The 72,089-nt window shown below is 29.7% G+C and overlaps 1 protein-coding gene and 1 long non-coding RNA gene across 2 annotated transcripts; one reads left to right on the top strand and one right to left on the bottom strand.

The window, feature by feature from the left end:
• Window positions 1-31,630: 31,630 nt before the first annotated feature.
• On the bottom strand, window positions 31,631-34,536 carry LOC145958361 (uncharacterized). Its single transcript, XR_014434092.1, has 2 exons — window positions 32,465-34,536; window positions 31,631-32,148 (listed from the first exon to the last, which is right to left on the bottom strand). It is a non-coding gene; the product is annotated as an uncharacterized LOC145958361 (long non-coding RNA).
• Window positions 34,537-40,601: 6,065 nt separating this feature from the next.
• On the top strand, window positions 40,602-41,066 carry LOC109810526 (protein MAIN-LIKE 2). The gene has a single exon (XM_020374009.2). It carries the CDS (start codon window positions 40,602-40,604, stop codon window positions 41,064-41,066), a length of 465 nt encoding a protein of 154 aa, XP_020229598.2.
• The last annotated feature ends 31,023 nt before the right edge of the window (window positions 41,067-72,089 follow it).

The following is a 72,089-nucleotide window of genomic DNA, read 5'->3' on the forward strand; positions in this document are numbered from 1 at the left end:
CATGCCTGATGTGACCAAATTAGAGGTTTTTCTCTCTCCTTAAGCCAAACGTCACCAATCTTCTGTTTGACGTGAGTAAGACATAGATCCCCTTAATACTTGCAAACTCATGAATTTGCCTCGAACCTCCTGAAAAACATTATGTTCTTGTTACATGATCATCCTTTATAGTGGATAAGGCAAACAATCTTTTGTATTTTTAACATCCAACTAACAACTATAGTACCAATAGTGAAAATGTAACTAGTGGTACTTCTTCGGTGATTGAATTCACCTCCACGGTCTACATCTACATAGCCTTGTGCTTTTAATTCTCCTTTACTAAAGTACAAACATTTCTTTGTAGTGTCTCCTATATACCTCAAAATCCACTTAATTGCTTCCTAATAATCTTTACCTAGATTTGACATAAACTTGTTAACAACTCCCACTACATACCCAATGTCTGGTCTTGTACAAACCATCACATACATCAAACTTTCGATGGATGAAACATATGGAATCTTAGTTATGAACTCTATTTCCTCCTCTATGTGTGGGGATTGATCATTGGATAAGCAAAAATGACTGGCCAAATGTGTTAACCGGCTTGGTGTAGCCCATGTTGAATCTTTGCAAAACATGTTTGATGTACTCTGCTTGAGATAATCACAAAATACCTCTTTGCTTATCTCTTGTCATTTGCATTTCGAGGATCTTTTTACTAGGCCCAAGTCTTTCATGTCAAATTCTTTTGAAAATTGTTGCTTCAACTTTTGATCTCTCATATATCTAAACCAACTACTAACATATCATAGACATAAAGTAGCAAAATGACATAACTGAACTTATACCTCTTGAAGAAACAATAGTGGTCAACGTTGCACTTTTGGAAACCTTCCTTATGAATGAAGCTTTCAATTTTCTTGTACCACTATCTTGGAGCTTGTTTTAGTCCACACAAGCTTTTATTTAATCTACACATCATATTTTTCCCTCTTGTAAGAAACCTTCAAGTTGATGCATGTAAATCCTCTCATCTAAATCTCCATGAAAATTGCAATCTTTATGTCCAATTGCTCAAGGTAGAGCCCTTCACTGGAAATGATACTTAAGACAAACATGATAATATTGATCTTCACAATTGGAGCAAAGATTTTAGTGTAATCAACCCCTTCCTTTAGCTAAAATCCTTTAACAACTAGTTAGGCTTTGTATCTCTTGGAGTCAATTGTCTTTCACTTGATACACCATTTATTATGAAGTTCCTTTTACCCAATTGTAACTCTGCTAGTTCCGATGTTTGATTGGATATTAAAGACATCATCTCATCTTTCATGGTAAGCTTCGACTTACTAGCATCTATAGTTTGACATGCTTTCTTGTAGTTTTTAGGATTTTCTTCATCATTTAATATTATATAATTCATGTATTTCCTATTAGGCATATGAGGCCGATAAGACTTCTCAAAGTAGGAGTTGGAGTAGAAGACTCTAGTGTGTCAAGTTGTTGGCCATTATTGTTTTCAATTGATGATTCATTCAACTAAGGAGTCTCAATTATAGGAGTTTCTGGAACACCATCCATATCTACATACACTGACCCATTCTATTCTAATTTGTTAGTGTATATGTTGTCCTTATCCTTGTACATCACTCTTTCATTGAATATCACATCTATACTACGAATCATCTTTTTGTTTTTATTATCCTATACGTGGTAGCCAAACTCACCTCACCATAACCGATGACAGTGCACTTCTTTGATTTGGGATCAAGATTATTCCTACCTTGATCACAAATGTGCACATATGCTACATAACCAAAAACTCTAAGATGTGAGAGTTTTACCTCTTTTCCACTCATATCTTTTGTACTATTTTGTGCTCTAATGGTATTGATGGACCTCAATTGATTAAGTAAGTTGTTGTATTGACTACTTATACCCAAAATTGCTTTACAAACATGAGCTTCTAACTCTTTTGATCAATGTTCAATTCACACACTCAACCACACCATTTTGTTGAAGAGTCCCTAGCATGGTTCTTTCCATTATGATCTCATGCTTATAACGAAACTTCTTAAATTTGATGTCTTCATATTCACCATCATTCTAAGCTTTTTGCTCTTAAATCCTGTCTTATTTTCTATCATAGCTTTCCAAATATTGAAAGCCTCAAATACTTCATACTTGTGATTTAGAAAGTATACACATATCTTCCAAAGACATAATTCTTGAAGAATTCTTTTGTGAAGTGACATGAAAGGATGCTTCAGAGTTTAATACCCAAGACTCTTCCTTATTCTCTAAAAAACGTATCAATGCATCATCTTTTCCCGAGGTAGAAGCAACATTTTCCTCTACCTTCACCTTTTGATTCTTCAATACACTCTTGCACTGATTCTCATAATGATCGATCTTTCTATAATTCCAACACTCAACTGTTTGTGAGTTGTGGAAACTATAATGATTGTTGGACTTGCACCCTTTGTACTGGGATTTACAACATCCATTTTCTCTAGTTAAATTTCTTCCTTTTGATTATGTATGCAAAATTAAAGAGGTTGGAAATTCACTTGATTTTCTCTGTCAAATCTCTTCCCTAAGAACCAAATCATGAACATCATTGAATTTCAACTTATTGCTTCTCGACAAGCTACTCATAGTTATGAGTAGCATTCCAACTTTTTGGTAGAAAAGGCAAAAGTATAATTGTTCGTGCTTCTTCATCAAATTCGATTCCAACTAAACTCAATTGGGTTATGATTATATTGAGTTCATTGAGATGTTAAGTTATCAATGCATCTTCTATCATCCAGAATTTAAATAATTGCACCATCAAATAATTTTTTTTAGGCTGATAAATTTTCGTACATATTAGAAAGAGCTTTCAGACCCATTGTGGCTTTTTCCTTTGCAATGTTGAATGCAACATTGTGGGATAATGTCAACCGGATAACTTTGACTTGTTTTTCGAGAAGAGCTTAATATTCATCCTTCATTCCCTTTGGTTTGCTTCCGAAGAAAGGTTGATACAATTTTTTATGATATAGATAATCTTCGATTTGCATCATCTTATAATTAGATTTGTGAGAAACAAAATAAATGCATAATGATAACACACAAAAATTCATAATGGAGTACAACTAATGTTGACTATGTCTCCGAGTTGTTGTAGATATATTATTGAAAAAGGAGAAAATATAAATAGTATTTACAAACACTTAACTCACAATCCAAATACACCTAGAAAATAAAAGAAAATATATTATTTTCTCTCACTAAACTCTTCTCTCTCTCTTTTTCTCATAATTAGAATATTAAGAAAGAAATAGGAAATTTATATTTATAAGTGAATATAAAGTTTTTCTTCCGCTCATCTCTTTTTCTAATTTTATGTAGTTATTTATACTATTAGTTTTTTATTTTTCTCTTTAAGTAAAACAACACCTTACTCTTTTTATTTGGTAGTGTTGTTGACCATTGCTGGAAATGCTAGCATTGACTTAATTTTAGTTGGACTACATTAGTAAGTCATAACTAAAGATTATCTTAAAATACACAAATAGTCTGTTAACATACTCTAACTAAAAAACAAGTGGATGTATGTTAACAAATACTAGTAGAGTTTGGTAACTACATTCACTTAATTGTTAGTTAGAGTACTTAGTAAGTTATAACTAAGATTATCTTAAAATACACTAGTGTAGGTTGCTAATGTACGTACTAAAACTAAAAAACAAGTGAGAGTACAATAGCAAATCCAACGGTGGAGATCAATTTTCTCCAAGAATAACTCTTGATAAAGTAACTTCACTCAATAACTCACGATATACATTGAATATTAACAATTTAGCCAATAAATAAAAAGTTCCTATTAAATAGATCAAATCTACTAACAATTTACTCTTGAAATAACATGATATCTCAACTACACACATGCATGCATGCTCGTGCACATGAACACATTGTTATCATTATATTTTGAGTCATCATATTAAAAATGCGAAGTATTTATTAATAATTAAAATTTAGTGGAGAACATAGTTGATCATCTTTATTAGGGTTAATCTCTTTTCAACCATTTTTTTTTTCATTTTCAAAGGTCAAACTCGAAACATTGCATAAGTGATTCAAACTCAATTTTACCTTGAACCAACATGCATGTTAATTCGTTACTATCATATTTATTATACTTTAAAGATTTATTTAGTAATTTCACTATGGTTTATTATAATTTTAACCAAATGTTAATTTTAATTCGTATAAAAATTTAATATCCTTTTAGTCTTCACATTTACCTGATATAGCTTTAGTCCTTCATCAAAAATTGAAAACATGTAGTTTTAGATAAATATGAGCATTAGGGTGTCTCAACCATAGTTGTTACGAGACAACTAAAAATAATTAAAATCATATGAGTAGTCACAAAAGTTTATTTTAGAGAAAACATAAAATAAGTTTTTTAAAAATAAAAGGTCTTTAAAAACCAAATTTTAGGTTAGAGAGTCACTTACATGTAGGAAAGATATTAGCACTTTATAACATCTAATAAAATTGTTTACCTTTAATTAACTAAGAAAATCATTTATAACTCTTAAAATATTTATCTCACCCTAAAACTAAAAACAATTAAATGTAAAAATATTTACTTTATTTATGCACATTTGAAGATTAAATTTGATTTTGATGATGCCTAATTAGCTTGACAAGAATAGTTCGTGCTATTGTGTAACTCCAAGTGCGTTAAAAAATCAAAATTATTTAGTTATTTTGATAGAAAATATTTATGCAATGAATTATAATTTTATCTTTTATTAAATTTATGATTTCTTAACTATTACAACTCATTCATCCTAAAATATAGAATTGGCAAAAGTGTACTCTCAAACTAATTCAATTTGACATTTTAATTTGTTTAAAATTTTAATTTTATAAAATAATATTAATACCTCAAACTATCACAACTTGTGTCTCAAAACTTTAGAATTTAGAAGATGTTACATCTAATTAATGCCTTCTCCAATAACACAATTAAACCCTCATTTCTTATATTATTTTACTCACTTCGTAAGCATTGCACAATTTCCCTCTACCAATCCTTCCTAACTTTATACTTGGTTAGACCTAGAGTAACTAGTCAATTCAAACGTGTAACAAAGAAAAATGATGCTTTAGCAGGTAAAAAAACACCTTCACAAAACCCAGACAATAATGATAATCAAGCAAACAATGGTCAATATGATGTTACCTTTGACATTGGTGATTGGGTTTAGCTAAAACTTTTTCCTTGTCTTCAACATTCTCTTATGGGAGTGCCATCGTGGTAATTTAATTTTCATTATCGTGGGCCCTTCCAAATCACACTCAAGATTGGCTTGGTCGCGTATTAACTCATTTTTCCATCGCAAGCTTAGTTTCATCTCAATTTTCATGTCTCACTACTCTATCATTTCAATGGACTTTTGCTTTCCCTTTCTTTGTTTGAAGACTCTCTCACCAATGACCCTTAGGTGCATGTGTTGTCACGCAAATTTGTTAGACAAGTTGTCTCAGATAACTTAATTCACCCCCCTTTCTTAAATTATTTGAGGCAACTTGTCTAACAAAATTCAATAGTTGTTACGATAGGCCCTTGCAGATCATGCGCAAGATTTGGCTTGGTTTTTTATGAACTCACTCTTCTGCTGCAATCTTATCTTCACCTCATTTCTCATATCTCGCTACTCCACCATTTCAATGGATATTCACCTTTTGAACCCTCTTCACTTTCCCTTTTTTGAAGATTCTTACACAAGTGACTCTGACAATAACTCACACATATTGTCCAACTCACAAATCCCCAAACACTAACTACAAATAATACCCATTCACCCACTAAACCGTTCATGAGTTCCTCTCAACCCTTATATCCTACCTTAATTCATGCTTCCCTTCCTAATTCTCAATCACAACTGTTCATTTAATTCACAATATCACATACCCATATTAACACCATTGACACTCTAAAAGCTTCCAACATCTTGGAGGACCAAGACATCTCTAAAGGATTGTGATGGAGGACCATCCAAGGAGATTACACATTTGAAGACCATTGGGCCTTTAACTAGGTCCATGGTTAGGAGGCTAGAAAAAGTTTCTACAAAAGAGATGTTTCATAGACCTATGAGCATTAAGTATAATTCCTCTTATTAGTCACTTAGCCTCCATTGTATATACATTGTATAGTACGTGTGCATAGTAATACTTGTATAGGTGTATTTTGCCTTTATATTTGTGAGGCACCCTTTTCCTTTTCTTTTAGGTCATCCCTTTAGGATTTTAGGGTATGTTGCTTGGAAACTTTTTCTCCATTTGACCTTGTATTAAGGATCACTGATTTTCATATTTTTAGTAGAAGAAGTAGGGTGACAAATAGTAAAGTGTGTAGGTGAAGCTAGCAATTGGGCCTATAGTGGGCCTAGGCTAATTTTTACATATTAGACTTGTTTTGATCCATTTAATCCAAGGAATTGATTTAGCTAGGTTTCACCTTTATTAGGTGAACCTAACTAAACCAATTCCAACATTTTGGATTGGATTTACTAAAGAAACACAAGCCTTGGCTGCCTAGATCACTTTGGTCGAGTCGCTCTTTTAACTTCACCCCCACACTTGGTTAGCTTGAGCTACAAGCTTCTAGCTTGGCTTGCTCCACAAGCTTCAAAGCTTAGCTTGTTCCACAAGCTTCCAAGTAACTAGGATGGTTAGCTTAAGTGCAAGAAGGCTAACCATAGTTCTCTTTGAACTATGGTTAGACTAGCTTACACCATAAGCCACCTCTTCTCTATATAAGCCTTTTCTTTCATTTTGTAAATACTTTTGGATGTTATTAGTGAGAATTTCCAAGTTTCTATTCAGAATTCTCTCTCCCTAAAAGTCTCAAACTTTCTTTGATTTTAATCCAATTCTCTTATCCTCTTTATACAAGAGTAAGGTGAGTTTTGAAGTGATTCATCTTCTTCCAAGAAGTGGCATCACTTGAAGATTGTTATTCACCACTCAAGATGAATATCGAAGCCTTTTCTACCTTAGGAGGATTTGGAGAAGCTTAAGAAGATCCACGGAGCCAAAGGTCTAGGGAGGAGCTTGGAGGAGAAGCCATCATTCATTCGGATTCTCCAAGAAGTTTCCATCAGATTAGGTAAAGGATTGGGCAATGTTGCAATCCCAATTATGGGATCTATCCTTACAAGGTGCAAGAGAGATAGTCGAAGACCTCTATGGCTTAAGGACTACAATTAAAGTGTGTAATAGCTTTTAGGAGACCCATTTAATTATTTGGATTCCTAGAAGTTTTATAACCCAACTTATCTACATTTATAGGTTGTCCTTGAATTGGGTTATATCCTTTTGCATTCAAGTTGGTTATATGCAATGAAGACATATGAACAATAACATTTTAAAACACATTCTTATATTTTGTTAGTATTGTATCATAACCCTAATAAAAATATACTTTGAAGTCATATTTAATCTTATAGAACCTTAACCATATAATGTCTCTTACTTTTTATCTTTAGGAGTTACTTTTTTTCAAATACTTAAGTCACCTAGCATATGTCACCTTAAAACAACAAGCATTTACCATCCTTATTTTGGAAAAAATAGTTTTTCAAATACTTAAGTCATCTAGCATATGTTGCCTTAAAAAGACAATCCTTCACCATCCTTATTTTGAAAAAATAGTTTAGAAATAGAATGCTCTATTTTTCTCTTTCTAAATTCACCCTACAAAATATTTCATTATGTTGTTAGTCACTTTTCAATAATAAAAAACCAACAACAACTAGATATACATATATCAAAAGTAATAATAATAAGAAAAATAAAAGTTGAAGTTGACATCCTATACAAAGGTCTTTTAGTTTTATCATCAATCCAATACTTATCTTTTTGTAAATGACATTTTTCAAACACCTTCATAGAAGGTCAAGAACATGTATGTGTCAAGTTGTCTTATATCTTTCATTTTATTAAATCAATGTCCTTAAATTGATGATTAAGAAGCCTTCAATTACTTTTATATTTGTGTATACAATCACACATGATAAAACACAAGAAACAAAGATTAGCAAAAATTGATATGTAAAATGATAGAAAACACAAGTCATATCAATTATCTAAAGAGCTTGCTTCAAAAAGTTTAAAATGTGTATTTTTCTATCCAATATAGTTTAAAGTTTCACTTTTTAACCATTGTGAGAATTTACAAAACTATTTACATGAATGGAGTTCTTTTAAAACTATTTACACCTTTGAAATTATTTTTATGTGTTGTTATGGCTCATTTCAACACATAGGCCACATGATTTTTTTTATTTTAGTCATGTAGTTGGAATCGCTATAGTCGATAGCAACTATATTTTGTCGCTATCGACTATAGCAATTTAAGGATGACTATTTTTTTTATTGGGTTGCTACAACCCATAGAGACCTTATCTTAACTTTTTTTAATTGATGATGCTATGGGTCATAATGACCAAAATGAAAAAAAAAATTGTAGATATTATGGGTTATAGCGATTGGGTTATGGTGACTACAATTTTTTATTTTTAAAATTTATATTTTTTTAATATTTACTCGTGAAAAAAAATCATTTTCAATATTTTAAAAATATTTACACTTTCAAAATATTTAACACTTAATATCAAAGTAAAAAAAAGTTACATATAGCCACGTGACAACCTCCAATTGGGGGAAAGTGCAGTGACAAGATTTTCAATTGTAGAATTCTTTATGGAGTTTTCTCAATCTTGGCATATAATTCAATTGACTCCTCTAGGAAAAAAGATTATACACATGAAACATATAATCTACGTGCTCATCGTCACAAGTTGAAGAAAACCATAATCAACACCATTGTCTTCATCACAATGTACAAGATGTTGATAATAAACTTCTTTTATATTTTGAATGTTTCTTACTGTGGGTCATGGCCTTTAAAAAATTTTAAAAAAAAATTGATGATGTTATGGGCCATAGCAATTAAAATAGAAAAAAAAAAAAAAAATTGATGGTGCTATGAACCACAGTGACCAAAACAAAAGAAAAATATTGATTTTATGTATCATGGTGATCGAAGAGGAAAAAAAAAATTGATAGTATTATGAACCATAGCAACCGGGACAAAAAAAATTAATCACTTCACATGGACTTGTTTAACAAGTCACTAGAGCTAATAGCAACATTGTTGCTATTAGTTGTGCCGATTACTACACAACTTAGCTTTTTGGCCATTCAAAATTAAAAAAAAATATCAGAAATAAAAATTTTATAAACCTATTTATCAAAATAAATAGTTTGTGTCAGCATGGCATCGGGTTAAAAAAAACACCTCTAGGGTTGGCATTTTCTAAGCATAAAATATTTGAATAGAAAACATCTCCCTCTAGGCATTTTTTGTTCAAAAAAATTTTTACACTCATAATGTTTAAGTTGTAATTTAATTTAATATTTAATTTTAAAAATTATATTTATTTTTTTTATATTATTAAATTTTAAGTTTATAAATTAAATATTAATTTTATTATATGTGTAGATTTAAGATAATATTTATAATTTTATTTACTTATTTTAGTATTTATTATATTATGATTGATTTTGAAAAACTAGTTAATCTATTAAAAACTAAGTTATAATCTATTGTGCCTATTACCTCATATGCTAATCATTTAAAAATTATATTACAAAAGTTTCACTCCAGTTGCAAATAAAACAAGTTTCTAGACACGCAAATGAATACATCATTTTACAAATACAAAATTTAGAAGAGATTATTTCTTAATTTTTACAATTTCAAATGAGCTACTATTGTGAAAAATAAGGATATATCATACATCCAAGTAAAATTTTTTTTTATCATAATATATTAATTTAAGAAAAAATAATGAGATACACAAAATTTATACAAATTGATTCCATTTTATCTAATCCAGTGAAGAACTTATCACATATAATATATTAAATACTAAAAAATAAAAAATTATAAATATTATCTTAAATTTTCACGTATAATAAAATTAATATTTAAATTTATAAACTTAAAATTTAATAATGCAAAAAATAAATATAAGTTTTAAAACTAAATATTAAATTAAATTATAAATATTCTAAGGGTAAAGTTTTTTTAATAGAAAACGTCTAAAAGAGAGGTGTTTTCTGTTCAAAATATTTTGAACAAAAACCACCTAAGTATAAGCATGTTCATTTCTATTCAACTAACTCGTGATGGGACATAAATAGAAAATGTCTACTTAGACACCTTTTGTTTAAAAAAAATTAATAAGAAACACTTCCTCTTTGACCTTTTCTGTTCAAATATTTTATGTTCAGAAAATGTCACCCCAAAAACATTCTTTAATTTATTATCATGTTTGCAGAAATTATTAATTTCAATAAATAATTTTTAAAAATTTTATTTTTAGTATTTTTATTTTCTTTTAATTTAGAATGGACAAAAAGTCACACAACCCTAAACCCATTCATATTCATATATATATATATATATATATATATATATAGGGGAATGTTAATATACTCTCACCTATTTTTTAGTGGGAATATGTTAGCAATCTACACCAAAATTTTAGGACAAAAAAATCAATCATTTCTTTTGATTTGGTTAATTTGTATAAAGGATATTATAGTAATTTAATTTAATTTTAAATAAAAATAAAATATTTTCTCTCTCTTATTAACTTTATTCTCTAAGTCATTTATTTTTTTATTAATTAATTTTTATTTGTTTAGAAAGACATCATGAGAGATGAGAGAGAAATGAGTTAAAGAAGAAATTTAATAGGAGAGAGATAAATATGTTAGAGAAAGAATTTAATAGGAATGAGAAATGAGTTGGAGAAGAAATTTAATAGGAGAGAGAAATGACTTAGAAAATAAAGTTAATAAGAGATAGAATATATTTTATTTTTATTTAAAATTAAATTAAATTACTATAATATCTTTTATACAAATTAACCAAATCAAAAGAAATGATTGAATTTTTTATTTTAAAATTTTAGTGTAAATTACTAACATATTCCTACTAAAAAATAAATAAGTGAGAATATATTAACATTCCATATATATATATATATATATCCTTAGAAAGGTAAAAGGCATTATAGTTTTAAAATAACTGGTTTTTCAATGTTATGTCTCCCACCTTTTATGCATCAGACATATTCAATCAAATCAAAGATTGTCATTCTAGTGGTAAGGAAAATTTGAAATAACAATTCATCACCATAACAGGATTGAAAATTAAAAATACACCGCAGATAGTTAAACTATAATTGGTACTAATATTTCTAATATAAAACATTTAAATTGGTTAATTATATGGCAAGTCATCTAACTACGATTTTGATTTAAAAAAAAATCATCTAACTATAATGTTGGATGACATTGTATGTGATAGTTTGAAAACAACACCTAATGACTTCCCATGTCACATAATAGAATCAACTTAGGACACAAAATATACTTTCCAATTTTCTCTACACGTGACCTTATTGCAAGCTAACTGCAATAAATTTTTCTATCAGACCACTACAATGAACCCAACACCATAACATTCCAACATTTTTCCCTTTAAATCATCTTTGTATCGCACATATTATAAGACCAACGATTGCTCATTTTTTCATAAACCTATCAGACCTATACAATGAACCCAACACCATAAAATTCAAACATTTTCCCCCTGAAATCATCTTTGTAGCGCACATAATATAAGGTCACCGATTGCTCATTTTTTCATAAACCGATACATGAAAAAAAAAATTAAATATTGTCACAATCCATATTGGTTTTTATTAGCTTAAATTTGAATTTATTATCAAATTGAGTAAATGATGTAAAACAATCATGTAATTATTGAATCTGATTTTTTTCCCTTCAAATTGATCTAATTCAATTCATATATATGTTAATTAAAACATTTTCAATATTACCATTATGCATGACTTATAGTAAACTAAGGAAAAGAAGGGTTGTGTTTGGGGATGTGTGATAAATTAAAGAAGATTGTGTGAAAAGAATCAAAACTGAGGTTAAAAGTCCTTTTTCATTTTCACATCAACCCTCCTTCAAGGTCTACTTATACAAGGAGCTATTTTACATGCACTAATAATATGTTCCTATTTATATATATATATATATATATATATATATATATATATATATATATATATATATATATAATCCACTTATCATACAAATCAACTTTTTTTTAATCTTTTCTTAACATGTTACCAAATATAAAGTTTGATGAAAATAAATCGTCTCATAAAATGATAATTTTTTTTTAGGGGACATAAAATGATAATTGGTGTTTAAATTTCGTGTTTATTTCTCTCTAAAGAAAAATCTAGATTACAATGCCCATACGAAATCATTTTCCTTTCACAAAAGTTCTCTAAAATGAGGACTAAGGTCCACAAGACCATGAGGACAACGAATCCAGGTGTCAAATGGCAACCTAGGAAGGGACAAAATCATAGCAAGTAAATGATATGATAATTAATTAATACTTAGCATAAAAAGTCATTAGTTACATCTGAAACCTTATCACATGGCCTTTGATTTTTGAGCCCCGCGATTGGCACGTGATCACGTGGCTATCTTTTGAAAGGTTACAAATTAAACAAATAGTATAATTATATATAGGTCTTATGCTTGGTCAAAATTTGGTACCCGTACTCTGAATGTCAGGTAGACCTAGGCTACACCTGCACATGATGCACGCATGGACACGCATAGGTATATATAGCCCGGGTTTACTTGTTGGAGTGAATGGGCCTTCCTCAAAAGAAATTATTATGACCCAATTAATATTATGAAAGACTGTGAGTCTGTGACCCAAAACCACTTTCTTCTTGCCTTCTTCCTAGGAGCTTCTCATATGCAGGAGACAAACAAAAGCATTCTATTTCTATCTGCTGCATTTGGAAGGAGCGAAAGTTAATACCAACTTACTATGGAATGTGTTTGAAACAACCAAAATCTTACCATGGAATGTGTGAATAAATTTGACCTGCAGTTGTTTGTGGGAGATATAAAAATAGTGGAATGATTAAAATTAAGAATACCAATGAATTACAAATTAATTTTTATAAAATTAGTTATTTGGTGTTATTAACTTTACACTCGAAATATTCTGGTAGTCGATGTGAAAGGATATATTAAAGATTTTATATTAATTGAAAATATAATAAAAATAAAATATCTAAATAAAAAAATTACCTTATAAACTACTTTTATAAGGTTGAATCTTAAAATGTTATAATTTAATTAATTATCTTCATTTCGAGTCTTACCACAAGAAAAATGGGCTCTTAAAAAAAATAACTATGATCTCTAAACAAAATAGGAAGAAGTTAATAAGCTCTGAAGTGGTGGTTTTATGACTTTTATCTACCTCATTTGTTGTGCATTGCTTCGGTCTCAAATCTCAATTTCATATTCTAAGCTCCAAATTAAGTCCAAACGCATTGCATCATATTTACAATGTCCATTTTTCTTTGTAAAATATTATGTGTATATAAGTTAAGTACCCTTTGTACTCTTGTTAATTCTATTTTGCTTAAAAAAAAAATGTCCATTTGTTGGAATCTATCGTATATAATTACACTGTTCCCTCAGCAAATCACAAGAGGCTGGTTTCAGTATCAGTCCTTACTCAAATAGGATGTATCAACTCTATGACAAAAATACAGCTTCTATAATCAATGATTTTAATTTTAAAAACAAAATATCTATGCAAGAACCTTGATAATAATTTATTATTCAATTTATAAAGCTTAAATGAACCTACCATTTTTATGTTCCGGCCATATATATGCATTTGTATTGGATAAGAATAATAATTAATTGATGGGCATTACTCTTTTTCAAAAGCAAAAATAATGCTCAATTTCTTTAGCACAATTTTTTATTGAACGGATTTAAAAATCAAACGTATCGATGCATGTGCAATCAGACAGCAAATGTGAAGAACCCGCAAGTTGAGAAGATAAAGACCACTCTAACTAGCCATTATGCTAATAAAACGACAACGTTGGGTCATTATCACCACGTGGTCCACTGTTAGTATACCCATACTTTCTTTAACTTTCTTTTTATCGGGCTTAATCAACACTTGTTTTTTAAAAACAAAGATATCTTAAAAACAAAAAACTAAATACTAAAATTTATTTAAAGGGTTGACATTTTTTAATAAATAATTTTTATAGATACAAATTAAGATCGAATTTTTAAGTATATGCTTAAAATATATTTTGTTGGTATTTGTTTTATTAACATATATAAACCAAAGAGAATGTATGCCTGGAACAGGTCGGTTATTTCGACAAATCAATTTTATTAGTGTAGGCCACTCTTTTAAGGAACAAGAAACAATTAGTTTATTAATTTATTAATGATGGATTATAATATTTATTTTATGTTGTTAACAAGTTGGCCTTTAATTAGTATAATAAACCTGGCTTTTCTTCGAAATGATGGCCTACACTGGCCCGTAATTGTCAATGGGATGGCCTATTTGGCGTTCTTTACAAGTTGGAACAGCTAAATAAATATATATATATATATATATATATATATATATATATATATATATATATATATATATATATTACACTGCGCAATAATTTTATATTAAATTTGAATTCTGTAAATTTAATCGTTAGATTGAAAGTTCATATCATTTTATATATGTATATTAAATTTTGTTAAAATTGAGCAAAAATTTGAAGGTAATCAAAGTGTTCATATTTTATACTAGAAAAAAATATGTGATTTGTGGCGGTTATTTTGGCATCTTCTGGCGGTTAAAAACTGCCACAAATCGCATTACCAGTGTAATCGCTGGAGAAAATTCAATCACTTTTTGGCGGTTTGGAACCGTCACAAAATGCATCTTATGTTACTCATTTTACATTTTATGGCAGTTGTAAACCGCCACAAAATTCATCTAAATTTTGTTTGATTCAACATTTCTGGCAGTTTTTAAACTGCCACAAAATTATTATTATTTTTTATTTTAAAATATATTTGGAATTATTTTAAAAGCGCGTTTTTATTATAAGTTGATAAATAATAATATATATATTTTAGGTATTTATCAAATTATTATTTTAAATTTTCACTAACCATATTCATCATTGAAAATTAATAATGACTATTATATTGTTATTTAATTCAAGTAACTTATAAATAAAATTTTACTTGTCGAATTTTAGGATCACTTATTTTAATAAATTCTACTTATAATCATTGAAAACTTGGGTGCTTAGTAATCCTAAATTAAGGAAGATGATCGTAGATGAAGGACATAAGAGTACTTTTAACATTCATTTAGGAGCTACTAAGATGTATCAGAGTGGCGCAGCAGAAGCGTAGTGGCCTTAGGTGAAGAGAGGAATAGAGTAATTTGTGAAATCGTGTTTAGTATTCTCAAAGTCTTTAGGAATTTTGTAGCCTTTAGATGTCTCATTTTGGAAGCGACATGGTGTGTAGATAGACCTTAGTTATAGGTTTGTCTGAAATGCTTAAGAAATTGATTCTTTTTGGGTTATAGTGGATAGACTCACCAAGTTTGATTGTCTTACCCTTATTGATAATAGACATTCCTTGGTGAAATTGATAGAGTTGTATATCTATAAGATAGTGAGGTTGCATAGGAATTAGAAAGCAAGACGTAAGGAGTCTACCCATTTCTGTTTTCAGGTGAATTTCGGGGACAAAATTTCTAAAAGGAGGGGAGAATTGTAACAGCCCGATTTTCACAGATTGTTTGAGGGCCCAAAGGCCCAATAGGGGTGATTTAGTAGCCCAGAGCGGGCCGTTCCCAAATCGGAACGGGCCGTTCCCAAATCGGAACGGGCCGTTCCCAAACTGGAACGGGCCGTTCCAAAATACAAAAATTGTCTACAAATTTTAGATGGGAACTGGGCGTTCCCAAATTGGAATAGGGTGTTTCCAAATTGAGAACGGGCCGTTCCAGAGTTGAGAACGGGCCGTTCCAAAATATAACCGTTGTGAGTATTAAATTCACCCCAGAACGGGCCATTCTAGTTTGAGAACAGGCCGTTCTGGATGTGATTTTTAATTGTGAGTTAAGGGTCCAAAACGGGTTGTTCCGGATTTGGAACGGGTCGTTCCAGCGAAGTCTGATGCCTATAAATAGAGCGCTCTGCCACTCCCAAAAAGCACACCTCTTATTTTCTGATTTCTTTTCTTCTGCTCTCTCTTCTTTCCCTCTACTTTCTGCTTCAGACCGAGGGAAACCCAGCGAGGGAGACCAACCAGATCTTGCGTAGGTTCAGCTACTACTTATCAAGGTACGGGGGAAAGGGGGATTATTTGTATGCAAAGTTACATGAGGGAATTGGGTAGAAGAGGAAGGTCGTAGGATTATGAGTAATTTTATAATTACTTTTGTTTGGAGAATTATTGGTCTTATGTGATTCTGTATATATTTAGGATTATGAATATATATTTAGTTTGTAAGAATGATGATTTGGGAGAGAGAACGAAATTATAGAAAAGTGTCTGTAAGTTAGGTTTTGGAAAAATTGGATTATTTCTGTTTGAGAAATTGATGGTCCCATTAGATTCGGTATATGTTAAGGATGAGAAATATATATTTAATTTGTAAGAATGATGATCTGGGAGAGGGAACGAAATTATAGAAAAGTGCTTGTGAGTTAGATTTTGGAATAATTGGATATTTTACCGTTTATGTTAAGATTATATTAAATTGCTAATTCTATTGATTATTATATTAATTTATGAATGTTATTGTTATATTATTTGATAAAATTGATGATCTAGGTGAGGATTCATGGTGAATTACTTGAGGGGTATGTGATCCACCATTTTGTGTGGATTGTGTATGTATTGTGGAATTGAGATTTGGATGTGAATGAGAATGTGATGGTTCCTCACACTTGTGACCAGGGGTGGCACGACCTTAGGCAAGAAATGCTACAGGCATGACCTTGGCATAGTGTGGGATAAGTGATTCCTCGTGCTTATGTCGAGGGTGGCACGACCTTAGGCAAGAAATGTTACAGGCGTGACCATGGCATAGTATGGGATGGGTGATTCCTCATGCTTATGTCGGGGGTGGCACGATCTCGAGCAAGAGATGTTGCAGGCGTGACCTTGGCACAGTGTAGGATGTGTGATTTCTCATGCTTATGTCGGGGGTGGCACGACCTTGGGTAAGAGATGCTACAGGCGTGACCTTGGCATAGGGTGGGATGTGTGAGGCAATTAATGCTTATGTCGGGGGTGGCACGACCTCGAGCAAGAGATGCTACAGGCGTGACCTTGTCATAGGGTTAATTGCAAGATTTGTGATGGATTGGTGTGATTGTGAATTGTGATGTGAAGATGTTGCGTGATTGATAGAATTAGGATAGATAGAAATGCTTGTAAATACTTTAATAAGTAATGAGTTATGATGAGATGATATTGTGAATTTTTCTTGTGTGCTTTTCATATAGATGCTTTCTTTTCTCACCGTATAATTTGTGGATGTTTTAGGTGAGGAAGATCTGGCTATGAGTGACATCTAGAATGCCAACAGTTGAGTTATGGGTATGCTATAATATTGTGACATCGGGGCAGAGGACTTCTAGGACATGAAATTTATTTGTAAATGGAGTTGTACTTATTATTTTGAAAACATTTTATAACCTCTTATGTTTTATTTTCCAAGTTTCATTTTCAAAATATTTTGGATATCGAAGAATGTTTCTAAAGGTTTTTATGTGAACCCTTTTACCAACTTTGAAAGTTTATTTTTCTTAACTTAATTACATTATTACAATGTATGTGTTGGGGTAGTAAGGGTGTCACATTATCAAGTTGATCTTAATTTTTTAATAAAGTTAAGACAATTATCTACAACTTCTATGTTAACCTCAAAATTAATTTTATCATATATTATTTTTTAAAAATACAAAATCACAGTATTTTAGCCTAAATTTGGCAACATGACCTCTACTCACTAATTTTATCATAATGTGAGTTTTAGACCTCCTTTTTAAGTAATTCTAACAACATTTGGAAAATTAAGATTTAGGGCTACAACTTTCATGAAGATCACAAAAGCAAATTTGATCATCTACGCGCTTAAGTAAGTCAATCATTCACCTAAGCGAGGTTAGCTCGCTCGAAGCAAGTGTTAAGGAGCTCAGCTTGCTTGGAACAAACTAAATTTACTCAAAGCGAGCTACTATCCGAAACTCTCTATTAGGTCCGACTTGAGCAAGCCTAAGGTTGCTTGAAGCAAGATAAATTTGCTTAGAGGGAGTCAAAGGTCGCTTGAGCAAGCTATAATAGTCCAAAATCCAATATTATATTATTCATAGGTTTTTAACCTTCCCCTACACCATTTCTTAACACATTTAATCCAAATCCCGGTAAGATGTCAAATTAAAGGTCATTATTATACAATTAAGTCATCAATTACTCAAATCCACATGCTCATACCAATTTCCTCATATGATGTCAAAACTTGTCACTAAAAATTACTTTTACCTACATAATAGATATAATACTTGTTGGTATATTGTTAAAAAGTGTAAGTATAAACTATAGTGACATACAAAATATGTTGTTAAATCTTATTCAAAATCAACATTAAAATTGTAGTTATTTATATGCCAAATAGATATATATATATATATATATATACACACACACACACGTATATTATACCTACAGGGACACTTTTTGTATATCATTATATGTAACATTTCTTGTAATGTTCCTAAGGATCCCTATAGGTACTCATGCGTAATCCAATATTCACAAGATTAGTTTAACACATGCAATTAACATACATACATGTCAATAGCGTCAATTAGAGCACTAAAGAATCATATGGGAAACAAAAACACATGATAAGTCACAAATTGGAATTTCTCTCTTATATGACACATACAACAGAAAAGAGATTTGGGATTAATTTCACCACCTAACATCATCCCAAATCTAGAACGAGACTATTCACTCTTCCTTACCTCGATGAACACTGGATGAAGGATATGGATTTTCGGGGTGATCTCTAACGAACTCCGGGTCTCTCAGTTGTTTAGAGCATAAGCGTATAGAGAAAAATGAGAAGTTTAAGAATGAAATTGACGTAACTCTTCTTAACTCCTTAACCCACTTTTAACCTCTTTAGCAAGGACGGATCCAAAAAATTTATTAAGTGGGGGCAATAAAATATTTTATATCATTTTTATTGAAAATTATAATAATTTTTTGGAAAATATATTTTTATGGTAAAAAAAATTAAAATATCTTTTTTATAGATTATAATTGTCTTTATAAATAAAGTGATATTTTTTTTCTTTTTTCTCTTTCTGTCTAATATTATCTTGTACTTTTTTGTAACTTATTTAATATTAGAGAAATAAAATGGTAAAAATTAATAGGATAAAAATAATAAAATTATTAATTTGTTTTCTTTTAGTGTCTTCTAAATTTCTACACTCATTTAAAATAAAAATATTTTATGAATGCAATGTCTATTTTTTATAAGAGTAAATTTATTTTTATTAAATATGTTTAAGTTAAAAAAAATTGTGTGACAATTACTCTCATTTCTCTTAATGTGGATCCTCTCCTACCAGTACATAATATACATATACAAGATCAAAGGGCTAAAAATTAAAATAAAAAAAATTGAAAAACAACCTACATTAGTAAACTAAATTATGATATATTTAATGAGTAAAAAAGTAATAAATATTTTAGTCAAAAAAATATAATATATTATAATAATAAAAAAATAAGGAGGGAGGATCTATACCTATTTTAAGAGTAAGTTTTGATAGACTTACTTCACTTAATCACTCATGTTTTACATCAAGTTTCAATGATCTAATCATTTAACTAAAAGTCCTTAATGTATAGATCAAATTTATAATTTTTTTTAAAAAAAAATAAAAGTTATTTGATACTTTGTTTTATTAATTTAAATTGACGGATAATCATAAAAAAAATATTTTATTTGTTAATTTAAATTTATCTAACGAAGTATTATAAGATTTTTAATTTTTTAAAAAAATTTATAAACTTGATCTACATATTAAGAGCTTTTAATTTAACAATTATATTTTTAAAAAATTTGATGTAAAACATTAGTTATTAAGTATAGTAAGTTTATCAAGACTTACTCATGAAATAAGTGAATCTTTTTCATAAAAAGTTAAGATAATTTTGTCACAAAGTGAAAGAAATTAAAAATTAAAATAAAATATTAATATATTTTATTATATTAAATATAGTAGAATAATTAAAATATAATTAATAATATACATTTCTTAAAAAATAATATTTTATATAAAACAAGAGAAATGGTAGAATTTTGCCCCCCAAACATGGATTGTAACGAGCATAAGGCTAAGGAGGGGAACCATCCCTCAAAAGCCGGCCCAAGAGGTTAGAGAACCTCCCGCTCACTAATACTTCACTCGGCCTTTGCCGGTCAAAACCCTCCATGGGTAGCCCTTCTCGAGTTGGCTGGCTCTCAATGAAAGCACCATTGTAACGGGCATAAGGCTAAGGAGGAGAACCATCCCTCAAAAGCTGGCCCAAGAGGTTGGAGAACCTCCCGCCTTATAAGGCTTCCTTGGTAAGGAGACCTCCCCGATGTGGGACTTGTTACAAATATATAAAATAAACATATTTCTTCCAACATAATTATAATAAAATGCATATTTTTCTTCAAATATTTATTATAATAAAATATCATAACAATACATATTTTTCCAATAAATATTATATAAAATAATTTCACAAATATTTATTATTTAATTAAAAATGCTCATAATAATTAAAAGTTTCTAAAAAAATATTCACTAAAACTTATTTAACTAATTAAAATATTATTTTAATGAAAAAAATGAAGTGTTAGAATATGTTCCAAGTATAGGTGAAAATTTATTTCCTTTGGCACCTTTGTTCCTTATTCATATGGTCTGATATTTCTGCTTCGGATGTACTGAAATATTAAATAATGATTCTTTTGATGTTTTAGTTTTTCCTTGATCTCCTATTATTCATATTATTTGATAAATTTTCTGTTTGAAAAGTGCAATAATAATCTATCACTAGTATACAACATACATGATACACCTAGAATAAAATAAACAAGCAACTCCGACGAAGTCTTGTACTTCGTTCTTTATAAACTCTCCAAAATTACTGTAATGATGCAATAAGATTATGCATGGTTAGTGATCACAATAAATTAGACATATTTTTATGATTATTGTCATAGAGATTTGCTAATAAAAAATTGCTACTTGTGATTATCAATGTAGATTTTGTAGTAAAGGAGAATTATCAATTAATAACCAGAGGGATGAAACTAAAGACAATTAATCAAATAAAGAAAACAATGTGAAGTTATCGTCTGAAACTATACATATATAATTTATTTATTTATTATAAGCAAAATAATTTATTAAAGAAGTATAGTACATAGTAAGCATCACTTTCCATATTGTTGCTAACCTTGAATTAAATAGCGTTCCTTTTTAAAACATTTTTCATAAAATACATTGGCATGGCTCCATCTATATAATTATATATAACCGATTCCGCTTAATTGATAGAAAAAGCCTTTGTCATTATTATACTTTCCTTTACGTGTCACATAAATTAAATCTAATTATTACCTTTAGGCAACCGTGTTACACACTTTAATATTTCAAATATTAATCCATATCTATTCTTTATGTAATATTGCGAGTAGATTTTTTATTGTCGTCGAAAAAAGTAAAAGTCCGTGTTGAGAAATTTTGGAGTTAACTAATAATTTTTCATGAGTTTTGTCTTAAGGGTTTTTTTTTATTATAAAGATTTAGTTTTATCTTGAGGAGAGGGATATATAAGGTTTTTTATTTAAGAGTCTTATAAATTTTGTTCTTCAGAAATCCTAAAGAGAGAATCCTAGGCTTGCCTTCCTATTCTTCTAACTTCGAGTAGTTTGGAATTCTTTCTTAGTTCGTTCAGAGGTAAGGGAAGATGGAATTCTTGTTTAATAAAGTTGTTGAGTTGTTAATTGGATTATGAGCTAAATTTTGTAAGAATCTTTAAGATTCATAGTTGTGTGGATTGATTTTGGAGTTGGTTATATGTTGAAATTGGGGTGTTCGATGTTCTCTTGCATGAGTTTACCAAAAGTGGATAATCTTAATACTTTGATGGTTACATGTGTTGCTTCTTGTTAAAAATGAGTTGAAAATGTTGCATATATTTGAAATGGTTGCATGTGGTTGATTTCTAAGTTCCTTATGTGAATTTGAAGTTTTGGAGCGTTGAATGACATTGTGATTGTTCTTGTTCTGAAGAATTATGCATGTCTTCTAGATTTGTTCGCTTTAAGCATTGATGCGATCGCTTACAACAAGTAGGTGTGATCAAGTCAAGTATGTTTCTCTGGCTTGGCTCGCTTTGAGCGAATTCTAGGCTCTTAGAGCGAGATGTAGAGACTCAAAAGGAGATGCAAAGGCTCAAAGCAAGTTGACATGATGTTATAAGTGTAGTCTTTGTCTACTGTTTCTTAGAGCAAATTCTTGATCACTCAAAATGAATTGTACTCGCTTAGAGTGAGGGTTGGCCTGCTTGAAGTGACCAGGTTGAGACTCTCAAGAGTATTCTCTGTTTGGGCTTGCTCCAAGTGAATTATGGGCTCTTAGAGTAAGTTTTCATCACTTAGAGTGAGTTTTCATTGCTTAGAGTGACCCCAAGGAAGCTGTAAGTGTTGATTCTTTACATATTTTGGAGTGGATTGTCTATATGTTGTGTGATGAGGGATTAACGTAGTTTATTTTGTGTTAATTGATGAACATGAATAGAGTAGACAAATCTATTTCATGTGTTAAGATAAAATTGTTGCTCATTTCCTACATGTTAATATGTGAAAATGATGGTTAGGTGTATATGATGCTAGATGAAAATGCAGTTGAATTGTATGATGTATACAGTGTAGATGTGTTGAAGATGTAAGATGTATGTTGTGAGTTGTGAGTTATGTGTTGGTTGTGTGGATATGATGAATTTTGCATGATGTTGTTGTGTTACTGAGATGATAAATGTTGAGAATACTTTAGGCATTTAAATATGGTATTGTTGAGCTATGTTGATCAACCTAGGATTAGAGGAAAGGTTCTTTTAAAGTTGAATATTTCATTGTACGGACATTGCATTATTGTGCTTCAATAGTCCAATTTTGTTAAAAACTTTTCTTGGGAAGGTAACTCTTGAACAGGATAGTTAAGTCTCCTCTAGGTCCGTAGTTGGTATTGTATGAGGGTTAGGTCAAACCATATGTGCATAAATTGACAATTTGAGTAAAGTACGAAGTCAAAAACCTAGTTTCTAACCGAGTATCAAAAGGGTGTAGTATTTAAAGGATAGTCGGTGGACTAATCACATAAGAGGTTTGATTAAGCTAGCTAATGTTGTGGTAGACCTATACCCAATTATTTTATCCTAACAGTAGTACTAGACTTTCTTGTTTAATTAGCGACATCCAAGAAACCAAGTTATTTTGTTTTGGATTGATATCCAATTAGTTGTTAATCTAGAAAGCCAAAAAGATCCCCCTATATTGTTGGTTCGGTAGGGTCAAGCCACTTAAACTGCTCACCATGTATTATAGAAGATTTTCTAGTTGAAATGCGTTATGGCGCACGTAGTTGCTATGATGCATAAACTAAGTTAAATTTTCTATGTTGTATATATCATTTTTGAAAGTGTTGTGATGTATATGTGTTGATTTGTTGAAAACCTGAGTTGTTGATATAAAGATGTCCATGTTGATCAAGATGATAGTGTTGTAGTGATGCATGTTGACAGTGTTGGATGTGAAGGTAGAATTATGATTATGAGATGTGGTGATACACATGTTGTCTTTAATATGTTATTCATATTTTGTGTTGTATATACGTTTTCTTTGAACTCTATGTTATCCTTTCATGTTTTCATGTGATTTGGCTTGTGATGATCCTACACAATATGAAAGCAAAGTAGGAATAGGCTTAGAGAGAGAGGTAGTGAAGGCCACCTGGTGGTGTTGGAGTTGATGTTTTGAGACTACTCCTGTGTAATCATTGTATAAATAGTAGAAGTTGTTTGATCGACAAGTTAAATTGTATGATTTATTTATATCATATATGTTTATATAGTTGTTTCTCTTTCACATGTATGATATATAGTACATCTTCAAATATAAATAGACTTATGACTAAATAATTAGTTGTTATTTATTACTAGTAATTATGTTATTAAGTGTAAAAATCATAACAGATCATTATACTTTTACTTTTAGTGAATTATTATATATCCCATCGAACTCCCATGTGAATCACATTAATTTAATTATCTCAGTTTTTTTTTTACCTTTACAATTGAAAGTATGGTGCCGTACTTAAGCATATTCGTAAAACATATATTATATATGTAAATAAAATGTTGTTTTTTACTTTGCCATAGCAAGATCCAAGTAGTCATCTCTGACTTTCGTTTTATTATAATAATGTAAACATCTTTCAAAATCATGGCACAAAATATTTGTAAAAGGAAGTGCGTATATTTTATTTCTTGATCGACCATAAATTACTCTACATATAGAGACACAATATTTCTCTTGGGGGCTATAAGCCTCAACTTATGCATCGTACTAATTTTTCAGATGTTTGAACAAAAATAAAGGAATTGTATAAAAAATAAAGAACGACAAAAAAGAAAGTGATCATTAGCATTGACATTTTTTTAATGTTCGATCGATATATTCAATTCAATTAATAAATAACTATATAGAAGGCAGCCCTTGATGTTAGTCAGGTCATAGAGCATCGAAGTTTCATCTTATTGGATCGCCATGGATGCTGATGACCTGATACTAGATATTTTTATTTTTTATCTCTTTATGTGCCACTATGCTATATTATTAATATTATTATTATTATTATTATTATAAGCATTGAAATATATCATTTCTTGCTCACAACATTCTGAGCCTAGAAGTTAAGACAACGTATTAGAACACGTCATTTGAAAATGAGCAAACGGGACGGAGCTCTGATTTCCCATGATGTGCTAATCTAATAAGAAAAATGATTATGACTTTTTCTTATAATAACAATAACAATGTTGTTGACTTTAAATTAATCCGAAAGACGACAACATTGCACATAAATTTAGACTCGCATAATAGCTTTACTTTGAAAAAATTGGAGTCATCAATTATTTATCCAGACAATTATAAAAAACGAAAACATCTCCCTTAATGTGTTGAGTTGTGCCTGCTGTCATCAACATCTATATAATTAATTAATTAATTAAAATAATTGTGCGAGTATGAATACTTGACGTAAGCGCATATAGCCTATTGTTGGCACGTTTTGATATTTGAAGAAACAAAGTATATATACTTTCAATTCTGTTATTAAAATTAAAAATTTTGGAGTTCGTAAGGCTTACTTTTTATGTGTTTATATAACGATGAAGGTAGAATCGAATATTTATATGCAAAATCCTGGTGTATAATATGAAAATGTTATTTTAACGTGAGAATAAGAATATTTAATTTTAATTTTTTATATTAAAATAAATAATTTAAATTAAAATTGTTGTTATTGTTATAATCATTATAACCGTTATCACTTTTCTCTTAGTTACTATTTTCATTTGTAGCACAATTACAATTATCATTATTTTTGTCATTTTTATTACCATCACCATTATCACTATTATTACACTATTATCACCATTCTCACTACCATTATAGCCAATATTATCCCACTACCAAATCGTAACTGCCATTGGTACATCAACAATGTTGATAGTAGTGGTGTTGACAAAGGTGACAATAATGACGATGATAACGGTAATATTCCAAAAGTGGTGGTAATAATAGCAATAGTAGTGATGATGATGATTACAACAATAATAATGATGACAACAATGATAATAATATCATAATGATGATGATATGTAGTAATTTTATTGAGTAAACACCTAATTTGGTCACAGAAAGATGGTAGAGGTGATCGATAAATTTTTGAAATTTTTTTGTGTCATTTAAGTCCCTAAATTTTAATTAAGTTATACAAGTTAGTCCTTTTGTTATACTCAGTTATTAATTTTGTTAATCTCCTAACCAGTCAACCATTAATTGTTATGTTGACACATTTTCTCTTCTAATTGGTTGTTCTCTCTCCTAATCACCTAATATGAATCAAAATACAAGATTTTGGTACTTTCCAATCAGCAACTATAACAACCCAGATTGGTCCCTACATTGTACGACACAACTATTAACAACGAAAAATATCTAACTTAAGACTATAGATACACAACATATAAGGGAAAATCAACAAAATAAATAGATGTAATACAATTACAATAATTCAGTAAATGAAAATTATACATCCTAAGTTGTTGGTCAAGCTACTATACTGCCTATATAAATCTACCGCCATCGGGTAGTCAACAAAATGTCCTCTAGCTCATCCACCTCTAAGTGGCCTCCACATCAACACTCTTGTCCTATTCATGCCTGCTCCCATACCAGATATGATCATCACAGTCCACACTACATGAAAACATGCAAGGATAAACTATAGTAAAAAAGAAACAACATATATATACACACACACACACACACACATGAACGTCAATCATGATTTCATCTTTAACAACACAACAATAGAACATCACAGTATACAAAATGCATCAACACAAAAACTTGAATCGACAACACAATGTGATCTTTTTGGCTTGCTAGATCAACAACAAATTGGATATAAATTCACAACACAACAACTCAATTTCTCAGATGTCGCCACTTAAATAAGGAAATACAATACAACTATTAGGGTAGAATAGCTAGGTGCGAGCATACCACAACAATAGCTAGCTTAACCAAGCCTCCTATGAGATTAACCCACCGACTACCCTCTAAATACTACAACCTTCTAATACTCGTTCAGGAGCCAAGTTTTTGACTTCGTACTTTACTCAATTGGTCACTCGTAATTACTATAGCTTGACTTGGCCTCTATATTGTGATCGCTTCATACATGTGTGCCTTGACCTTGCTCACATACGGTACCAACAAAGTCCTAAAGAAGAAACAACACAACATCCACTTCAAGGGTCAACTTCTCAAGAAGAATTTTCAACAAAATTAGGCTCTTGAAGCACCACAACACAATATCCACACGATGGGATATGCAACTTTTGAAAACTCTCCCTCTAGTTCTAAGTGGTCAACACAACTCAACGACACAAAAACTCTTTATAAATTCAACGCAGCAATAGAATCAACATGCAACTTTGCATCTCACAACTCAATCATCAAACAACTCATTTTTCAACTCTATAATCAACTACATCTTAACAACATGATATGTATTCAACTGAACTACACAACCAACATACAACATGGTCAACACACATCTCACATCACATATCTACTCCTCATCTAAAAACTTACAACATAATCATCATATATTACGTCATCTTTACAACTCATTCATCATATTGTCATATAACAACTCAAATCAACAAGAAATCAACACTTCATCGACCCTATTATCATTATTTCTTCAACAACTAATGCTTAGCGCTACTCACCATGCACTCAACGGCATCCAGGCAAGGAGTTTTCTATCTCACTCATGCCCAACACTACACATCCCATGTTCAATGTGGCTAAGGCAGATGCCCTTGAGACCTTGCACCTAGAGTCGTAAAACACTACACCTAGATCCATCTTAGATAGAGAGTCTATGCCTGAGTCTCATTTGGCATCACCCTCTTGGCACCCAATGAAATCTAAACAGAGACCTCTAGTTTGGCCGTGTAACAACCCGCCATGGTCTCTACACTTAGTGGAATCGCACTACTGCTAGTGAAACTAAGAGAAATATTAAGCTGGATAACTCATACATACATGTACAAATAAAAATGAAAATAACTAAGTTTCTGGTTATAAAATAGAACTCCATATATGTACAGTCATGCCAAAAATAATATTCCCTACTGCCGGTCAAGCACAGACAAAATCGTTACCCAAAAAGGTAACTCTAACACGAGGATCAAAACTCCCCTTCTCGCAGCGGACACCTCAACTCTAAGTTAGCCCTGACCTGCTCCCATACCAAGTATGAACATCGCAGTTCCACCACATGGAAACAGAAGGGTAAGCTAGAGTTCAAAAATCAATCATACAAGTACAGATAATAGTCTATACCACACAATCATCCAACTATCAATCATGAAGTCAAACACCACACACTTCATCATATTAACAATCATGCAATAAATGCATCTCATGACAGATATTAATGCATATCAGTCATCAGCACCGACGACCATACAGTTCAACATAAAAACCCAACTCATTCATACAACTTAGAAGCAAATTTAATACAACAACAACAACAACAATATACAACTTAATATTTAATGCGTCGTCACGCATGTACAACTGGGAGATCTCCAACAACTGAGGTTGAGCAGTCTAGGTAGCATAAACCCTACCAAATCCAGCGTTTGACCTATCTCAACCAGGTCAGGTATAGAATAGCGTTAGGAACTCCGAAGAGAACCAGGTATAGACAACAATAGGCGATTGCTCAAGTGTGCCACTTAGACTCGGAGGTCCAATACTACTGTCAGGACAGAAGGGTTTGGGTATGAACCTACCGCGGCCTTGGCTAACATCACCAATCCATATGTGGAGTTAGCCCACCCACTGTCCTCCAAGTACCACGCACCCTCTAGTACCTAGTCAAAGACTACATCTCTGACTAGATACCTTACTCAAACTGGTCATTCAACCATGACATGGATCGACTATTTCCATGTCGCCCACACAGTACTAAGGGATTCAACTTTAAAATAACTTTTAACTTATCACCTTAGTACTATGTATCTCAACATAGGACATATATCTTCACCATATGTCCTCAACTTTTCAACTTTACAACAATAGACACCATAACAACTTTACAACAATAAACATCTGGTCGCTTGTAATCGATATAGCTCGGCCTGGCCCCTATACCGTGGTCGCTTTGTACACGTGTGCCTCGACCTTGCCCACACACGGGATCAACTAAGTCCTAAAGGAGAACAACACAACGTCCACTCCAAGGGACAACTTCCCCAAGGAGGGTTTTTCAACAAATTGGGCTCTCAGAGCACCACAACTATCTCAATCCACACCATGGGATGAGAAACTTCGAAAACATCTCCCCTAGTCTTAGTGATCAAAAACTCATCATCACAACTTAATCAACTTAACAACTTAAACAGCATACAACTTTTCAGCAATAGACATCTTAACAACAATAGACAACTTACAACAATACAACAATAGGCATTATATATCAGCTTGACAACTTCTTATTCAATCATACAACTATGCAACTTTAATAATTTTAACAACATGCAACCAACTTAATTAAACAACTATAGTCATTACAATATCAACTTAATGCAACTTAACAACTTTATAAACAACTTCAGCAATATACAACATATTTAAAAAGTCATCTATCATGTCAACTTACACAATATAAACAGCATAAATCAACTTAAGCACCCAACAACTCAACTACTTCAACAAAAGAACACCATGCATAAAGCTTCCCTAACTCTCCTGAAATTAAACAAGCTACATTCTAGCTTCCTTCACCTGAAGATTGGCTCAAAATAGCCAATAACTGAGAAGAAGTAGAATTTCCTTCCGAAGCTCAACCCGGAACTTCAATCCTCCCAAAGCAAGCTTCCTAATCTAAATTTCAAGAAAAGACAGAAGGAATTAGTGATCTAGAGGAGAAAAAGAATCATACAGAGAAATTTGGGAGAGAAAGGAGCTCACAGACCCAGAGTCCTTCTCTCTAAAACTTCTCTCTAAAAACTTCTCTCTAAAAACTTCTCTCTAAAAACTTCACTTTCTCCTCAACCACCAACCCCTATTTATAGAAGTTCCAGAGTGGCCAAAACGGCCTGTTCCGAATCCGGAACGGCCCGTTCTGCACCCCTTCATCACATACAAAATTTACATGCAGAACGACCCGTATTCCCTCCAGAACGGCCCGTTCTCAACTACATTTTATAAGTCAATTCAGTAGTTTGGAATGGCCCGTTCCAGTTTGGGAACGGCCCGTTCTGGGCTACTGAATCACCCATACTGGGCTTTTGGGCCTTCTAAAATAACCTACTACGTTACAGGCCACGCTGGACACCATACAACTTTGGGCCTAGCATCACCAAGTTAGAGGGCTCTTAGGGCTCCCACACTTGGCACCATTCAACCAAGCCTAACATTGTCTCAACTCGAGACGAGTCTTTCTCCTCATGTTCGATACCACCAATACTACGCTCGGTGTGATCAAGATAGAGAACCTCAAGTTAGAACAACTCCTAAGGCTTTGAAGGCGCGCCTAGTGTACTATTATAATTTTGAATATGCAAAACCTGATTTTGAGTTACAATTTGAAATCTAGAAAATTTTCAACACATGCAAAACAAAACATCAAACATATACATCACAACCAACTCAAAAATGTAGATAAACTCAACATGCAACTACAAATCATCTTAATTCATCTCATTCTTCACAACAACTTAAAACTCCATTTTTCAACTTGTTTTTCCTTCTTCGAATTCATCAACTCAATCACACATAATGTAATTCCACATTAAACACAACTCACAATTAATCTACAATTCCTCATTTCATTCAACACACAAAAATTTTCCAGCTTTCCTTACCTCAAGTAACTTGATTCTAAGGTAGAAGAAAAGAACAATCAGACTCCACGACTCAACCTCATTGATTCAAGGTTTCCACTACCTGAATTACAAAAACATAACTTAGAGAAGGATTGGAAGAAGAAGAGAAAAAGATAGCTCATGGAACAAAGACTTTCTCTCTAGAATCCTTTCACTACAAGAAAAATCAGCATTATCTACGGAAAAAATCTGTAGATAATGATGAAAATCCGTAGATAACTGATAATTATCTACGGATTATCTACGGAAAAAAATCCGTAGATAATAAGGTCGTAGATAACATTATCTACGGAAAATTTTCCGTAGATAACGTTATCTACGGATTTTATCTACGGATATAAAATTTATCTACGGATGCGTTTATCTACGGAATTTATCTACGGATGCGTTTATCTAAGGAATTTATCTACGGATGCGTTTATCTACGGAAATTTCCGTAGATAACTTACCTACGGAAATTTTCGTAGATAACTTACCTACGGAAATTTCCGTAGATAACTTACCTACGGAAATTTTCGTAGATAACTTACCTACGGAAATTTCCGTAGATAACTTACCTACGGAAATTTCCGTAGATAAGTTACCTACAGAAATTTCCGTAGATAAGTTATCTACGGAAATTTCCGTAGATAAAACATAAAATAAAAAAAATAAAAAAAACAACAATTTCTCTTAGATTATCAACAGAACTACACAAGCACCAGCAACGCAACTCAAAAACAAGATCCAATCAGAAAAAAAAATGTAACAAAAAACTGCATAACAATAATTAAAAATGAAAACCAGCACCAAAATATCTAATAGCAACTCAAATTCAAAACAGTCAAACAATTCAAATCAAATAAAATAAAAGAAAATAAAATCCGCTTCAACAATCAACACAATAGGGGTTCCGCTCAGGCTATGCTTTCTTCCAAATAATCTGGATTGAGTTAGCAACATCTATTCATACCTCCGACCAATCAGGATCAAATATTTCACTTTCAATATTAGAATAAGAATCCATTTAAAATTGGAAGTGCAAGCAACTCAATCTCTAACACATTTTCTTCCATCAGTTTAAATTCATATATATCCCACTAATTTGGGAATAAAACCCGCAAAATAAAGAATAAGACCCACACCCACTGTTAAGTAAAACTCACATAAGAATATAGGGTACCGGACTAGGGGAATTCAAAGATGGAGATCTCGTGATCACGATAATGCATAGTGTTGTTAATGCTGCAGCAAGAAGAACTTTTCCAACAAAATTGCTCTTCCTTTTTGGATCCACATAATCCATGCCTAAAAGACAAAAAATAGAAAAAAGAATAAATTTATCTTAAAACATTAATTTAATTATAATGATATGTAATGATGAATTATTAGTAAACAACCAACAAAACATAAAATAAATTACAGAATTTTGACAAATAATGAATTCACAAATTACGAACAACATATGCCACATCAAGAGTGTCCAAAGACTCCAAACTACCCTATACTGAAGTGCTAGAAAAGACAGTTTTAAAATTGATTAAAGCTTAAAGTACCTAAGCTTGATTCAATATAAACAGAGAGTTAGTTATACCACTATTTATTATCAATTTTAAAATCTTACCTCCCAAAGACAGAGATCTGGTAGACCTTGGCTGACTTCTGGTCCTAGCAAAATTTAGCATTTGCAAAATTAATAGGGTCTTACTCCACAATATCAATGATCATATCAAGCTCCACTCTTGAAGGATTCGAGTGGTATGCTGCGGTGAAAAGCAGACCATGTGAGTTTATTTTTCTCCGTAAGGAAAACACCAGAACAACCTTGAAGAAGATGAAATGAAAAACCAGCAAAGTGAGAAATTCAAAAGTAATCACCACAAAACTAAAGCAAACAAAACACAATCCAGCCAATTCACCAATAAATTCAAAAGTAAAAAACCTGATCAGAGAGAACACATCCAGAAATGCAAGATCCAGAGAACCCCAGAAGAAGAAAAGCAAACAAACAAGGCTAAAGATTTCAAAAACACTGTAAACAACATGCACATAAATCATCTTTCAGAGTCGGTCAGGCCAGAAAGCATGAGGAAAAAACAAAACACCAGAAAAAGAACAAAAAAATAAAAAACAACCAACCAGAACAGCCTAGGACCAAAAATCCAACTTCAAAATTTCAATACCAAGATCCAACAAATGTCATAAAAAAATATTATTAAAAAAAAAATTCATCAGCTCAACAAAACTTGAACAATTCAAAATCACCAACTAACAACCAACCAACCAAGGAGATCAAGCACCAACCCAGAAACCAAAACCCACTGATTCATCAAACAAATGAATCAAAGGCCTTGAACAGCCCAATAGAAAGAGCATTGAGCAACAACACCGTCATAAAAATCACTCTTTTTAAAGAAGAGGTAAAAATAAGAACCTTTAGCGGTGCCCAGAAGAGCAGAGGAGCTTAAAAGGTGAAAAAGAGTGTAAATATGAGTGTTTGTCGAGAATAGGAAAAGTAGGAAATCAGGAAATGGAAGAAAAAGTAGCGGATTGTGTGCAGAAATGAGGGAGGGTTAGAAATGGTGCAGGTGGGAACAGGTGTAGTGGAATTTTGGAATGGTGTTGAAAATAGGAAGAAAAGAATGTAAGTAACTGCGAAAAGAAAGCGAAAGCGAAGAGGTAGGGTTTTTGTTTGGAGGACCTTAGAGTCATGTTGCGCGTTGTCGAGGGGGAAGTATACGTCGTCGACGTGCAATTGAAGGTAGGTAGGGTTGAGGAGGTGGAGGGAGGGGTTAGGGTTGAGGGAGAGAGAAACGAAGGGTTTTTCGAAGACGAGGGCGCAGACACAGAGTTGGAGAGGATGTGAGTGGTGGAGCTGATGAAGGAGTCCCAGGCAGAGGGGAAAGAGAGGAAGGGGGCGAAGTTCGCGTAGGTGGAGTTGCCTAGCCATGTTCGCCACACGCCGCAGCACGGAGTTTGGGTGATTGTTGATGATGAGTCTTTGGGCGTGAGAATATTAGGGTTTCCATTTCTACATCGGTTGTAAATAAAACCGATGTAGAACACCTCCTGGATTTTATTTTTACATCGTTTCTCCTCTCTTCTCTGTATATTAGGGTTTAAAATTGTGCCTCTCACGAACCTCGTGCCTCTCTTCTCTGTATATTAGGGTTTAAACTTTGTCTCTCTTCTCTTCTTTGTGACGTTTTGTGTTTTAAGAATATATTTTTTATTTAAAAAAAAAAACTATCATTTTAACTCCTATAAATAATAGGAAATAAATATCTTTAAAATACAATTATTTTTAAAATTACTATATTATATTTTTTATTAATTAAATTAATATATAAATAATATTTTAATTTAAACTTGAAAATAATGATTAATATAATTTAATTTAAATGCAAAATAATAGTATTTCAAATTTAAAATAATAATATATTTATAATAACAATAATAATAGTTCAATTTTGAAATTTTAACAAAATCTTAAAGTTTTATGTATAACACTTTTTCTTTGAATATAAAAAAAATTATATTCTCTCTAAATAACTACGTAAAATCTTCTAATATTTTATCTACCTATCATTATTAGTGGCACAAAGTGATTTAACATCTCTAGTATTTATAAAAATATTTAATTTTTAATATTATTTTAAAAAAAAAAATTAGATAAAATCATTTTAATATTATTGTGATATAGAATATCATTTTGAAAGTTATTTAGTTACTTTTTATATTTTTATTTTATTTTCAATCAAAATTTATTTTCATGATAAACAAGTATTATTTCTTAAAACATATCATTATTCATTGATCTTATTACATAAAAATTTATTATATAATATCTTAAATAAGTTATTTCTTTAAATATATCCTTATTTATCGGATGTTTAATAGTAATATAATTTGTTGAAATCTTTATTAATATGATTCGCTGAATATCTAATTAAAACTTACATCGTATAAAATCCAAATTAAAGAAAAAGGTAACAAACACATGTACGATGACAACTAATAAACTAAAAAACCATAAACAGAAAATGAAACACAAAAGGAAAGCAAATTATATATATATATATATATATATATATATATATATATATATATATATATATATATATTAAAGAAGATGGATCTTTTTACTCTAAGAGTTACATAGACTTACTCCGTTCAATAACTCATTTTCTCTATGAAATTTCAATTATCTAACCGTTCAATTTAAAGTTCTTAATGCATAGATCAAATATGTAAATTGTTAGAAAATTTAAAAATCATTTGATACTTCGTTTCATTAATTTTAATCAATGTATAAAATGATTCTATGATTATCCGTCAATTTGAATTAATGAAATGAAGTATCAAATGATTTTTAAATTTTTTACAAATTTGCAAATTTGATCTATGCATTAAAATTTTTAAATTGAACAGTTTGATCGTTAATAATAATTAAAAATTATTTATTTATTTAGGTTATCACATACCATTATACATTTCATGTCTTTAAATCTTTTAATAAAAAGTTAAATTAATAACTAAAAATTATTTATTTATTTCTTAAGAATTGAGGGTATAGAATTATCCATTATTTTGGAGACAAAAATTAGTTACAAGATGACGTATATATATTTCCCTTTATCTATTACTATATACATATAATCAAACAACTATATATTTAACTATTTTTCTTCCATTCATTTCCTCAGTCTCTTTGTCTCTGTCTCTATATATATAGACAAACAGGTTATACTAACAGTAATACCGGGTGTAACTTTTATTAAGTATTACACACCACTCGATAATTAATTATTATATTATGAATAATAATAATATATATATTTAATTCATCTTTAAAAATAATTGAAGTTAAAAGGAAAAGAAATTTGATTAAATTAATATATTTTAAAAAATTAAAGACTCAATTGAGTATTTTCAAAATAAATTTAATATTTAAATAAGAAAATTAATTATTGAATCTTTTAAAAATAAGATAATCAAATTTAACTTAAAAAATATTAAATAAATTATATGAATTATTATATAATATAAGAAATATTTATAATTAATATAAATAGAAATATAAATTATTAATTGTTATATTAGTTTTTATTTGTTAAAAAAATTCAATCTTTAATTTGTTTCTTACGTTTAATAAAGTAAAACTGAATTCATCTTTTCTTTATGTTTTCCATTAAATATGGTACACAAAAGTTAAAGCTATTCATTATTCTAAATTATATTTTAATTAAAAATAATTTTTTAGTAAATAAAAAGTATTATAATAAATAATTAAACTAAAATAAATAAATTTTATAATGATTATTTTTTTTAATGATGTTAAATTAAATATTTTAATTATTTTATAAAAAAAAATGTTTTACCTACGGAATTTATCTACGGAATTTTTTCCGTAGATAATTTCCAGTTATCTACGGAAATATCCGTAGATAAGTTATCTACGGAAATTTCCGTAGATAAGTTATCTACGAAAATTTCCGTAGATAACTTATCTACGGAAATTTCCGTAGATAACTTATCTACGGATATTTCCGTAGATAACTGGAAATTATCTACGGAAAAAATTCCGTAGATAATATTCCGTAGAAAATTAAATATTATCTACGGAAAATATTCCGTAGATAATATTCCGTAGATAATTAAATGTTATCTACGGAAAAATTTCCGTAGATAATATTCCGTAGATAATAACAATTTTTCTTGTAGTGTTTCCCTCGAAAGTTGAGGGAAATGAGTTTATGAGACTCTATTCAAAATAGAAATCTTATATATTTTTCTCTTCGGGGTCAAACTAGACCTCTGCCCAGAAAACTCCTTCTCAATACCACTGAAGCTCTAAAGGGATCGTTAAACCCCTAAGCATCTCAACACTGACAACTCAACTTAACAACATAAGACAACTAGGGGTATTATAACATTGTCACAACTTACAATGTTACAACAATAAAGATTTTGTCATATTTAAATATTTTGGCTTTGGGTGCTCTTATTAAAATTGAAGGGTTGTTGGATTTCGTAGGGTATTCTGTAGTTTAATTTTTCTGTCTCAATCATCCTTAATTTCTTCAATTCATCTACTCTTTGTTTGATGATAGGTTGATGTTAGTTGTGCAATATGAAAGTCATGAAGTTGTTGTTGAAGGAGTGGTCATCCTTGATTTTTTCGTTTGTTCATGGTATACATGCATAGTGTGCAACAAAATGTTAAGCTATAGTGTATTTGTAGAATTATTAATAGAATTATAACCACAAAAAGATGAAATGAGGGTTACCTATTAGTTTCCAAAATAGATGAAAAAATTAAGGATGATAGAAACATAATTGCATGAAACTTTACAAGACCTAACAACAACCTTTTATATTAACCAAAACACCCATAGCCAAAATATTTAAACATGTAAAAATATCCATTGTTATTGAAGAATATAAAAACCTTGTAATATAGTTCATATTAGATGATCACGAGATAGAACAACTAACTTTAAGAGAGAATAGGTGTCAACTTGATGCTTCACTCGTAACTGTTTAAGAAACTATCAAAGTTAGAGACTAAATATAATAGAATAACTAAATTATATAATAGAATTAAAATTTAGAGACTCATGCCACAAAAAATCTTTTAGAAACCAATTGGTCACCTCAATGTTTTTTAGGAACCAAACTAGTTGTTTACTTTAACTTTATTTATAATTTTTAATCAAAATTATTTATTTTAATTAAAAGATTGAGATTTAACATTCTTATATATGTTATACACTCTCAATCATTCTTCAAAATACAATAGTTTGATGAAGTGTTAATTAATTTTTTAATTATATAAAATTTTATAGCTTTCATCTATTTTATAAAACCTATCAATTCAATGTTTAGTTTGATTTTATATTTTACAAAATGTTATTCAGCGGTGAGAAGTTTTACACTTGCTGTTAATGACTCTCTTTGTGTACATATTTATATATACAGACATGTATATTAATATTATACTTTGTACGTTATACAAGAAAATATTTGTTTTTGTCATACATTAACAATCAAAGCTGTTTTAACTAGTTTTAATTAATTGTAACCATCCATTTAAATTACATTTTTATTAACATTATATATTAAATCCATATTAAGTTAGAACTCTTCTTATCACGAGAAACAAAAATTATAAATGTAAGTCACACAATCGTATGTAGATGATCAAAATTAAAAATTAATTGATTCTCGTGCCATCACTTTCCGTAAGAAAAGTTGTAATATATATATCATCTCCTTATTTTAAGACTAAATATATTTAGATTTATTTAATTTAATAATTTATATTAAATTTTAATAATTTAACTATTAAATTAAAAGTTTTTAAACTCAAGTCTACAATTTTTTAAAAATTTTGAATACTATTTAATATTTTATTATATAAATTCAAATCAACATATAAATATTTTTATGATTATTCGTTAATTTGAATTAATGAAATAAATTATTAAGTAGTTTTAATTTTTTAAAATTTGTAAATCTTGATCTATGCATTAAGAACTTTAAATTTAATGTTTGAATCATTGAAAATTGATGTAAAAAATGAATTTTGAATATAGGTAAACTTACTTTTAAAATAAATGGATCTCTCCTCTCTCTTTCTCTCTTTCTTTGAGTAAACGAATCTATTCATATATATATATATATATATATATATATATATATATATATATATATATATATATATATATATATATATATATATATATATATATATATATATATATATATATCGAGAGAGAGGGAGGGATTCACTTACTTTACTCAATAACTCATGTTTCACATCAATTTTTAATGATCCAATAGTTGAATTAAAAGTTCTTAATACATAAAGTCTGCAAATTTTTAAAAAATTTGAAAACTATTTGATAGTCTATTTCTTAACTCAAATCAACATATAAAATTTTTATATGATTATTCATCAATTTGAATTAATGAAACGAGGTTTCAAATAGTTTTCAAATTTAAAAAAAAATTGCAGACTTGATCTATACATTAAGAACCTTTTAATTCAATTGTTGGATAATTTAAATTTGATGTAGAATACGAGTTATTAAGTGAGGTAAGTCTAAGTATACTTACTCTTGGGGTGTATTTGGTATGTGGAATATTTTTAGTTTCTTGGAAATCTTAAATTAGGAATCTTGGTTTCTCATATTTAACAGCTATTTAAAAAAATCCTAGGGATGTAGTTTTTCAAGAACTATTTTTGTCTCACTTTCCCACAACAACTTTCTTATTGGAGGGGTGGGAATCTAATTTTCCTGAGTTAGGGAGAAAGTTTCATGCATATTAAAAGACCATAGTATCTCTTTTTTAAAACAAAATCTCTCTCTCTCTCTCTTTCTATTTTTCTATTTTTCTTTTTCTCTCTATCTCTCTCTCTCTCACTCCCCCCTCTCTCTCTCCTTCTCTCTCTTTGTCTCACTCTCTTTCTATTTTTCTTTCTCCCTCTCTCACTTTCACTCCCCCTCTCCCTCTCCCTCTCTCTCTCTCTCTCTCTCTTATGTTTCATTATTTCTTGACCTTGTCAATTTTAATAATATTATTAAAGTTTATTTTATTTTTATACTTATTTATTTAAATAAAATAAAATAATATATTTTTAGCCTTCTTAATTATTGTATAACATTTTTTGTTTATTTCTTTTTTTGAATTCTATATTTAAATAATTTTATGTATAAGTTTTCAACTTTTTAAAATAGTTTAATGTCATATTTGGGCTTTTTGACCCCACTAAATAAAAAAAATTAAAAATACACAAAAATAAATTAAAAAAAAAATAATTTACCGGAATAGGTAGTTTCTGCCACGTAGGAAGCCACGTGGATGAGAAAACGCATGGGGGTGGGCGTTTTTTAGAAAAAGCCTCCCCCCCAGGCGCCTTATGTTGCTGATGTGGCAGTCAATGCAATTGGAAAAGAAAGAGCAGGGGGTAGGCGTTTTCAGAAAGAGCCTCCCCCCCATGCTCCTTCTACACGTGGCATGTTTGGGTTTGAAAGACCAGCTAGGGGAGGCGCCTTCTGTTGGACGTGGCATGTTGGAGAAGAAAGAGCATGGGGGGAGGCGCCATCTGTTATACGTTTGACACGTGGTACACCTTCCCCCATTTTCTATTTAAGTGTGAGTCGGAGAGTAGAGGGTGAAATATTGTTGTTTGAGAAAACGCTTGTACTCCCGGCGCTCTGAGAAAACGCTTCTATAGAAATTTTATTGTCCCGCAAAATTATTTTCGCACGTTGTTATCCAGGTATGAGTTGTAGTTTATTTATTTAAATTTAGAAATAAATATTTAAATTGAAAATGTTTATTGCTGATTCGTTAATGGTTTCTGGGTGTGGAACGGCCCGTGCTGCAAATAGAACGGGTCGTTTTGGTTGAACAATTTGGTTGTTATTTTGGATGTGGAACGGGCCATTCTGAAAGTAGAACGGACCGTTCTTGTTGTTTGGTTTACTAAAAAATGGAAGGAATCAGAATGGCCCGTTTTGCTTTCGGAACGGGCCGTTCCAGAACCCAATTTAAGACACGTTTTGTGCAATGAGAACGGTCCGTTCTGGTTTCAGAACGGGCTGTTCTGATTGCTGCCATGAAGGGTTTCAATTGAAAATTTTGAATTATTATGATGGATTAAATTAGGCATTTAGGCATTTATAAAATTTATAAGTAATTAGTTGTTTGAGTTTAATATTTATTTTGTTTGTTTGTTTAATTATATCAGGATGTCTACACAGATGATTCATGCAAGACCTATCGACGATTCGTTATTAAGGCTTCAACCATTCCATATATCTGAGCATATATGGAATGGAGCTGAAGATAGGGTTTTGAAGGTTAGGAGAGCAACACAATCAGAGTTGCGTGGTGTTGAGATTCCAGCTCCTATTCAAGATCTTCTACAGAGGGCTGGTTTTATGGGGATGGCGCAGATCAGTTACTTTCCTGTGGACAATCATTTAATTTCTGCCTTAGTTGAGCGATGGAGACCAGAGACCCACACGTTTGACATGCCCTTCGACGAGTGTACTATCACGTTGGAGGATGTTGCAATGTTACTTGGGTTGAAGATCTCCAGGGCACCCATTACTGGATACGTGACTATGGATTGGGGAGCTCTTGTGCAGCGCCTTCTTGGCATGACACCCTCTGAGTCAATGCTTGCTGGCGGTCGATTGAGGATGACCTAGATTGACCGACACTTTTCTAATGTTTCTGAGCATATACATAGCCAGGAACAGTTGGAACACTATACTAGAGCGTTCATTTTACGCATAATCGGGGGATATCTATTAACTGATCACTCTAACTCGTATGTATCCCTCAGATACCTGAGTTTCCTAGAAGACCTGGATGTTTGTGGTCAAATGAGTTGGGGGTCATGCGTGTTGGCGAATATGTACAGGTAGTTGTGCGTGTGCACGAATTATGATCACAAGGAAATTGGTGGTTCAGGTATTTTACTGCAATTATAGGCATGGTATCGGTTTCCATTTCTTGCACCACTTCATCCACCTTTATCTACATTTCATGTTCCTCTAGGGGCAAAGTTAGTAACTATATTACTTGTGATCGATTTAAGAATAAATATATTTAGAAATAATTTGTATGTTGAAGTATTAATAGTTTTTTTGTTTTTAAAACAGGTGGAATTATGCCTTGCATAAACCTAGAGAGGAAACAAAAGATAAAATTGTGAAGTATAGAGAGTATTTTGACCGTTTAAAAAGAGAGGATGTAAGTCTTAATTTATAATATTTTATTCAAGATTTATATTTAAAAATTGTAATTATAAATGATAATTGATAACTACTTATTTGTTATGTTGTTTTGCAGTTTGTATGGCAACCATACTTGGAGTTACTACCTACATTACCTCCTTACTGTTTTGAGGACTCACAAGTATGGAGGTCAACTGTCCCATTGATTAATTTCAACATCGTCGAGTATCATTATGCAGATCGTGTCATGCGACAATTTGGGATGGTCCAACACATTCCTGCGCCTCCTATTCATCCGGAGAAATTGCATGATCTTTCCTTGAGAGGCAAGGATAACACGGACTAGTCACACATGCACGTTCAATTTGTGTAGGAGTGGCAATCACGACTTCATCGTGTATGGACACAACCTGCGTGTGATACACCACACTTGAGCAATAGCTCAGAATACATGGTGTGGTATAGGAAACATACAAGGCGATGGATTTCTCCTTCTAGTGCAAAGGAAGGATATGTGGTGAGTACAAATCTACGGATGTATTTAAATAATTACTTGTGACATATTTACAAATTTAGTGTTCTGATGATATTTATTATGTTATTTGTAGACCGATGTTTTGGAACACATGTATCATAGCACCAGTGAAGAACATAGGGATTCCTTCGATTTTACCATGATGCATGAGAGGATCGGCCACTGCTTGCAGTTGCGAGACGAGGTGAGCAGGGTGAGTTTCCCTTTTACACTGACTCCAGCTGCAGCATTACCACAACCAGACGCAGTTCAGGTGGAGCACATTGGGGTGGGTCAACGAGAAGGAAAGGGGCTAAGTCGTCGACGAAGGCGAGTTGATCACCAGGGTTTACAAATGCCAGTTCCTCCGACTGAGCCACCAACTGGGACATATTATCCGACTACATTGACCCCGGATGCAGATGTGACACAATATGTGTATGGTACTGCACAAGACACATCTTTTGGGTTTGACACAATATGTGTATGGTATGTGCACTAGATGTCTCTTCATCATTATCATCCCCAAGTTTTGGTGTAGGGGGTGACAACGGAGACAATGGCTCCTGTTCTCTAACTTCTTCAGCCTGTTTAGCTGCCATAGCACTTCTCATTATTGACAAAAATTGCTCATCTGTCAATACTTCATCTAATGGAATAATGTCTTCTTCTTCGTCACTATCAGGTACATAATCTATTCCTCTATGAGACATTCCTGATAAAATATAAATCAAAATAAATATTCCATTAATATTGTTTCAAATTCTAAAATTTAAAATATTCAGTATAATATCATAATTTTTAACATTGCAATAAATACATATATTCAATTATAAAAATCAAATTATATAACTTTTTCAATTAAAAAAATTAATTGGGGCACTGGAACGGCCCGTTCTAATTTCAAAACGGGTCGTTCTAATTGCAACAGTGGTGTCTTATCTATGGATTTAGAACGGGCCGTTCTGAAATTAAAACGGCCCGTTCTCAAAGAGCTCATAAGATGTTCATTTTAGTTCCGAAACGGCCTATTTTAAAAGGAGAACGTGCCGTTCTAGAGGAAAAAAAAACAAATCTTCAGTACAATAAGAACGGGCCGTTCTGCTTTCAGAACGTCCCGTTCTTATTTTCAGAACGGCCCGTTCCACGTTTAAAACTTACGTATTGATCATTCTATTTAAAAAAAAAATTAAATTATTACACCACTCTATTTTACAAAATAAACAACGATACAAACATACAATATATTATAAAAATTAAAAATTAAAATTACAACAAATAAAATATATTACTCACTTGTACTACCCTGGACCACCAAATAAAATATCACCTAGACCACACCAGAAAAAGTGAATTTTGTGAAACCCAATAACACGTTCTACATTTAACTACTTTGAATTTCATAGCGCCTAGGGGAGTGGCGCATTGCAATGTATAAGCACGTAAACAGATGGCACATGGGGGAGGTTTTTTCTTGAAAACGCCTCCCCTGCTTTTTTTTACAAACCTGCCACGTGTAGAAGGCACCTGGGAGGAGGCTCTTTCTGAAAAACAGATGGCGCCTCCCCCAGCTGCTCTTTCAAACCCAAACGTGCCACGTGTAGAAGGAGCCTGGGGGGAGGCTCTTTCTGAAAACGCCTGCCCCCTGCCACATCAACAACATAAGACGCCTGGGGGGAGGCTTTTTCTAAAAAACCCCCACCCCCCATGCGTTTTCTCATCCACGTGGCTTCCTCCGTGGTAGAAACTACCAATTCCGGTAAATTGTTTTTTTTTTTAATTTATTTTGTGTGTTTTTAATTTTTTTATTATTTAGTGGGGTCAAAAAGCCTCATATTTGTAATAAGATTTAAGTAAATAAATATATCTAATGAATTCATTTTAATAATGAATATTTTTTATAAAAAATATTTATATACCGAAGCATGCACGCACACACACAAAATTTGATCGATCATTAAACTAATTTAGATACTAGGTCAGTGCATACATAGTTTTAAAAACCAGATTAGTCATTAAATCAGTTAGGATACTAAACTAGTGAGTTAGAGATCAAACTAGTAGATCACTAATTAAACCTTATGACCCAATCTCTACTAAATTTCTTAAAAAAATTAAAGAAGTTTCCAAAAATGTGTTAAATAATCACATTTACCTATGTTCAATTCTCATTTTATTCAAAATTATTTTTATTTTTACTTTTATTTTGTATGAAGAAATATATGAGAAATTTGCATGTTGAACTATAAAATTTATTTAAATTGCTTATATAACAATTAAACTTATTGGTACAGTGATTAGTGTAGGGACTAATAAGTCTTTTTTCATGTGCATGAATATGGGTTTGATTTCCATATGGTGTGCTCTCTTCATTTTTTTTAAAATAATCTTCATTGGTTGAACCTTATTTTCTTTTACAATGAAAAGAATTCTCATTCAATACACTTTTTGGGCATTTTAAAAAGTTGCTCCTTACCTAAATTTTAAGAAAATATAAGTTATATCTTCCCAAAATTATCCAATAATCATTACGTGAGATTTGCTAATATTCATGAGTATTTTAATCAGATATATAGTGAATTTTCTTAAAATATATCAAAGGGCAACTTGCAAAAACATTTCTTTTTTAAAAAACAAAGTATATATAAAAGACGTATCAAGTGATCGATAATACATTTTTTTTTTATATATGTGACTGTGATAAAAATAAATATTCTCCATTAGATTACGACTCTTAAATTATCATATGGCTTTAAATCTTGAAAATCCATATATAATTTCATGGTTAATATTTATTCTTTTCATTCTTAATATAAGAAAGTGATTCATGACAGATATGTGTGTTTGTTTATATTAAATACGAGAGTTCGTAAATTTGATTTGATAATGATAAACATATACAGTTTTGGTTCTTGCTATGCTATGTCTGACACTTCTGCCTTGGAATCTACATATAATGTGATGAAATTAAATCTTAAAAATAAATAAAACAATTAAAGGTATAATTTAATCCTATTAGGACACTGTATTGATTTTGGTGACATTAACTCTTCTACTTGGTGAGGTTATACCACCAATCGGTATGCTTTTGGTATGCTCTGACGATTTAGCTCTCTTTCTTTGTGGATTTAGTTTCTATTCTTAATAGTTAAGCTTTCTTACTTTTTCCTTATGATGGTCAAGTGTTTCTTATTGAATCGTGCTTCTGATTAAACTTTGAGATATAATTTTTATTTGGTGGTTAAGTTTTTGCATAATGACTTTGATGATTTTAGTTTATGCTTTTTATGGTATAGTTTAGCTTAATTGTTCATGTATTTTTTGTTAGCCATTGTATTTTAAGCATTTTTATTGTATTTGCTTTGGTTAAATATATACTTGTACTGTCATTTCAAACGGAAAGTGTTGTACAAACTTCGGATTTGTGAGACTATTAAAGATATAAAATTTTAGTATTATTAGCATTGACTATACTGTACTTACTTAACCTGTTTTTATTTATTTATTTATTTGAGTTTAGGTTTTATCTTGTTTCTTTTTTTCTTCCATATGAATCATTTTCCTTAGCAATCTCGTTTGAGTTTTCAAAACCCGTCACTTGAGAGAGAAGAGTTTGACGTGCGATGTTACGTTGACCATCAACGGTATGCATGGATAGAGTTGGGGTTGAGTCCAGGTTTGGAGTTGGTGGTGCATTGAGTCAGTCAAGAGTAGTTGTTTGTTGTCACATGTCATCTGCCCCCTTTTCGCTTATTTTTCCTCGTGCAGTATGGACAGATTTATGAATAAATAATATATCAATGCTCTTTTATTTAATATTTATTTGAGAAGGTTATTAAATATTTAAAATGGTAGAATTGGTTTTGAAAGTTGGATGAGTGGTGGGTTTGATTCTGCATGAGATGAAATGGATTAGAAATAGAAGACAGTAATTAATAATGCACTCTGACAGAATGGTCAGTCTAAGAGTGAGAACCCTGAGGCTGAGGCCTGTGTGTGCTGAGAAGTGAGAAGCCTCTGCTTCTACTCTGCCCTGTATCCCTCTTTCTCTTCACAAACCTCTTTTTGTTACCATCTTTGACGAGTCAGACTCTATTACTCCCTGGAAAGCCTAAAGTTCCGCGTGGAACTTTCTTCAAGGCTGCCACTTCCTTTCTTTTTTTTAATCTCAATTCTCCGTGGAAAATGCTTCCCACGCACAACAACCAGCGCCATATTAAATTCGGTATACATTATTTAATTAATTAAAATTAATGCAAGAGTTTAACTTTATTATGTTACTATAAAAGTAAAAAGGTTTTAAACTATTACTATCAATATTGAATATAATTTTAAATATTTAAATTATAATAAATAAAAACTTACATTTTTAAATTATAATAGAATTTAACTGCTTATGGATAACTTATATATATATATAATATATGTATATTAGGAATATATTTCTCTTAATTTTTATAATTGAATAAAAAATTAATATATTTTTAATCATTAATTTTATTTTTTAGTTACAGTTTGATTCCCTCAATCTACTTTAAACTCTTTATTAATTAAGTAATTCTCTCATTAATTTATCATAATAACTTGGTCAATATATTTTTTTATCACCATATATTTGATGTAAAATATTTATCAATTCTATTAATAATTAATTAATCTCTAATAGAGATAAATTTTCATTTTTCAATCATGTTTTTTTTTAATTATATACAAACACTATTGCAATAAAGATATTTAGCATTTGTTAAAATGAGGATTGACTTGATTTCATTGACGTAGATTGGGAAACAATCTCCATATATGGTATAAAGTAATTTTTTTTTATGAAATGACTAATTTTATCAAACAAATATACTTGCAAAGACAATTTTTTTAAACTTAAAAGACTAAACTAAAAAAAATGAAACAAAAATATATTTTAGGCTAATAAAAATTATATGAAAATAAATTCATAATATATATATATATATATATATATATATATATATATTATTGAGGTACAAATAAAATTTTAAATTATTGAATAATCACAAGAAAAAACATAAAAGTTTATAAAATACACATCATTTTCATTAGTATGAGATCTTTTGAAAAATGACCAAAAGTAAAATCATAAAAATTTAAGTTCAAAATGGATAGTATCATACTAATGTGGAGATATATGTGTAAACCTGGGTGCCTAAAAATAATATCAAAATCAATGATTTTGACCAAAGTGATTGACTCAGTCTAAAATAAATATTTGGTAATAGAAGACAATAGATCTAAATGTGAGATCCCTTGTATTAAAAGTCTTTCAAACGAAGTAAAGGTCAAGCGTGTGTTCTGTTGATGTGAGCTAACAATGATACAAATATCTAGAATTGACAAGTGTGGCTAAAACTTAAAATGCTACCATTGAATACTTGTAAATGAAAAAAAAAAAGATTTCCATTAAAAGAAAATTTAAATTAATCTTTTATTTGAGGAAAAATTTGTTAAAATACAAGCAAAATCTTCATATCATTAGATCATTAAGAAAAATAAAAATTTATAAAACGAACATAATCACAATTGTTATAAGGTGAACACCCAAGATATTTAACATTAATACCTTATCACCAGTCATTAGAATTAATGCACTTGTGCTCTAAAAGTATTCTTAATATATAGGTTTCATTCCACTTATTTATTCGGCATGAAGGAATTTTTTATAGGTTTAAATTAAAAAAATTAGACCTCATTAAAGATAAATTATATATTATATATTATATATATATATTTTTTAAATTTATAATTTTAAAATATGTATATATTAATTAATAATTTTTAAATTTTAATAAATAATATTTTGTCTAACATAATATTATATTTATATTGATATTGTTTGTTTTAAAATATATAATGTAATATATATATATATACTTTAATTTAGTAAATATATAATTTTAAAATTCAAATATTATACTAATAAATTATGTTAATTTTATATTGTTTCGTATGTTATCTGAGTTCAAAATAATTGAACATTTCAAAATTTTGAAACATGAGTAATTTCATCTAACCCATCCTATATCAATAAGTTATGTGCTCACATTTACCAGACAAGTATAATATGTTATAGATCCCAATCATTTACTAACATGTGGTAATACATGAACACCAATACACCACTATTTTATAAACACTATAACTATATTTATTTATATATTTTTTATCATATTATATCACCTACCATACATTTACTTCTTAATTTCTCCTCTCTTTTTTCTTTCGAACTAAATGTAGAATTATATAGTGTAAAATGGTCAATACAACATTTTCCTCTATTATCATTAGTGGGAAACAGGTGTTTTTTGTCAATTATTTTTTAAAAATTATAAATAAAATAAAAAAAAGACCAATTAAATAGATGGTTACTCAAAAACATGAACGAATGTTTCATTTGCTTTTTTAACAAATACAGGATATGATCATCTATATATTAATTAAAAGAGGAGAAAAGGCAGTTGTATCCGTGTATGTCCTTTATAATAGTAATAGAGTACCATAAACATACATGCATCATCCATGTTTCCTATTCACATTTTTTTATTATATATTTTTAAAAGAATATCTCCCGAGAGAAAAAAGAGTGATAAACATAAATGCATCATCCATGTTTCCTTTACCGATATATATATATATATATATATATATATATATATATATAAAATACTTTTTTTATCAAAATTTCAGTGGACTCCAGTTCTACTGTCCTTAAATGCTCAATTATGGTATTTCCTCTATAGAAAGAAATATTTGTAAAAAAAAATCTTAAAATTAAAGAAGAAAAAATGGTCGTTAAATGAATTTAAGTTTGGATAGGAATATTAAGTTTAACTAGTAGAGAAAAAAATTATAATAATTATTTTAAAGTCACATTAAAAATTTTTAATCATTAATAATGTAAAATATTTACATGATAATAAAATAAACTTCATTCGTTATAATCCCTATGCCATAATATATGTAATTATCTTACGGTTAAATATACTTTTAATCATTAAATTTCTGTCGATTTTTATTATTAATTAATTAATTAATTAATTAATTTTACTAATTTTAATAATTAATTTTCACTTTTAATCCTTAAATTTTTTATCTGTTAATATTTTTCATCCTTAGTTTTAAGATTGTTTGTTCATAGAAAAAATTCTAGAGACTAAAATCAAATAAAATTATTTAAAATTAAAAATAAAAATTGACAAAAATTCAAGAACCCAAAAACATATTTAATCTATTAAATTAATTAAAGTTAATAATGTATAAGCTAATTGTAAAGGATAATTTTATATTTATATCATGTTTTCTCGTGTAAATTCGAAGTAAATTAAATAAGTCATATATAAATTTAAAATAAATAAATTTCATATGCTTATAGTATTATTTTAATAGAATCATTTAATCCTTTATAAAAATATATAAATGTGATTATATTTATGGCTTTTAGAATAAATATTTAAATGATTAATATAATACTACTACTAATATATAAAGAACCATATTAAAAATTTAGTTTGAATTCACATAAAAAAATAAAATTTAAAAAAAAAAAAAAAAAACGTATGAGTTCACTTTGTCTCCGGTACTAAAATTCAAGCTAAAAGGGACTCGTGTTGGTATGGAAGCTTTAACATTCGTGAAGGAGTAAGTATCATTGGTCCACTGAGAAAAGCAACAAAAAACTAAAATGTCATTCAGAGAAATAGTCGCTAAGAAAGGCAAAACCACTTTTTTTTTTTTTTTTTTTAACAGACACTCTATAGTAAAATGATATTTATTATTAAATATTATCTTTTATCTACATTATACATACAATATTTATTTATATATTGTTAAAATATGTAAATATAAAATATTATGATACATAATATATTATAAAATATTATTCAAAATTAATATTAAAATTGTGTATAAATATATGTCAAAAAATATTTATACCTAAATATATCATATATATATATATAATAACATTTTATATATATCATTTTATGTAAATTTTTTTAGTGAATTCTAACGTTGGAACCAACCATAAAGGCTTAAATTAATCAGTGTGAAATTATTATAATTTAATTAATAATTTTGTGTTAAAATTTTGAATATGTATTATATTAAATACTTAAAGAGACTCTTTATTATAGAAAATAATTTTATTCGACCTGATTGATAAAAAAAAAAATCTATAAAAAAAATCTGTAATCAGCACAGCTGGTTCATGCATTGAACATGTGAAAGCATCAAAATCGCATAGAATCGGAGTTTGAAGGAAACGCGCCACCAGAGAGTAGGAGATAAGCTCATTGGGCTCTGCAGTGGCATATTAGGTGTGAGGACGAAAATTTGAATCCCGGGATTTAAGGGTCTCTGGAGTGTCACTCAGTTGTCTCCCCCTTACAGAGACACAGATCATCCGAATGATTTTGCAGAGAAATTTAAGGTTTATGACATAACAAGTTTACTAAATATTGCATGTATGGCAGATAATTTTATTCTTAAGTATCTAGTTAAACATTTGATATCTACATATCGTTAATTATTGTGTTTGAAAAAAATATGTAAATGGAGGTTATTCTCATAGATAAATCTCAATATTACGAAAGATTAGTTATTAAGTTTCAGCTAAAGAGTTACTTATGTTAGTTATTAGGTTAAATATATATATATATATATATATATATATATATATATATATATATATATATATATATATATATCGACTTGAGTGAGAACACTTGTTAATATGAAAACATGAAAAATAACTAATATCAATCCTTAGACTAAAATAAATGATATAGATTGAAAAATCACAAATTACCATGTATTGCCACCATCATAATTTTTTCTTATCATTATTGTCATTATCTCCGTCACCTTCATCACATCACCACCACCTCCATTACCACCACTAGAACTGACGATGACAATGATAACGATAATGAAAATTCGTATAATTGTCACCAACACCACCATTTTTGTCAGTGCACTGCATCGTTGTTGTCACCACCATCACCACCACTAGTGTCACCACTATTATTGCACTAGTGGAAAAAGGAGCTACTACGTCTCTTCATTTACGTCGGAAACTAGCACACCCGACGTTGTAAAAATGCGGTGGCAGTTCCGTAAATAAGAGGAGGAAATTTATGTCGGACATCGATGGGTCCGACGTAAATAACTCCTTAAATGAAGGGCGCGCACTACAGATTTCAAATCGTGGCATTCTTCTTCATCTTCACGTTCTCCCGCGCATTGTGGATTCTTCCTCATCCCTCCGCCTCCTCCTCAAAGCGTGGTTGTCTTCCTCATCTTCACGTTTTTCTGTTTTTCTTCTTCGGAGTTACGTTGTTTCTTCTTCGCGTGTTGATGGAAATGACTTAACCATACATCCATATGTTTTTCTATGAGGTAGTGACCACTCCTTAACCGATGTTTGTGTTTTCTGGGATGTATTTTTCGTAATAATGTTTGTTTTGCATTTCGTGTTTGTGAAGCTGCAGAAGGAAGTGACCACTGCCTGGGTCTATCAAGCAGAACGGCCCGTTCTCCATGGAGAACAGGCCGTTCTCCAAGCAGAACGGGCCGTTCTGCTTGCACTCGTTTTTCTTTTTTTTTTTTTTTTGTAAATTTTTATGACTTTTTTACGTCGGACCTTGGCATGTCCGACGTAAATTTACGTCGGTTTTTGACCCCGACGTAAATTTTACGTCTCCCATATTGACGTCTGATGCTTTTCCGACGTAAAAGGCTCCAAATACCCGACGTAAAAGGGGTCTTTTGTACTAGTGTTGCCACCACCGTCGTTGGTGATGGTTAACGACGATGACAACAATGGTTGCAACAATAGTGGTGGTTGAAATGGCGTCGACAACTTTGACATCGATAATGGCGTCAACAACTTTGACATCGATAATGGTGGTAACGACAATAATGATGTGGCAATAGTGCAGTGGAGGTGGTGGTGGCAACGAAAATTACAATAATAGAAATAAGAACAATAATAATGATAAAGAGAACTACAATAATGATGATACATAATAATCTTATTTGTAATCTTTTAATTTTAATTATTTATTTTAATCTAAGAGTTGTTATTAGTTGTTTTTATATTAGCAAATGTTCTCATTTGAGAACGAATTGAGAATACTTGCTTAAATGTGAACATAAGAAAAATTAATATCATCATTGTCATCACTATTCTATTGCAATTGTCACCACTGTCACATCACCACTATCATATCACCACCACCTTCATCATTGTACTATCATCACCTTCACCATCATTATTGTCAGAGTAGAACTAAGTACAAGGCCTAAGCCTCATTTACAACCTCATTATCCTCACATGAACCTCACTTGTATCTATACACCAAACACCAACAAGAAGAAAAAGGGTGTCATAAACACCTCACTCTGACTACTAGTGTAAGTTATGACCAGGTAGCCACACATAAGTGTTACATAGGCATATACATACATAAGTCAATAGATAACAATCAAACATTTAATTAATCCCGCATTTCATCATAAGCAATATTTATGATAAATATTCATTCACACAACCATCATGTTCACGACAATGCAATTGACATAAACTTCCTAAATTATATGCATGTAGCATTAGTAAAACAATTCAACTGTTGCCTTAAGGCTCACTTAGAGTAGCCTAGAAGAATATGTCGAGTCAAACTATCACAACACTTTATACTAAGAGAATATACACCAGGGTGTATTGAGATAGTAGTGTAGGCCATGTTACACCCTATGCACACAATGGGGGAAATTGGGGCTTCGAAACACGTTTATCCCCAAGGTCATATGAATCCCTAAGGGGAACCTTCTCTGGCAACATATTCTACTTTGTTCCTATCACAAACAAAACAATTTATGCACATGATGCATTTCATACAAGACCCAATACATATTCATATCTCATATGGAAACTAAAATAACAAAGTAATCATAATTGGCTAGGAAATCTTGCTAAGATTTCAACGCGGCTAAGTTCAACTTTGACTTCTAATCATTAACCATCACATGGTCCACATGCAAGAACAACACATTGTATCCCATAAGTCACATGTTTGCAGTTCAAAGACAAAATTGTCCACAACATCATCCAATAACACCTTGTTAGTCAAATAGCCTCATATAACTTAAGAGGGGGGGGTGAATTAAGTTTACCAATTTTTCTTCTTTTATGAGTTTTAGAAATGCTTTCTTATAAATTCAATTACTTAGACAAATTTGTGTGTATAAGTTAATGATGATGCAAACTACTCAATCACAATTAATAACAAGTAATTAAAAGTGTAGGGAAAGAAGAATTGTAAACTCGTTTTATACTGGTTAGGCCAATCCTGTCTACGTCCAGTCCTCAAGTCTCCAACTTGAGATTTCCACTATTCTAGTAACTCTTTACAAGACTTGAATCCTCCAACACCTCGGAACACCCTTTCCTTGTGTTGAGATTCAAAAACCAACAACGAGAAAAACCATTTATCCTTCACAAATCTAATGATCAATTTGGAATTATAGAATAACTCTCTTTTTAAGAGTAGATATTACACCTTTTTGATCTTAATGAACTCTTTAGATATTTTTGCAAATGACTTTTTTTGAACACTCTTTTTACCTTCTTTTTCAAAAACTTATTCTTATATTCAAAAAGACTAAATTTATGTTTTCTTGAAATCCTTATTTTAATGGCCAAGTGAAATTTGCAAATTTTAAAAGTTCATTTTACATATCAAGCTAAGTAGTCAAGACTTATCTAGTTATTTCTTGAGATTTTGCTTCTTGATCAACTTGCTTTAACTTGACCTTTTATTTTATTCAATACTTTGGCATCATCAAAACTTTATGCATATGTTCTTCCACATTCTTCCCCTTTTTGATGATGACAATTCACTGTAAAGGGAAAGAAAATAAAATAAAATATTTTGATCACTCCCCCTTAGTGAAAGGATTTGTATTTAAATAGAAATTTGTAGTGATCAAGTTATATTGTTCTTAACATAAAAGTCAATTTTTGATCATACAAAAGTTCTAATCATAAAAGCCAATTTTTTATCATAGAAACCAAGAAAAAAATGGTATATTTAAAAAATGGTTGTTTCTTTTCCCTTGTTCTTCTTTTCTCTTTTCCCTTTCTCTCCCCCTTTAGCAACATCAAAAAGAATATTTCAATATAAATATCGAAAGAGATAACAATCACCATTAGCTAGAGTCAAGAGTTAATGTGAGAAGAGTCTAGAATTCCCAATTCTTGTTTAATTGAAAAGTAGTTTTCTTTTGGTAAAGGCTTTGTAAAAATGTCGGTTAATTGATTCTTTGATTGAATAAATTCTAGAACATAATCCCCTTTTTGAACATGATCCCTAAGAAAATGATGTCTAATCTCAATATGTTTGGTTCTAGAATGTAGTACTGGATTCTTAGAAAGATTGATAGCACTAGTATTATCACACTTAATTGGAAGGAAATCGAACCACTATTGCAATTCGTTCAGATTGCCTTGTGTTTTGGTTCAGGGGAATAGATGGGGAAGGAAAATAATTTTAAAAACTTTTTTTTTTTAAATTTTAGGTGAAAAGAGAAGAGAAGGTAGAGGAGGGGAGGGAAATCCCTCCAAAATTAACTTTTAACTTTTCTCTAATATTTATGTTTTGTTTGGGGGAGAAGAAAGAAGAGAAGAGAATAAAGGAGAATAGATGAGAATTGATTTGATAGAAAATAGGTAGAAAAATATAATGGAATAGAATGAAATTTGTAGTTATTTGGTTGAGTGGAATTAAGTGAGAAAGAAAATAAAATTAATATTTACAATTACTATTTTACCTTCACTTTATAATATAGTTTGAATTAATATTTTTTGTATTATATAATTTTACACATTTCCTAAATTTCACAAGAATCTCTTCAATAGAGAGGGTATAAAAAATGATATGGGATCCACTTCTAATTCTTCACAATTCTCCTTAAATATCGTTTATCAAACACAATTATTTTTAAAATCCACTATAATTCATCTCCCTCATTAAATTACCTCCACCAAACATATGAGGAAAATTGGGAGGAAGCGGGGGTGGAGGGGGGGGAGGAGAGAAGAGATTTTAAAACATTTAAATTTCATATCTAAACTATTCTTATTTATGCTATTAAATTTAAAATTATAAGGATAGCAAAGTAAATTGATTTTTAAAATTTCCTCTCCCCTTATGAACCAAACAAAAAAGAGTTACCCCTCTCCCCTTTCAATCAAACTCTTCACCTCACTTCCCTTCCCTTTCCCTCTTGTCCCCTTCGTTAAAATATTTCCTAAATATTTGACAAGTACATCAATTATCGTGAGTAGTAAATTGGAAAAAAGTAAACATATCGAATCTGCAGAAACTTGTGTAACAATTGTTTAATTTAATTTAATTTTAATATTAAACAGGTGATTCAAAGAGATTTAATTCATTTAAGATAAAGCATAAAAATTTATAAAATTATGGAAGTTAAGAAACATGAAAAAAAATAATGAAGAATAGAAATTTATATGATAAAGATAGTAAGAGATACCGATTTCACTAATATTCCCCATGCAAATCCTTCAAAAATTTTACTCGATTTCATAATTTAAATTAACAATTAATTCAATAACCTTCAAATATATTTAAACTTTAATTCTTTATGCAAGAAATTTTGAGTTACTTAAGAAAAATTTCAATCTCTTAGCAAAGTTTATTAAGCAACTTGTAGTTAGATCAAGGACCTAAAATAGACTAATAAGGTTTATCCTATTTCTAGTAATAAGTCTTATCAACATTTTTACATAGATCGTAATTTTTACATAAAATCATGCAATGAGTGATCAAGTCACAATAAACCAAGTAAAAATGATTAACTAAATAAAAAATTTTATTAAATGAGAACAATAAGAATTACATGAATATGGTAGCTACGTTAATCTCCAACAATGGAGATTTAGCCACCCTTGGCTAAGGATTTCATTCAAGGAAGTAAGAGATCTTTGAGGGATCTATGATCACAAGGTTGTTCTCAATAAAACTCTCCCTAATCCCCTAAAAATATGATTGAAAAAGAAAAAGGTTCATAACTTCTTGTGAAACCCTAATTTAAAATGACTTGAATGGACTTGTGTCGGTGCATGCTAGCTTAAAGTGCCCAAATGACTCACTTAAGTGAGATAACAAAACATTCTAGAGGTTGCCTCTAACTTGCCTCACCCAAAGTTCTCTTCTAGTTTTTTTTAAGCAATTTCTTTGTTTGTTAGCTTACTTAGAGCAAGAAGTTCATTTGTTAAATCAAGCTAGCATATGCTTCCAAATGTAGTCTTTGTGTAGGCTCGTTTAGAGCAAGTAGTTGCATCGCTTTAAGAGAATTACTTTAGAGAGGCTTTCTAAAAGTACCCATGCCACTTGGTTGGATTAGAGTGAGTCTGGGTTGATCTTTAAGTCTTTTGTGTGTTCAAGTTTTGTTCTCTCTGCTGCTCAAAACTTAACAAAAAGAAAACTATTAATAATACATAAGATTTAAATAATTTTATCCTCAAAATAAAATAATTCTAACTACTTATTCGTGGCAAAAAAAAGACTTTGAAGCAAAAGATATATTTATAATAACTGACTAAATTGGATAAAGACTTTATTGGTTCCTCAAGTGTTGGTGCAATGGGAAAGCCTGGATAGAAACATGGTTATCTGGGAAGATGAGGTTTTGATTTAATTGTATTATCCTAACTTAAACCCTGAGGACAAGGTTGATTTTAATAGGTGTGGTAATGTTATGACACTAGTAAGAAAAAAAAAAGGTATTGAACAACAAAACAAATATATCAAATAAGGAAAAACACGTAAGCTAGATAGAGGGAGCCAAGTTACTTACAACAAAGGGGAAAGTGAGAAAAGAGAGAATACAGAGAGGCACAAGGAATAGACTTTCTAAAAGAATGGTGAGTGATTTTGTGTGGAAAGAGAGATATAAGATAGGAGAAAGAATAAAAAATAAGTCACAAGGTCTCATGAATATATGGCAATGACTCTTTAACTTTATTTGACTTCACATTTTCTTGTGTTTCTTCTTTCGTTGTATTTTCTTTTTGATTTTTCTAATACAATTGCATCAGGTTCATTTTGTTTCGGTATGTCCAAAAGTCTCACATCGCTTAGGAGGTCAGGCCAAAAGTAGTTTATAAACACTCTATTTCCTTAACTTATTGAAGTTCATTTTCAAGGACAATAATAACGAGTCAATAAGTGTCAGAGTGGACAATAACTCATCTGTAATGATTCTAATAATTACATTGGTACTCAAACGAGGGCCTAAACCACTCTTGCTCTTTAGCTTTGAATGAGGGCATATTCCAATATGCCCAAAGATCTTACATTGCTTAGGGGTACTCAAGGCCAAAGGTAATTTATAAACACACTTCTCTTTTATTGAGATGTCTTTTCAAAGACAAAATTATGATGAGTCAATAATTTCAAAGCCAACAATATCAGACTTGAGGTAAGACCATTTTAAGTGTGTTATAATGACTTAAAAATGTCACATAAATTTTAAAACTATGACCTTTTATATATTTTAATCTTAATTTTTATAATAAAATTCAATAGTTATCGTGCATCGAGGAGTTCACACACATATGTCTCCACATTAGTAAGTTATTGTCCATTTTGGGCTTAAGCCATTATAGTTTTGCTTTTAATCATCTCCCAAAAGGTCTTTTATTAATAGAGACATTTGTATGTATATATAAACTCATGTTCATCCTTTTGTTCTAATGATGTGGAACTTTAATTGTCTTTCAATCCTCATCTCAAAGAAAGAATCATAGTTTAACACACCTTGCAACAAAAGCCAACAGTCTACAAGTATATCCAATGATGACACATAGAACTTTATCATGCTCTAAATACTTGCATTGGCGCTCCATACATGAACCTACTGTAAAAAAGACTATCGATACAATGGATCGTATTTAATTCTATTATATTTGTCTAAGCTAGTCACCCAATTGAACCATTGACTTTGATATCATTGTTGGATATTAACATGTCTCCACATTAATAAGATATTGTTCACTTTGTGGCTAAATCCTCATGATTTTATTTTTTATCATCTCTCAAAAAATATTTTACCAATAAAGACATGTGTAAGTATATATAAACCCATGTTTATTTTTTTATTCTAATAATGTGAGACTTTAATTTTCTTCTAACAATAGTCAATATTTATTCCTCTCATTATCATATAAAAAATCCTTTTACTAAATATGTATAGTATAAATAAAATTTTTAAATTAACATTACAAATTAAAAATAAAATAAAAATTATATACTAATATTTGTACGATACATACACCATATAAAATTAAAGTTTTTCATCACATTTTATATATCACTTATCTTATTTACACTTTTTTCCTAATATAGTAATATACTTGTTTTTTCATGCTTACTTGTACTTTTATGCTTAGATTATATTTGAGTGACTATCATGTATTTTTGAAAAATTAAACTCGCACAAAAATCACATCACAAAAGTTTTGATTGACTTTGTGTCCTCTGTCCAGCCTGTTTTGAACGTGGACGGGGACATTAGTGTCTGGCGTGGTTATCGTTGGAGTAATGGAGAATAATACAATTCTAATTTCTACACGTTAAAGCGGTGGTTGACAATTTAAACCATTTTTATATTAATTGTTGGTCTTTTTGTTTAGTAATTCAATTTATAACTTGTTTGGTTAACCCCAACCACAGAAATAGAATGCCGAGTTGACTACTAGGGTGTGCGTGTGGCCTTCTCTCTTTGTACTCGTTTGTCCACATTTGTAGTGCCGTTGTCCAATCCCTTATCCCTTCCAAATCCGATTAACGTACCACTAGTCCGTTTACCGTAACTCACAATTCTTGTGGCTATGGTTTTCTCCACCACAATCTGAACAACCTCGTACCCTTGGTAAGACTTGCTTAAAATACTGCCCTTATTTAAGGCCAAAGAGATATTATACAATATACATGGATAAAAAAACAATTAGGGCCACACTATCTTACCCTCACTCTTGCGAATTTGATATGATAAATTAACTCGTGTGCCGCTAAATGTTTCGTATAAGCATAATCATTAAATCGTTTTATTTGACTTTGGCTCGATATTGATGAGATATTGGGTTTCTTCTACTATAGTATTGTAAAAACAAAATCGGGTGAGGTTTCATGATCTTACTATTTGCTCCAAAACTGCCCACAACAAACACATAAGACTTGACATTAAAGTTGGGTTTGAATATTTTAAAAAGAATATAAAAACTTTAATAATTTAAAATTAATATTAATAATTTTTAAATATTAATAGAGAGAGAAGAACAAGATGAAAGTAATATGAGAAAGAGAGAAGGCACTAAGAGAAATGAGAGTGAGATATAACATTCTATTAAAATATAAATTAATTATCAATTTAAAATATAAAATTTACACACTAAAATTATTTATTATAAGTTTTAGTTGTTTAATAAATATTTATCTTGTGTATTGTATAGCGTAAAATAATATCAAGAAAACACTAATTTTAAGAAATCACAACAGATAGATCTATATATTTGAGTCCTTTTTTAATGTGATATATATATATATATATATATATATATATATATATATATATATATATATATATATATATATATATATATAGATAGATAGATAGATAGATAGATAAATAGATAGAAAGAGAGAGAGAGATCGAAGTGAAAACATTAATTAATATAAAAATATGATAACAATTAATAACAATATTTAGATTAAAATAAATAGTTTGGGTTAAAAGATTACGTATAAAGCTACTACATACTACTTTTAACATAGTTCTCTCTATCAATTGTTGTTGTCATCACTGTTATTGCAACCATCATCCCCTATACCTCCATTGTAATTGCCATAACTACTATCACTACTACTATTGCTACCACCATTACCATCATTATTGTCATATCGCCACCACCACCATCATTGTCACTATCACCACCATCGTTGACACTGCCACTACCATTGTTGTCAACAATGGTGGTGGTGTTGATGTGTTAGTGGTGTAGTGGGGGTGGAAGTGGTTGTAATAATAATGATGACAACAAGAATGACAAAGAAAACTACAATGACAATAGTAAATGATAAGTTTATTTATAATCTTTTAATTTAAGTTATTTATTTTAATCTAAGAGTTATTATTAGTTATTCTTATGTTCTCATATTAACAAGTATTCTCACTTGAATGCTCTTGTATATATAAATGGAAAGCGTATTTGTGGAGAAAAGAGAGACACTAGAAAAATCTCACACTTTTCGTGAAATAGTGAGGTAATAGTGTTGCATTAAGGAGTGCAAACAAAAAGGTAAATAGTAAGAACACAAAGTATTTTTTTATATTAATTTGTCTCAATTATTGAAACTACGTTTAGTTCTTGATCCAACTAGATCAAGTTTCACTATCTTATCTAAGATACAAATATTCTTTACCAAGTCACTTTTGACTCAACCTTAAGTGTTTTTTTGACTTGCTCTTCAAGTAACTATCTAAGTATTCTTTTTACATAAAGTCTCTTTATGCTTCAATACCGAGCATTCTTTTACAAACAAGTCTTTCAAGGCTCAAATTCGACTATTCTTTTGTAGACAAGCCTTTCTAGGCTCAACTCTAATAACTCAAAGTTACAAACGTTTACAAAATTGTTTCGTCTTCCTTTCAAGACGTGATACAACAAATTAAGTACAAAAATTTCTTACAAGAAAGAATAGGAGTTTTAAAATTGATTTTTTGTTATGTTGTCATCTATTCTTTCTAAGCTTCACGCTTCCTTTTATAGTGCTTCAATGCGGATGATAGTTGCAAATCCTTAAACTTCTCTCTCATGGCTTACTTCGCTTGTCTTCATGATTTGCTTCTTAAGGAGAGAAGTATCCATTGCTGTAATAAATATTTGCATAGCCATTATCAGATTTGGAAATAAATTGAGTTGTGGTAAACATGGTTCAATTCAATTTAACTCGATGATATTTGAATTGATTTGAAGTTTGACTTGAATTTGATATAAATATATCTTTTTAACTTGAACTCAAATCACAAAAGCCAAGAGTTAAAACTTTGAATCCAATAGATATCAAAATTTCAATTTATTTATTGATAGAATTTAGATAAAATGATTGTTTAGGATTTTTTTGGATGACAAAATATAACTTATTTTATTTATTTTGTAAGGCTATCAAGTATGACAAAAATATATAATTACAATTAAAATTTGTATAATAAAACTACTTTATCTTGCATAAATGAAAATCCAATCCATAACCATGAAATCCTAAGGTACTCACTTCTTATATTATTATTAACTTATAACAAACATAGTTTAGTTCAATTCAACTTAATAATATATATTTGTCTCGATTTGAAGTTTGACTCAAGTTTGACATAACTCAAACTTGAATCACAAGATCAAGAATTAATTCTTTTTTTGAATCTTTTACATTTCAAAAGTTTAATTTATAAATAGATTTTACATAAAATGATTGTTTAAGATTTTTTTGAACGACAAAAGATAACTTATTCTGTTAACTTTGTAAGACTATTATCAAGTATGACAAAAATATATAATTATAACCAAAATCTATATAATAAAAGCAACTTTATCTTGTATAAAATAATAGAAAATCTAATTCATAACCATAAAATTTTAAGGTACTAACTTCTTATGTTATTATTATTATTATTATTATCTTATGACTAAATTTTGAGTGTTGTTTCAAATTTTAATAATAGTTGAAATTAACTACAAAGTCACTATATTTATATGTCGAATCAATTCATGAATTAAATTAAAGAGTCAAAATATATGCAATTTAATTTTGACTTATTTATTAAACTTAAATTTCAGCTTGAGTTCGACTAATTTAATTCATAATTAAGTTCAACGAGATAATTATTAAATCAAATCTCATATTATTCTTTTAATTGATTTGATTTATTGTCATCCTTAATTATACTCATAAAATATTATTTAATCATATGAAGAAAAAAATATTTATTTTGGTAAAATATTTGTTAGATCATACCATTTAATTAAATTTCTTAAATTATTTAATTTTAATTAATCACACAAAAAAAATATCAAACAAGCAAACATGCAAACAATCATAATAAATATGCTCGTTAATTCCACTCAAAATTCCCTAATTCAGGCATTGATCCTTAATTCAATTTTCCAGTTAAATATTCAGTCACGTTGGTTTCTTTATCATGAATATGAATTATAAAAATATGGAAGGATTCGAGCATGTTTGTTTTTTAAAACAGGTTAGAATATAATAGATAACAAACATAGTAAATAAAGAATCCTCGTACAATTTAGTGTTTATTTTTACATATCTGCTGAGCAGCGATGTCCTCTTGGAAGTCCAAGTATGCATGCAAGTTCCATGAGGCCATAGATTAATTATGATTACATTTAGACAGGATAATCACCAACAGTGAATATATATCATACTTTATTTACTTAAATCATCCACTTAAGAAAAAACACTAATTAGTATATGTCAGATCCAACCATATAATGGTTTTATATCACTTAAAAGCTTATTAAATTACATCTAAAATAATAAATTACTATATCACATATCGTCAGTGCTCCACTAATATTTAAAGCAAAGTCTTTTCAGTGACCACTTCCATCACAGATGGATCTTTAGAAGAAAGTGTTTAATTCTGTGTCCTTTAATTTAATTATGTTGTTAATTATATAAAATATAAGGGCAAGAAAAATGAAAGGGTTGAATGTCAGGAATTCGAATGCTTCCAAATTGATTGGTTGAACGTTCATGTGTGAGTTGTCGTTCAATGAAGAACACAGCAATCAAATTAACTACATGGTAATCAGAATCGACTTTTGGTAACAATCAGAGGGGGAATGTGGCTAATTGATGCCCGGAGAACATTTCTTGTGGTGTTCACTATGTGACTTTCCTGCACCGTTGTTTATTTAATTAATTCATTAATTAAATCACTGGCTTTGGCTTATGATTTGGGTAAGTGAAGTTTAAAGGTAATCTAGGATTGGAAAACAAATTGCTTTCTTTGTGCGGAAGAGGTGATCTGTCCACACCCTCACCACCAAAGCAGAAAGAAGAATCATCATAGCCTTTCAAGTCCTTCTAAACAAGTTAGGAATAAAGCCATTGAAGTGCATTTATTTATTTATTTTACTAAAGAAAGAGGAAAGGAAAGAGAGAAAATAGAAGCAGATGCACATAAAATATACATTCTTTTCAAGGGAGTGTGCTTATATTTTCTTATTGATTAACTACATTAATCTTCCATAATTACGGGATCAAGAGTTGAAAAAAAGCAGAGTCATACCTGCTAATAAAAAAATTACAATTCCTAGATGACTTTTCATCTTTTATATTTTTTTCCTCAATTAATCAACAGTGCACTACACATTGCCACGTTACAGAACCCTAACCCATTTTTTATTTAATCTCAACCTTATATTAACTAATCGGTCAGTTTCAACTTCAAGTATAGTATGCCTTACACCTTTTTGGGTACTAATAAATTTAATTCAAAATTAGTGACACTGAACGTGTGCAAGGATAAGCAAATTAGATGCCAAATTGCGAAGTTTAATTTAGTTCGTTTGTAAATACTATAAACTGTATCTTTAGAACCTTACAGAGGCAAATAATATTAGGAACGCCATTACTGAATTCGTTCTCAGTTCTCATCCTAACACGTGTTTTGCCCCCCAAGACTAATGGAATCAAACTCTAACCTATAAAATGTGTTTAGGAAGGCATAAACAAGTAAAATAAAACCAGGTATAGGATAGCCAGTGCGATTAGACCCTTAAATCAATAGAATAGCAAGCCTAATTATAATAATATAGTGTAATGCGACAAAGTTAGTAAGCTACATTATTTTTATATTATTTTAAGTAATAACATTTGCTATATATATAGAGACGAGAGATTCACTTGAGTAAGTTTATCTAAATTACTTTATTTAATAATTTATATTTTACATTAAATTTTAATAATTTAATTATTAAATTAAAAGTTTTTAATATATAAATAAATTTTATAAATTTATCATTATATATATATATATATCATATTTTTATAAGAAACAATGATCACATTTTGCGAGTTTTATTTTAATTTCTGCGCCTATTTTACTTGATAATACTATTCATCGACAATTCATTAATTAAGACATAAAATTTAATACAGAATACCATAGGAAAGAAATAGGGTGTCAATCTTTGTCGAGCGCTTAAATCAATTTATTAGTAATTTTCTTTGAGAGCAACCAACTGATGACTTATAGAACTTTTTTTTTTAATCAGATTTTTGTTTATTGTAATATTTGAGATTTTTTTTTGTAAAAATAAAAAAAAATTATAAAAATGATCATAATAAAGATTAAACTTAGGTTCTTATATTTTTGATTACCCGAATCTTTCTCCATCCAACTACTAGTAGTTATTTGAGATCGTGTTTAATAAAAGTTTAGTTTAAATATAAATTATAAATATTTTTTAAAACTTTTCTTATTAAAGATAAAAATACTTTTTAATAAAGAAATTCTCAAAAGCTTTTTTAAATTTATATCCAAACATGTTCTAAAAATTAAATTAAGTTAATGAATATGAAAAAAGACTTAAATTTCTTAAACAAGTAATCAATGATCGAATATTGACTCTTGTTAATAAAAAAATCCGTTTAAAAATGACGTTCACCTACTCGATGTTTATCAAATTCGTAGAAAAGTTAGTTACCATGTTTGATCTTAATAATGAACTTTTAAAAAAATGTTCTACACCAAATTTAATAATGCAATATTATTTTACTCATAAAAAATAAATAAAATAAGAGATCCTTGAATTAGGAAGGGTAAATGGGAGAGAGGGTCGTGGAGGGTTGGCGAGGAAGAAGACAAGAGTGGGAACCACCCGCCGCAGCATGATCTCCCACTTGCCCATTCCTCCGCGCTCGTTTAACGAATGAGATATATGCATAATATTATAATAAGAATTAAAATAATGATATATATTAATGAATAGGTTGTAGCTGCTTATGTTTCAACTTTCAAGTTTCCAACTACGTATAGACCAAAACTAGCTCTTAACCCAACTTGATCAACAAAAATAAACCATGGTTAGTGTCAACCCACAAGAAGAGAAGGCAATGTCCAAAGTTCAATTCAAACCCCACGAGACCACCACCACCACCATCAACACCAACACCAAAGACATTGCATTATTTACATCAGCATCCATATTCCATCCTCTAACCCCACCCACAAAAACACAATCTCTATCTCTCTCTAGACCTACACATGCACACAACACACACAACCCAGGTTCCCACGCGCCCCCACACCTTCACTCTCAACACTACCTTTAAAATCAACCCAACAACTCTAATTATTTCTTTTAATATAATTTTTTATAATAAACAATCTATTTATACCAAGACTCATTCTTATCCGGTTACTTTAATTAATAATTTATCATTTATATTAATTTTTAATAATTTAATCATCAAATAATTTTTTTTAATAAATAAATCAAATTAACATATTTTTAAAAAAATTTAATATTATTATTTGATGCTTCTTTTGATTAACTTAAATTCACGTATATTTATAATAATATATTATACATAAATTAGAATTAATAAAACGAAATATCTTCAAATTTTGTAAAAATATATATATTTTATTCATTTACAAACATTATTTAATTTAATAGTTAAATAATTAAAATTTAATATAAAAAGTGAGTAATCGATTAAAATAACTCGATTACTAAAAATTACGTAGAATAAGTATGAGTGACGAATCTTGTCAAAAACTTTTGGGGGCCTTAAGACTAAAATACATATACTTTAAACTATTATGGTATAATAAATAAAAAGTTGACCCCCTCCGGCTCCTAATAAAAAGCTCTGCCACTGAGTAGATATTTCCCATTTTTATTGTTCATTAAAGTTTGTTAAAAAAAATATAAAATCATAACTAAGATAAATTCATTAAATAAGAATAAAGTCTCATAAAATTTTATAAATTTAAATTAAAAATTATATATCATGGAGCGTTGATTAATTGGCGCAAAATTCTTCTATTCTGATCATTAATTTTAGGTTGAGTTTGAGTTTTTATATACAAATAAACTAATACTTGAAGGAAAAATTTTGTTAATTTTATTTAACATCTTAGATAGATTGCCTGTATAAACAATACTTTGTGATATATACAGGAAAAATATGTTTTAGAGAACTAATTCCTAACATTTCTAAAGATGTATTTATCAATTCATTTCTTAATTCACTTCACTAAATCTAGTGAGATAACATATCGTGTTAATATTATTATATCATTTCCTGGTTATTAAATTTAATCCAATGTTTCTTATGTATATATCAAGAGATCGGCAGTGTTTGTCTAGTATTAATTAATGCATCTTAGACAGCAAGAGCAAAAAGGAAGATGATTAATTATCTGCTTTCGTTAGATTTCTTTCTCCTTTTAAAATTCTCTAAGAGGAAATGATGAGATATTACCTGTATTCTTCTGGATTTTCAGCTGTGTTTGCCTCAAAACAGTAAGGTTATAAAATATAGGAAGTGGATAAAACCTATTTTAATACAATAATTAAATTTATTCTTCACGTATCCATAGTTCTACTCAATGGCGTTCGACCAAATAAAATAAAAATGTAGACTACAATTAGATATTATCATAATAATGGCAAGAATCATAGGATAATCATTTTTTTATTCTACTCTTTTCGTCCGACAACGAAACAAACAATTTAAACTTTTCCCATTCTTTTCCTCAATGTACATTTTTAAAGGAATAGTTAATTTCATTTTTTTACCTTGATTTTATTCTTTTCGTTTTTATATTCTGCATGTACATTTTTTAAGTAAAAAGAACTTTTGTTGTTTACGAAATCCAACCAACTCTTAGTTCTGTCAAGTATTTGGATCAAATTGTGTCCCTTCAAATTAACTTTTAAGGACATATATATACTGGTTTTTTTTAATTTTTAAATCCAATAAATAAATTTTAAAATAATACAATCTGTGCAGATATATCTTTACCAGAGTGATGTTAAGTTGTTGGATAGCGTTATTATTATAAAAACTCACTGGCTACGTTTTTCTTATCGATCTTACTATACTTTTTTGGGTGGATGGATAAGTTCTTTTAAAATAAGCTAAACTTTTTACTTTTCCTCATTTAATGTATAATATTTTTGGTAAACATTTAATAGTTAATTATATCACAACTATTTTACTACATTAACGAACCTTGTCATCTGATCATTGATTACCTGGATTAAAAGAATAACAACTTGAAAATTGCCCCCGTGGCCCCCGCATATATTAAAATTTGATGACATTCAATTAAATATTTGAAAACTATTAAAAAAATGTATTAATATGAATAGAAATAAAATCACCAACTCAGAAGAATAAGTGTTAAAATAAAGTAAAAATATACTTATTTAAAAGTATATGTTTCCTGAGATTGAAAAAAACGAAAATTTAATGAAAAAAATCAAAATAATTATTTGGAAAAGATAAGATAATTAAGGAGTGAATAATTTAATATATTAAAAAATTAATAATCAACCTTTACATATTAAATATGAATTTTTATATAATGTGATAATATTTTTAGAAACTTTTCTTTGATAGAATTTTTAAAATTTTTTGCCTAATTTTGTGTTTATTTATCCTAATTATTTATTAATTAAATTTTAATATTTAAAATATGTAATGATTCAACAGGTCGTTATACTTGTTATTAGACAACTATCTCATGACCAAAGACTAAAAACATGCATCAGAATAAGAATTTATAATACAGTCAATAACTAGTATTCTACACATACATATTATATACAACATATAGTACTAAGAGTAAAATAAATCTAGTTGTTGGTCGATATTTGTACAATACATGACAACATCAGAGTTGTTAGCAACAAAACTAACCATCTCCAGCGTGATTGTCCTCTAACTGCAAAAATTATCCCACTAATCCTATCTTGTTACCATACCAAGTATGATCTTTGCAGTTTCAACCATGAGGAAAACACAGGGTAAGCTTGTGAAAAGAATACAACATAACAACTTATAAATAACATTATCATAGCAAAATATCTCAACTTGCAACAGAATAATATCATCATCACAATAGCTCAACATCTTACAACATATTCATTATATATCAACATATACATCACATCTAGTGTATCATCATGCATATCAACTACAAAGATCTCCTACAACATAGGGTGAACAATTTTAAGTGGCTAAACCCTATTGAATCACAATGGTTGACATACAACTAGAAACAACAACTGACACTAAGGTAGAAATCAACAACTAGCACAAATCTAGAAACAATACCTATCATAAGCTAGATTGATTTCTCAAATTTTGTCAATTAAATAAGGAAGTGTGGTACTATGTCAAGATAGAACAATTATTTGGATATGAGCCTACCACGATATTAGTCTACAACACTAAGCCACCTATGAGATTTAGCCAACTAACAACCCTCAATTTTATACATGTGTGCCTCGAATTTACCCACACACGATTACCACATAAACCCTAGAGGGAATAACTGAAAAAACAAATTACTCATTCAATTAAAGGCCAATTTACCTACTGAAGGATTTTAATCGGGTTCTCAGAGCAGCACAATATATATCCACACAATGAGATTTTCAACTTTTGAAAACAACTTTAATCCTCTCTAGTTTTTATGTATCATAGTTAAGACATGTATTTAACTCACATATCTATAATTTATCAACTTAACAACTTTAGCAACATACAACTTATACAACGTTTAATTTTCAACTTTGCAACATATTACCTTGAACAACTTAAGCATCATACAACTTTACAATATTTACAACTTGGAAGAACAACCTCGAGATTTAGCTTAAGTAACTTAAAACAACACACAACTTTTTAATATGTTCAACTTACGACGTAACAACACATATACCATCTTACATCATTATTCATACAACTATGCCATCATAAATCAACTGTTAAAAAACTTGAAAAATTAACTTTACATAATACAACTCATTCACCATCAATCACTATAAAATAACATTAAATAACAACATTTCATCATACAACTAGTGCCTAACGCCACTCACTAGGCGCCCAATACCACTAAGGTAAGGAACTCCCTATCTCACCCACGCTCGACGTCACACCATTCATATTCAACGTTATTGAGGTAGAGAGTGTCCCATGGTCTAACGCTTGGTGTGGCAACAGCCACGCCTAACCCTAATTAGGCAAAAAGCTCTCTGTTTGGCTCATGCCCAAGGTCACTCCACCAACGCCCGACATGAATCCATACAGAGACCAACGTCTCTTCTCATGTCTGACGCCATTCAACCCATGCCCGACATGATTTCAATCCAAGATGAGTCTCTTTCTTTATGTTTGATGCCATCGATCATATGCCTAATGTGATTTAAATAAAGACCTCTCTTTGGAACCCGGCCTGAAACCATGAAGGTGCGCCCAATGCAGTATCAGGTTTGCACTTGTGCATAACCCAATTTTGCCTAATCTAGAAATTTTGCGGCCCCAACAACATTGAATGATATAAACAACATATATACGACCTATACAACATGATTTCATCATCAAAAACAACATGCAACTAAAATCAATCAAGAATCAACTCAAGTTCTCATATTTCAGTTCAAAGCAACAAAACCCTCTCAATTTCATCGTTTAATCACTCAATACCTTCAACCAACTCATTCCAATCATCACAACCATAGAAAGCACACCTAAATTCGAAATCACAACTTCCCTTACCTCTTAGAGAATCAATATGCAAGAGGAAAAGGAGAAGAAACAACTTTGCACACCACTAGCTTGAAGTTCCAACCCCAAAGCTCGAATTCTTGACCAGTTGATAAAATGGTACAAAAGGAAGGGTTCAAGTGAAAATGAAAGATGAAGAAAGGAAAAGGAAGAGGGAATTCTCTCTCTAGCTTTTCTTTAAGGTTCTTGAAAAATTTGAGTTATGAGCTTCCTTTTTGAAAAATTTCTTTTAATGCCTTTCCTGAGTCGACTTTACTTATCTTTATTCTAATCTTCTAGAGATCAACGTCCTATCAAGGTCTCTCAAATTTAGAACTCTCAACAACATTTGCCAAATCAAACAACAAAGTTATGAAATGACGATATTACAAAATAAATTATTAATAAATAAAAATAATATTATGTTATAATATAAATAATTTATCATAAATTTAAAATATAATTTATATGTTTACAAAATTTATATGTACAAATTTTAAATATAATTTATATATTCAATTATAATATTTATTTGTATATATAGTTTATTATAAGTTTTAATACAAATAATAAATATTTAGTGTGTAGAATGCAAGGCTAAAATATTAATTTTTATTTAAAATATATAACGAGTATTAAATAGTAGTGAAATCATGTGTTTCAAAAAGAGAAAAAATGATAAGAGGTGCGTGCTTGTGTGTTTCTTTACCTATACAAATGCTAAATTTTATCAAGTTAACAATCAGATTAAAATTTCTCATAAAATAAATCAAAGTCATTATATTTTATTACATTAATTTATTATAATAGATAATCTACATGTATTTGAATAGTCATTTTACCTAGCTCACAATTATTTAATTGATTTTAAAATAATTTAACTATTTTTTTATAAACGAGTACATCTTCCTTACTTAGACTGTTTTTTCTCAAAAAATTTACTTAAAACAAGTATTTAAACTTTCATAACTTATTATTTGTATTTTTATTATCAATATTTTAATAATTAAAATTTCTCCTTGTCCCTGCTTAATTTAAGAAAAACCTTAATCATACATTTATAATACCTATCTGCAAACTTTCATTCCATACATAATACACCTCCATTACCCACCCTCAAAATAGTTGTTAATAACTATTCACTCTATTCATCTCGATATTTATTAAAAAATCTTAAATAAAAATATGAGTTTAAAAATAATTTTAAAAAATCTATAATTGTAATTGTATTAAAAAATATATTTTATTTCAAAATAAAATAAAATTTTTATAAAAAAAAAATATAAACGTTTTGTTTTTCATTTATCAATTAAAACTTTGATAGTCTATCTTTTTTTAAAAAAAATACAATTCAATGGATTCACTTAATTAACAAGTTTCAATTTTAAATTATTAACTATTTTTTTTTAAAACAAATCCTATTTTATTAAAATATAAACAAATACTATCAAATTATTAACAGTTGTATTTGTTAATTTGTATTGAAAAAAAACATTGCTTTATAAAAATACTAGTATAATATTATTTAATTTTACATTATACATCAACTAGTTAAAAATCATTTTAAATAAATCACTAAAATTAATCTAGTAATGAAATATTTTAAAAATATACAAAAATATTACGTTCTAAATTTATTTTCAATTCTATACACACAAAATAAAATCATTTCAGATATAATTTTTAAAATAGTTATTATTAAAACCAATATAATAGTATTAGACATGACAATCAATTATTGAACCACCATATACAATAACTTTTCACTATTTATATTAATTATGAAGATATTAATGGGTATGAGTTAATTAATATCAATGAATTTTTGTCCTTTATACATAGCTACATATAATATCATTAGCACTTTATACAAATTTTTTAAAAGAAGTGAGTCCATGTTAATAAATTTCACAAGTATTGTTAGTACACTTGTTTTTCCGTTGGAATTTATGTTAACAAATTATATTTTAAGTAAATTTTAATTATAATTTACTATCTTATTCTAATTAAAAATCAAGTGAGTATTATATTTATTTTTGATACATAACC

Source organism: Cajanus cajan, chromosome 5 (genome assembly GCF_000230855.2).
Source record: "Cajanus cajan strain Asha chromosome 5, NIPB_CcT2T_4, whole genome shotgun sequence".
Lineage (NCBI taxonomy): Eukaryota > Viridiplantae > Streptophyta > Magnoliopsida > Fabales > Fabaceae > Cajanus > Cajanus cajan.

Coding starts and splice junctions, on each gene's coding strand:
- LOC109810526 (XM_020374009.2), top strand. CDS start 40,602: ATGTCTACACAGATGATTCATGCAAGACCTATCGACGATTCGTTATTA.